General features: G+C 37.8%; 7 protein-coding genes across 9 annotated transcripts in view; 4 read left to right on the forward strand and 3 right to left on the reverse strand.

Moving 5' to 3' along the window:
* The first annotated feature begins 3322 nt into the window (after nt 1-3322).
* Nucleotides 3323-8296, forward strand: LOC137963017 (uncharacterized). The gene is made up of 4 exons (XM_068810195.1): nt 3323-3744; nt 3861-4314; nt 5715-5842; nt 7642-8296. The coding sequence occupies exons 1-4, from the start codon at nt 3655-3657 to the stop codon at nt 8083-8085; spliced, it is 1116 nt and encodes a 371-aa protein (XP_068666296.1). The 5' UTR covers nt 3323-3654; the 3' UTR covers nt 8086-8296.
* Nucleotides 8297-12869: 4573 nt separating this feature from the next.
* Nucleotides 12870-19574, forward strand: LOC137961957 (uncharacterized). Its single transcript, XM_068808618.1, has 9 exons — nt 12870-13020; nt 13349-13440; nt 15383-15544; nt 15696-15801; nt 15922-16110; nt 16280-16445; nt 16927-17252; nt 18339-18428; nt 19216-19574. The coding sequence occupies exons 2-9, from the start codon at nt 13417-13419 to the stop codon at nt 19278-19280; spliced, it is 1128 nt and encodes a 375-aa protein (XP_068664719.1). The 5' UTR covers nt 12870-13020; nt 13349-13416; the 3' UTR covers nt 19281-19574.
* A 309-nt stretch (nt 19575-19883) lies between these two features.
* LOC137961959 (probable protein phosphatase 2C 52) lies at nt 19884-29633 on the reverse strand. 2 transcript variants are annotated; one of them, XM_068808619.1, is made up of 9 exons: nt 29043-29629; nt 28594-28916; nt 25728-25855; nt 25539-25637; nt 25279-25437; nt 23761-23847; nt 22865-22956; nt 21081-21155; nt 19884-20323 (listed from the first exon to the last, which is right to left on the reverse strand). In XM_068808619.1, the coding sequence occupies exons 2-9, from the start codon at nt 28857-28859 to the stop codon at nt 20159-20161; spliced, it is 1071 nt and encodes a 356-aa protein (XP_068664720.1). In that variant the 5' UTR covers nt 28860-28916; nt 29043-29629; the 3' UTR covers nt 19884-20158. The 2 variants fall into 2 exon arrangements, with proteins under 2 accessions (XP_068664720.1, XP_068664721.1); XM_068808620.1 differs by lacking the exon at nt 19884-20323 and adding an exon at nt 20343-20419 and having other exon boundaries at nt 29043-29633.
* Nucleotides 29634-32522: 2889 nt separating this feature from the next.
* LOC137962053 (cyclic nucleotide-gated ion channel 1-like) lies at nt 32523-43694 on the forward strand. The gene is made up of 8 exons (XM_068808769.1): nt 32523-32627; nt 33938-34141; nt 34499-35066; nt 35165-35377; nt 37006-37289; nt 37418-37529; nt 41337-41573; nt 42820-43694. The coding sequence occupies exons 2-8, from the start codon at nt 34113-34115 to the stop codon at nt 43516-43518; spliced, it is 2142 nt and encodes a 713-aa protein (XP_068664870.1). The 5' UTR covers nt 32523-32627; nt 33938-34112; the 3' UTR covers nt 43519-43694.
* A 365-nt stretch (nt 43695-44059) lies between these two features.
* LOC137962487 (plastidial pyruvate kinase 4, chloroplastic) lies at nt 44060-48765 on the reverse strand. Of its 2 annotated transcripts, none has more exons than XM_068809377.1 (5): nt 48623-48765; nt 47279-47362; nt 46603-47054; nt 44862-46493; nt 44060-44524 (listed from the first exon to the last, which is right to left on the reverse strand). In XM_068809377.1, exons 2-5 carry the CDS (start codon nt 47336-47338, stop codon nt 44380-44382), a joined length of 2289 nt encoding a protein of 762 aa, XP_068665478.1. In that variant the 5' UTR covers nt 47339-47362; nt 48623-48765; the 3' UTR covers nt 44060-44379. The 2 variants fall into 2 exon arrangements, with proteins under 2 accessions (XP_068665478.1, XP_068665479.1); XM_068809378.1 differs by having other exon boundaries at nt 44061-44524; nt 44862-46490.
* Nucleotides 48766-50132: 1367 nt separating this feature from the next.
* LOC137963400 (uncharacterized mitochondrial protein AtMg00810-like) lies at nt 50133-51205 on the reverse strand. The gene is made up of 2 exons (XM_068810523.1): nt 51084-51205; nt 50133-50871 (listed from the first exon to the last, which is right to left on the reverse strand). The coding sequence occupies exons 1-2, from the start codon at nt 51203-51205 to the stop codon at nt 50133-50135; spliced, it is 861 nt and encodes a 286-aa protein (XP_068666624.1).
* A 15637-nt stretch (nt 51206-66842) lies between these two features.
* Nucleotides 66843-69610, forward strand: part of LOC137961961 (endoglucanase 6-like) — a 4635-nt gene continuing 1867 nt past the window's right edge. The window contains exons 1-5 of the mRNA XM_068808623.1: nt 66843-67228; nt 67945-68157; nt 68359-68559; nt 69233-69322; nt 69401-69565. Of these exons, the coding sequence (XP_068664724.1) occupies nt 67043-67228; nt 67945-68157; nt 68359-68559; nt 69233-69322; nt 69401-69565 (855 nt within the window). The 5' untranslated portion in view covers nt 66843-67042. The remainder of the gene's footprint in view (nt 67229-67944; nt 68158-68358; nt 68560-69232; nt 69323-69400; nt 69566-69610) is intronic.

A 69610-nucleotide genomic window follows, 5' to 3' on the forward strand; every position in this document is an offset into this window, starting at 1 on the left:
AAGATGCAAATGTAGTTATTCTAAGGAGGTCTGAATTACATTCCTATAATATTTTTCTTGAGTGTCCATCTGCAATATTTCTGAACTTATATCCTAGCTATGAACTATGAGTCTGACTCTGGACACACTGTACTAAGTAATTCCAATTCCACAACTACAAGAAAGTCATGAACAACACCCATACCCAGCAGTAGTAGCACTTGCATCAAAACTTCCTCTATCAATAATTGTATGGAAACGAGAATCCCTATGTGAAAACGTTCTATTTCCGACATTGCTAATCTTAGACTTCTCTTTTCCTATCTCTGAAAGAGATGGAGAAAATTCCGCCAAATTTCTATTGGACTCAGGTTCATCATCAACTTTTGCAATCCTAGCAAATCAATGAGAGTTCCTAAATCGACTCCAGAAGTGTTTAAGTTCTTTTTTTTTGTGTTTTTGGGGTTTTATTTTGCTGCTTACCATTTTGGTCAACACTACCATTTTTACTCATGACAACAACAACAACCTTAAATGGGGTTATAACTTCTGTATCCTGCTTTGATGTGGAAAGACAGGCCAATATATGAAGTTGTTCCACCTGCTGTTAAAATCAAGGTTTTTGTCACTAGTTCAAGTTCAAGCTTGTTGCACCTTTGTCACGAGTACAAAATCAAGGTTTTTGTCACCAATGAAGAAGATGATTCAAGTGATGATTCTGGTGAAGAACATTGTGTAGATAACAATGCAAATGAAAATGAAGACAATGATAGTGGTAATGATTTTGAGGATGATGTGGACACTCAAAGAAGTACTCAGAGGGAGTATGCAGTGCAATTTGCAAGAGCATCGTATTTTCGAGATGTATTAGCAATTAAGATGTCGCAAAATGTTTTAATGCCATTAAATAATTTCTTTTTTGTATTTTGTATGTATACTGGTAGGTATTTTATATTAAATAGGTGATTGAGTTTTATTTTTATTATTTTTATTTTTATTATTTACGTAGTACGCTGAGTAATGAATTTAAACAAATATAACTGCGTATATACGTTAGTTTAAGAGCGAGAATTGAAACACTTTTAATATAATAATTATATTAAGTTTTTGGATATTACAATAGTAATTATTTGTGTAAATATCATACTTTTTATAAATTATGTTAATAAATTAATATTATTTTGATATAACTAATATATATTAAGTTAACAAATATTTTATAATATCCTTTTTATATAATTATTTATTATTTAGATATTACAAAATTAATATTTGATTACAATTTTAATAGTATACAAGTAAGCATTTGTTTAATCATTATATTTAATATATTTTATTTATTACTTAATATTAATTTAATTTTCTAAAAGTCAGATATATCAAAATATTTTATTAAGAAATAATTTCTTTGCACTTCATACCGCACTTTCCATTGTACACGCTAACACAAATAAGTACTTTACACTGCACTTTACATTGTGCACACTAACACAAACAAATACTTCCTCTCACTTTTACTAGGGTTAATACTTACACTTTCCCTCTGACTTTCCCTAGCACTTACAAAGTGCACTAACCCCCCTGAGTCTTGTTTAGCCTTTAGTAGCATCAAAGGCCTGTTTATCGTATTTAAGTATGCACCCTGCTTCTACTTATCTCTCTTTCCGAACGCTGCTATGAATCATTTTTTCATTAACAGTCTACAGTAGCAAATCTAGGCTTTTGATCAGATTACTGAAAACCTGAAACACAGAAGGAGAAGTATAGAATGGCAGCTTATGGGCTTGCATGGCCCAAGGAGGAAGTGGGCTTTGTTCCAATGCGAGTGGTTTCAGCCCATTGGTGAGATGGGAAAATTGAGCGAACGTGGACTTGTGTCAGGTCAAGCCCTGAATGAATGAATAACGCAATCATTCGTTACTGTTTTTAAGGTGGCTTGGTAGAAAAGTTTGTCCCTTTGACAAAAATTTTGAGGGTTTGTACCATTTTATAGGAAAAATAAACCAAGAAAGAGAAATATAATTTATTTACTTCTCACTTTAACTTTATTTTTAATTATTAAAATTTAATTTATTTCTAGTATAAACATAAACATTATAAATAATTTTTCTGCTATTTCCTATAATGACATAAATCCAGAAAATCGGTAAGAAAAAATTCAATAAAAAACTTAATAAAAAATATTTTTTATTATTTTATTTTCTTGCTCCCTTGACGTGCGAGTGATTAATATGAAAGATGAGGACTTTAAATTTAGCCCATGTAATATCCACTGGTGGGCACGCAATAGCCCATAATATCTCATGCCTAGGCTAGTTGGTTCATTAAATCTATGTATCACATCATTCACTTGCTTGGGCAAGTAGATGCCCCATGCCTGGGCTATATAACTCATTCCTTGCTAAATTAAATTAACCTTATTTTAATGGAAGTCTTCTGACTTAATTATTTATATTTTAAACTTATCATATTTATTTAAATTGTTAGAAGACAGGGCCCAAACTCATATGACCAAGGAAGACCCATGGATCCAAGAGAAATAGAAAACGGGCTCAAGGCCCACAGATCCAATAAAAGACCCCTAAGCCTATACATTGATGATAGGATGGTAAAAAAATGGTCTTCTCATAAATATGGCATTGATGTAATTATGTTAAAGTTCCAGAGTTAAAACCTTAAACCCTAAACTCTAAGGTCAGGGGTATTATTATAATATTATAACTTCATAAATATATAAATAGAGCTTCAGTTTTCTCTCCCTTTTTTTTCATGAGCTAAATTCATGGAGTCCTAAAAATTAATATTAATATTATAAATTAAACATCAATAGCAATTAGGAAACAATAAATCTAACTATTAAATTTGTCCAACGAGTAAAATAAAATATAATAACTAAATAATAACAACTCGACCCAATTTTAGCGAAGACATCTAACACGATGTTTCTCCAAATCCAATCGATTAAGTCTAATTACCTTCCTCATATATTTTCAAATGTATATGGTTAATAAATATAATTTTATTATTTTTATTATTATAAAATAATTTAATTAATATGATTAGATTATTTATTTGTGTAATTTTATGGTATTTATATATTTTATTTTATATCTTTAATAAAACTATCTAAATTGTGAAATATCTATATGGGAAGGGTTCCGGAGGGAGATTTGGGCTCTCAAAAACAATCACATGGGTGACTAAACGAGGACCGCCGGTGTGCGTCTTATGATCAAATTGGACCCCCTTTAAAGAAGACGTCAAAGTGATGTAGTCCTCAGATCTACGTTTAATATAAGGGACTGCCGTCACTGCCCTAAGATATCTGACACGAAGATTCTCCCTTTTTGACGCTTCCGGCTCGAGTGTTTGTCTTTGCCCTTTCTCTGCATAATTTTTGGTGTTCTACTACTGCTCGCTTCAGAAACCTCAGATATTACTTGAAACGCCACAAGTTAAATTATCAAACCACTGCTCACACGTCAAGAATTAGATGTCGAATCAGATGCTGTAAAGGTTGCGTTGTCTTCTGAGGAAAACGAGTTATTTTAATTCTTCGTGTTATCTGTCTTCTTTGTAATAGTCACCTGCATCTCGGGCAATTTCCACTTCTTCTGTTTTGTTACCGGCGCTATGGATTCCTTGGTGTACCTGTGGAAGTGAAGAAAGGGGAAGATGGACAGAAAATGCGTTATTTTTGTTGGTTTATTTTTGTTTCTTCTGGCTACAGACGTCAACGCCTCTGCAGCTGATGTAACAAGTAAAGTATGTTATGGTATCGCGTTGAATCAGATTGAGTTTCTAAATCCAGTTTCTTTGTTTTTTCCTCTTTCGCTTCTTCCTGGCTTTCTGCTCGACTGAGAGTAATCTGTGGCATTCAGGCTGAAAAGATAAGTGACGCTCTAGACGCCCTAAACTCCACGATTTCAACTGCAAGGAACGGATCTGATGCAGGATTTAGCAAATTGGAACCAAAGGTGGATAACCAGCTGCTCTCGCCGGAAAAGGAGAGTAAAGGAGTGGATGGAGGATCGCAATTAACTGAGGAAAATCATGAAAAGGGTGTGTCCGATATGAAAACGGGTTTGAAAGGAATTTCTGAGGTGGGAAAAGGTACTGACTCACAAACTCAGCATCGAACAGATAATGGGGGACTAAATGGCGTATCAACTTCTGAAGATAACCCTAAAGCAAGCGTGGTTACAAAGGAAATAGATTCTGGTGTATTGAAGTCCCCTGTGAAGGACAATAGTCGGGCAGAAGAATGTGATGAATCTAACAGGTGCGTGGACGAGAAGAATAAGTTGATTGCCTGTTTACGAGTTCCTGGAAATGGTAACGGATACTCTATACTCTTTATCTGACTTTTTACTCCATTTCTACTAAACATATTTGATCTAAAATTGGTTTTATTACTAAACTGGGAGCTGTATGGTAGCAATTTACTTTTTCTGGGAAGAAGACTGTAAACCGTATATGTTACTGACACTATTTTTATCAATGGAAGTAGAATAAGTATCATGGTTTATAAAGCAAGATATCAGGACGCTGCTACCTGGTAAAACCAAAGACAACGTGACTACTTTTATAAGGAAACAAATGATGATGTAACTGTAGGCCCCTAATATTGCTGTTTAATCTGTTCTTAATGATATGTTTTTTTCTTAATTGAATGCTTCTAAGGGCAAGTAACATCGTTACGGTCATTTTGAATTTCTACTATAAAGGGATCATGCAAGTTTTGTCAAACTCTATGATTATGTAATTTTCAGAAGCCATAACAAAATTTATGTGAAATGTAAAGTGAAACTGCTATATTAGAAGGATTTGAACACATGCAAGGGAAATCCAACACATGAAATGCATTATGTGAAATGAGATGACTGCTTGAGTTTCCTTTGCCTTTGTGAGGTGCTGAAACACTTTTTTTGCCTTTATATGGGGTGCTGAAACATGCCAACACCATTTATAAAACTGCAAATGTCGTTCATGGTGTAAACATATGTTGATGAGTTCCTAATAGAGCACATCACTGAAATAACCCCTACTTATACTACTGTAAGTCATGCATTAAATGAAGTAAATCTCACTGGTAGCACAAGTTTACTTGATCACTTAATGTTGCATTCGGCTCTGATTTTATGAAGTTATCTTTCACTCCATGAATAAGATTTTATGTAGTTAACAGTGACATAGAACATTTTCAGACAATAAGTTCATAGGAGATTGACACCTTTTCTAGTTAATATAAGCTGACTTGAAGCCATTTCTCCCCACAACTTTTTAAAAACCCCTTTGCTTGGATAGAAAGTGTTGAGTAGGTCACTATTGGTAGATAGCTTCAAGGAGAAGTGGGGGTTTGGCTGTAAGTGTATCTAAATTTTTTTTTGGGGGGTTCCCCTGTAATGCATCAATTTAGTTTGTTTCATAGACTTTGTTAAAAAAGGGAATAGCCAAAATATAGTCAATTTTGTTAAACCAAATGTTGTTCTAAAGTTGGTCTGATGTATGTATTAAATCTCAAGTTAATCAGTGACGGTGCATTGCACGTAATGTATTTATTTGATTGTGGATGGGCAGATATTATGCATCATGATTCTCTCTCTCTCTTCCGTGTATATTTTTATTCTATCTTTTTAAAGACTACCCATCTATTCTTTCTCTTCGTTTGATATGTTTTATTTTCTCAGTTATTTGGTCAAAATTCTGAGTTACTAAATTACTTTTGTCATCAGATTCACCAGATCTATCTCTGCTGATCCAGAATAAAGGCTCAAGGCTTCTTGATATAAAGATTACAGCTCCTGATTATGTTGAGTTAGACGAAACCAGAGTTCAACTAAAAGGGAAAGAAAACAAAAAGGTATTTATTGAATTGCACTTAATTCTAATGAAAGTGATGTATCTCTTATACAAGTGGAGCAGAATCGACAACCTAGTGCTTATAGCTTTGCCTGCATGAATGACTCTAGCGACTACTTCAGACTCGCAACTGGGTGTTGAATTTATGGAAAAGAAAAATACTTTATTGACTTCTTATAATAAAAGTACTTGAACCTCTATTTATAATAAAAGAAAGTAGTAGAGTCCAATTACAATAAAACTACCTGTCCCAATTACACCCAAATTCTAACACTTAAAGATAAGTCGTAGCAAAATTAAATAATTCAATATAGATAAAAGACAAACATAACTCAAACTAGAACTCTTTTAGGATGTGACCATAAGCTAAAGATGCCCTTGTGAGTTCTTCTTGATCTTCCAACCAGCTTGTAGTTATCTTTGTGAGTCCTTCTTAATCTTCCAACTTATGTGATAAGTATGTCAGCTCATGGTAATCATGGTGGGTCTACTTCTTATGGGCTTGGGCCCATCTTTCAACACTCTTAGATATGTGGGTTTTCCTTGGTCTTGTGGGCTGGAGCCCATCTTCCAACACTGGGGAAGTACCTTTAGCAGTTCCAAGTTTGTTCACCATTTACATAGATTTGATTAATTTTAAGGAGTCATACCTCTGTTGAATTTTTTATCAACTTTTATGCAATGATACTGTCCATATAGAGATAGACTAAGTTCCAAGTTGTGGATTAGCAGCAGACTGGCAAGTTCATATATGGGGCTGAAGTTTCAAAATTTATGAAATTATTCACCAAATTGTGTTCATTTACATATTATGTCTAGTGGAGAAATTATGGCTGACTATACTGAAATTAGATAATGTAACAAAGAAAAAAGAACTGAAGAAAGAAAACCTCTTCAGTACATTTCAACTTTCCCATGTTTTTGTCGGCTTGCCTGGTGGAACTTGTAAGCTAGGTTTCCTATATTCCCAAAATCATGTGGCCTAATAGGTTGATTTGTATGGGCTTTTCAGATGTCTCCAGTGGATGTAACTGCAGATACTCATCCCTGTTTGGGGGAGAAATTTTTCAACATGAAAAAGGTAGAAAGAAAGAAAACCATTAATAAATATCAAATTTCCCACCTTATTGGCTCAGCTTGTTTGAACTTGCAAGCATGGTTTTCTATATCACCAACACTGTGTGGCCTGTAGACCATTATGTATCGCAGGTCAAGGTGTCCATCAAGGATGTAACAGCAGATAGTGATCCCTTTACTGCCTAAATCAGCTGCTTATTATCAGATTTTTTGGCCATCCAGTATGAGGAAAACAATGCTTGCAGGAAAAGTCCAATAGAAAACAATTACATTAATGTCTGCTGGTACATCTTTGCCATATTTTCCGTCAGTATCATTCCTTTGCTGCCTCTTTTTCTTGTCAGTAGTTATTCATAATAATTTTTTTTTAAAAAAAAGGTAAAAGCAAAGAACTGTTTAGATCTTTCACATAGTCATGTGTGTACAGTGATCATTACATCTAAGCCTTCTTTCCACTTCAACCCTCTGCAATAACAGCTAGTGATGTGCTGGAAGATATCTCCTCATCTGCACTTAGCTGTATCTTATTTCTCATTCTTCTACTACCAGCTTGAGATATGGTTCAGTTGTTTATTCCCTTATCTCAGTTTGTTTATCTTCTGCTATCAACGATCATGAGTTTTCAGAGCAGTTTTATACTCTTGTCAATTTTCATTTTGTTGCAACCTTGTCTTTTAAATCTTCTGAATCGGCATTCTTATGACAAGAGATGTGGTTGTGCAGGTGAAAGTCTCTGTGGGAAATGTTGTTAACAACGCCTCATTAAATTTAACTACTGGGAGTGGTCATTGCAATCTCGACTTTCGAGACTTGAACTTATTGCCAAATTCTGGGCAAAAAACTGAACACTTGCTGATGTCCACCTTCAGTATCTTCCCTCGTGCATCTGCTTTATATCTGCTGCTTGCCATGATTCTACTGGCAGGTAGTGCCTGGACGTGCATCAGATTCTGGAAACGGTCTGAATACGAGAAGGTCGACATGGAGCTGCCAGTTTCTGCTGGAGGAAAGATGGAAAACGGTCAAACAGATGGGTGGGACAACAGCTGGGGAGACAGTTGGGATGATGAAGAAGCACCAAAAACACCTTCCAAGCCAGTTTCAAGTCTATCATCTAAAGGACTAGCACCTCGGCGCTCTAACAACAAAGACGGGTGGAAGGATTGAAAAGCTAAATGCCATGTTAGGCAATTTTTTTTTGTTTTTCACTCGTTTCATGGAAAATGCAGGTTGTTTAATTCTATTTTTAAACCAAGAGCCAAGTGCCTGAATCTGTTTGCTGGGCCACAAGTAAGGCCCTTGCTAAGCAAAGCATATACTCAGAAAAGGATCCATGAAATTGCAGCACTACAAGCTTTTCCTCCCCGTAATTGTGATATTTCCGTGTTTTCTATTTTCTTCTTGGATCAGGATTGGTTTCATTAATTTTCTACAAATTTCCCAAAAATATGCTTATACAGGGTTCTGTATCACCGAAACATGCTGGATTTTAGGCTACCCGATACGACTTGTATCGGCCAACAAAGGCTGATATAAAGGGAATATATCAGTCGATACATCTGATACGTATCATAGGAGATATCCGATACTGGCAATCCTGCGCTTATGCTCAAGCCCCATATTATTTTGCGTTTAGAGTTTAGATGCCATCTTAAACAAATTCAAGAAAGAAAAGCAACCCAATTTGTTGACGGTTGTCTCCACGAGTGATTCGTCCGGGAGGCGAAGGCGCAAATGTCAAGGGGTGAAGACAAACCTAGCGGGAATTTTAAAAGTCGTTCCTACCAAAAACGACAAACCCCCGGGGCTGTGCCGATAAACGGCCAGCAGACGGCCACGACGCTTCTTCCAAACAGATCCACGTGTCAACAAGCTAACTTGACACGCCTCGACCCAGACGTCTGACATGGAGTCTAGGATATGCGTTGGGATTTCATTGGGGGGCGTGGTCCCGAAAACAGAAGCTGTGCACGTGTCAAAGACTAAATTGCTTTCTTTCTCCGGAAGTAATTCGGTTTGTTGAGATTTTTCGGGGTGAAATCAAGCATCCAATCAATGACCATCCATCGCGTCGCCGCCACCGCTCGGCTCGTGATGACTCGTTAATACGAGCCGGCTCTGGATAAAACGACAAGAGAGATATGTTTAGCCCGTAAATCACTAAATACAAAGTCAACAAGTCACGTGAGCAAATCATCCCAAATAGAAAGCGAGAGTTTATTTTTAATCTTATTTCCCTTGATTTATAATTTTAAAAAAATTATTTCACCGTTTGACTTTTTTAACGGACGGCTCATCCGATACGAAACGCTTGGTGTGAAACATTATGATCAACGGTTATCTAAGTTCAAATAATAACGGATACAATATGAGTATGGTGTAGCATTATTAGTCTAAGACCGAACCAGCGGACTGAATCGATTTAGTTGAGTGGTTTAGTTAATCGCCTTGCAACCCAACCCCATCCCGTCCCCCCACAAAAAACAAAGAAGAGGAAGAAAACCCGCCCGGCTATGCTTCTCTTGTAAGATTTTCCCAGTGATGAAAAGCCAACAATCCAACCCCATATCAGTTTCTTTCTTTTTCCAGTTTGGTTGTTTTCAACCAAATGGAGCATCAATGGCGCCACTGATATTATTGAAGGGGACCACGAGAGGAAGATCTAACGAGTAATCATGCCATGTTAGATGTCACCGCATGGTATATCTACTAAAATGACCTTATGTGAGCAGTTAGTTTTGTAACCTCCATCTTAAAAGATGGAAAAAAAGTAGATTTACGACATTCTGATCTGGTTTGTGATTTCTCTATTCGGGAGTTTCAGATATTTTTCTTTCAGAATTTGAGCGCCGTAACGGGAAGTAAACATATTTCATCCTTTGCTTCCGTTTGCATTCCGTTTATGAATTCTATAATAATATAAAAAATTGTATTTAAGCATCAAAACACCTTTCCCTTGCACATAAAAGTATGCACATAAAATCTTAAACTAATCTTTCTTATTTTAAAGGCTTAAATAATGTCTAGAGATGTGTAAAACTAGTACTAATACTCTCTCTTGATCTAATTATTTATTTTTATTAGAAATATATACTTTTTGAGGACTTTAGCCTCCGTAATGAAGATCTCAAACATTTTACGTAAGGGTTCATGGAAATAAATGGTTCCCATCACGAAGAGACCATATGGGTGGGACCACCAACAGTGGTAGGTTTCGTGTATGGCATTATTTTCTCTGACAGAGAACTGCAAAGAGATGAGAAAACGTAACGCATGGAAAATATTAGGCCGATTCTTGACATGCTCGTCACTTTCCATTCCAATTTAACACAAATCACAGCAACACGTCTATCACCCAGGGCGTTAGGGACGAACATCTCACCTCATTCGCCATGTTATCTTTGTTTTCTTCTCTGAATTGGTTCGTGGTCTCAATGTGTCGCCTCCTTCTCCGATTGAATGTCACCAGATTCGCATCTCAAACATTAAATTCTTTTATGCGTAATCAAAACTACCGTGACTTGAGCGCGGTAGGAACCAGAGAAAGACACGCTTTGGCTCTTCTAGAAAAAGCCGTAGTGGAAGACAACGAGAGGAAACGGTGACAAAAGAGCAAACCATTAGTGGAGGGGAGATTCCTTGCAGTCCCTGGGAAATGCTTCTCTGCTCATTATTTCTACCAAGATGAAAGCTTTATTCGTTTGGTCTCTGCAACTCAGCTTCGTCCGACTGTCTCAGCTTTTCTTTGTTCTGATGAACGAGACCCAGTCAGCGTAGAGGACCTCGACTGCGAAATGGAAAACGAAGTCTTTGTCGAAAACGCTATTGGTTATTCGATTGTTTGGCTAGAACCGGCCGTCGAAGATCAAAGTGGAGAACGACCGAAATCTGCATAGATCTGGATCTGTTTTGAAAGTAGACGATGGAATTTACTCGGGCCCAGAAACCCGGATCCTAGGCTGGCTCGAAGACAAGTCTGACAGCGAGTAACTTTCTCCGAATATTTGGGTTAAGAGGTGGAGTACGAAAGTGGTAGACTTTTCCGGGTGGTGACGAATCTGAACAGTGTTCACTGATTCGCTTGACTGAAAACGCTGGTTGATTTGGGACAAATTGACCGAGTCACTTGTCTCAAATTTGAAAACTCGGATCTGGCAGAGTTCGGGGAGACTTGGTCAAGTACTTGAGATGAGTCTTACCCTGAGACCTGACTCAGCATGCATAAAATCTGGGCCAGGTAAAGTCGAGCCTTACCCCTTCAGGCCGATTCAGTCACCTTCCCTTAAAGGCAGGTTGACACGGCGAGTCACAAGTGAAGCTGACAAGTGACAAGACGAAATGTCAATCCTTAGTGAAGCTCGAAATCACGTGGAGTAGCGGGAGTTAGGCATCCACCCCATCAAGACTTTCACATCGTTGTTAGTTGTGAAATAATGCGGTCTTGTTTGGCCCTAAATTAAGACGTTTGCTACAAAAAATTTGTCACTACATTCCGAAAATAAATATTGTAGATAATTATTGGTCCAGAAATATTATGACTCTGTAGTCATATTTTAAATAAAAAAAATGTGAGCCCATGAATCCATGAATCCATGAAAGCGGCTATGTAAATTACTTACTGGTCCAGAGGCCTCCGCTGCCCCTAGCCTCAATCCTCAGAAATTTGAGAGATACGACTCAATTACGTATGTCAGCATGTGTCATCGTAGTAAAAAGTTGCCCCGACAAACTTGATCTCTTATAATTAAATCATTATTTTCCATTATTAGTTGTAAACATTTCGTAATATTGATTGTCACATGTGGGGGTCGGTGTACCGAATGTTACAAAAATCAATACAATCACTTAACCGGGTCCGATAAAACCCGGGTTAATTGGTGTGATCCAGACCCCTCGAACCGGGGAAGGGGCAATGCCGTGATAAATAAATAAAGAGCAGTCTGAATCATTGTCGTGACCTTGCTACTTGACTCTTATCTACGTGTTCCTGCTTTTATCATTCGGCGATCAGAATTAGGTGGGAAGACATTATCAACCGTAATCAAGCTTACAAGTTTACTCCCTCCGGACGATGCCTGAGATCGACCTTCGAGTGATGACACTCTAGCCGTCGGATGCGTGAGTCTCGTAGGTAATGATTCTAATTGGGGGACTCGAGTTCTTATTAAGTTGAAACGGAGGACTTTATTTAATTTTTGCTCTTAAAAGCATTTAAACCTTTTGTACTTCTACCAAACTTGCTCCATTGCCCCTTCTGAATTACTCATGTATGAAAGGGTGCCCTTTATCTGTCTTCTAACACGCGGCAACGACGGACTTACTCGAAGAGATTTCATTTTGAGGAAAATCAATTCTCGTTTTGATATATAACAGAGAGAATTTCCATTGGCTGGGCAGATTCGCCGATGCATGAAACATGTCACTAACTTCAAAGAGAATTGAAATTCAGTGAGGAGGATTTTTTTTTTTTTTATAGCAATTCAAGTTTTCTCAGGCTGCATAAAATCCGAGCTATTCAGTTTCATCCATTAGCCGGGGCACTAGAAAATTCATATCAGCAGCATTGATGCCCAATTCATATAACACATAGATGAAAAACAGAAGCGCGAAGCATCAAAATTGGAAAGGCGCGAGAATTATTTTTCCAGATACGTTTCAGGCTTTCAGCTTTAGAAAAGTTGTAAAAATTTGAAGGTGAAGTCAAGTCTGCACGGCTGGTGGCTTGAGCTCGTGACAAGACGGCCCAGGAAGGGAAATGAAGCGACTCATGTGATTTAAAATAAATGCAGCCGACTTGTGCCGAGTTCGACGCTCTTTACGGCTCAGCCAAGCGAACGGCGAAGCCGAAGGTGCTTTGTCTGCACCCGCGAGGTTACAGTTTACTGTTTGTGGCCAGCAGCTATAAAACAAATTTACGCCAGTTTAATTTTTGGAAAAAGCTTGAAGGCGAGTCAGTCGTCTTGTACGGTGATATTTTTTTCCTCTTTGCGACTCCAAAAATATGCTCAGAATGGAGCTGCAGAACCTATTTAGTGCTACTCTTTGCTCCTAGAAAATATCTGTAGTCGGTTCCTTTCGCTGCTGCTCCTTTGCGTTCCTCTGGTAAGCTTTGGAATTCCTCAAAGATTTTCGCGAATATACAGATACCGTACGTTTCTCTGCATGGTTTTAGAGCTTTCTGGAATGTAGCGACCAAATATGTATCGATTTAGACTTGGAAATATTCGGAGATGGAAATGCTGTAAATATGCAGTTTGAATTGCCCGTAACAGTTGCAGGATTCTAGTCTTCTTGAATCTTGTCACCTTGTAGAAGATGCTTTTCACTTTTATTCTCTTTTTTCCTGTTTAATATTTTATGGCTTTTGGCCTAATTTTGCTGTTTTAGATTTATGTGAAGAGCTCAAGGTCTCTGTCTGTGTTTGCTTTAGGCTCTAGAGGAAGGTTTAATTGTTGTTGAGGCCTGGAATTCATTGACACGAACTCCGGTTTCAAATGCATGGCTGAAATCCATAAGTTCGAGGTAAGTTCCTTAAATCTTGTTCGAGATGTGTGTGGTTTTTTTTTTTTTTTTACTCGTTTAAGTGGAGCTCCTCGAATTCGTGACTGGCTGAGAGTTGGTAGGAGTCTTCATGGTATTTGCTAAAGCCTGTGCTTACAGGGGGCAAAATTGTTTCAGCATTTTGCTTCTGTTCTCCGTTGGAAGCTTGTTGTTGTTTCTCTTTCTTGATGGAAGTTTTAATGTATCAATAATGACATTATCTAGCAAACATACGGTTCTTCAAGTTTCGGCTAGGTCTTGACTTTTTTCCTCTTCGTGTCATTTACTTGACTCAAGCATTTTGCATTTTTTTAGTTTTGGCTATACCGTGGATTTCCTATAGCTATTCCTTCTGCTGAACGCAAGTGATCTGCCAATATATTTGCTTATTAAGTTTCCTTGTAATTTTGGATCTAGACTTGATTTTTATTCTGAGCTGTATCTTATATTAACTTATCGGCTTCTTTTCAGCTTCTCAAATTAGCGAAACTAACACCTTCCAGATATTTCGTGCTTGTAACTCTCGTATTCTGTCCCCATTCGAACTCAATTACCATTTTAGACTGTTGAGGTCTTAAGTGTGTGAAATTATGTTTCAAAACGGGATCCAAGAATGCCAACAACTTTTTATATGAATAAAAAAATCTCGTATCAGCATGTTAAGAATTGCAGGTTTACAGTTTTACTTGCTATGCACTTAAAAAAAAAAACGAATAAGTACATGTATGCCTTTCTGTCACTTTTTTGTTTTGATTCCTGCTAGATACATGCAAGATACATGAAAACTAGGAAAGAAGTCTCTCGGAACTCTTACTGCAGCATTCAAGGATCCTTTATATCCTTTTTATTATGCAGAAAGAAAAGTATGCCTTTTTATTTTAAAGAGAAATATGCACCTTTATTTTATAAAAAAAATTTATTATCATGTACTTGCTACTTTCATATACATCAAGTTGATTCTTTGCCTTGAAAAGTCGAATAAAATTTTCAATGGATGAATGAAAATTCATTACACTAATCATATTGCAATTTGAGAGCATACTGCCCAGATACAGCATAAATGATCTTCCCAACTTGCCAGCGATGAACTATGAACTGTGCTCTGCCACTATCTATTTAATTAAAGTTAACTTAAGGATATGGATTACTGAATTAACAGGATTTGTATCCATTATGTTTCACATAAAATTTACTTTAGTCAATCTTTCACAAGGCTTTGGCAGCTGAATATTGAAATAAACTAGAACGCTCTAGTTCCAATCTTTGTAGTGGTTCCTCCATTTGTTCAAGAGAATATCAATACTGATCATCCTCAGGGATAGATGCTTTCGAGTAGTCCTTCGATACTTAATGATATATTTGCCCCATAAAGGATTCTTAGTGAGTGATTTTATTAACTATCCCCGGCAATTGTTCCTGTTACTGGATTCTCAACAAAAAATTATCTGCATAACACCAGTCTTTATTGTTGGTAGAAATTTTGTTTCATATTCTTAACAAGAAAAAAGGAAAAAACCAACAAAAATTACTGAAAATACCTATTAGTATTCTTATACCCTCACTATTGTAATATCTTGAAGTAGGAAAGCATGCATAACCCAATGTTACTTCAGAAAATTGTGGACAGCTGATAGGATAAGATTGCCTGTCATTTGTGCAATTCATATTTTTCATGCAAAAAATTGTTAATTTTTGCACATTGTGGCATCTGCTGTTCTGACCTCTATGTTTATGAATTGTATATTATGGTTAGATTACTGTACAATGCTTAGTTGTGGTTGTTGACCAACTGTTGCCAACGAAGAAAGCTACCACATGTTCCATAATCAGTTGGGAAATGTAAGCTGAATTTATCAAAATTTCCCAGAAAGAAGTAATTTGTTTAATCTGAATTATGTTCTACACTGTTATATTTATTTCACAGGATACTCAACCCAAAGCAGAAGTACAGCCCTCATCACAGTTGTCACATGAATCACAAGGTGAACATAAAAGCAACCCTTCTAATGAGGTTTCTCTAGCAGACCCCGGTTCAGTAACTGTCTCAAGCAATGACAGGAAGGTTTCTCGAGAAGATATTGAGCTTGTAAGAAAATCACATTTCCTTATTCTTTTTATCTTGAGTAGCTTCTAAGTTGTACCGAACCCATAATAATATGGAGGCTTTGCTTGGTTTTATTATAGGAGTGAATACTAGTTCTCAGGTTTAATCTCCTCCATGTCATTATTGATTCTAGGTCCAGAATCTTATTGAGAGATGTCTACAGTTGTACATGAACAGAGCAGAGGTAGTGAAGACCCTCCTGAACCGAGCAAGGATAGAACCAGGGTTTACAAGTCTGGGTAAGTTAATGGATTACATTCTACTGATAATACTTTTAAGTGTCATACACAAACTGACCATTTTCAGTTTGAGATCGGAATGTGTTTTCTCTAATATCCTTTTTTTTTTCATAAATTTAGTATGGCAAAAGCTGGAAGAAGAAAATGTTGAGTTTTTCAGGGCCTACCATATAAGGTTGAAGCTGAAAAAGCAGATAATTATGTTCAATCATTTGCTTGAACATCAGTACCATCTGATGAAATATCCTCACCTAGTGCCGCCTAAGGTTCCATTGGCTCCTATACAGAATGGAATCCATCCAGTGCCTGGTAACTTCTTCTACTTATCCAAAGCCCTTGCTAAGATTTTATGTGCTACTGCATTCAAATGGTATATGCATACAAGTTGCTGGTTGGATGGTTATGTCAATGGAGTAAGGTCCTGTTTAGTGTTTTTAGCTCTATCATTCTTATTCAATACCACCTTTTTGCAGTGCAGTTAACAATCTACCAATGGGGTACCCAGTATTGCAGCAACCACCTATCCCGGCCACAGGCCAGCCCCATCTTGATTCCATGGGTTGTGGACTGTCAAACTGTCATATAGTGAATGGTGTCCCAGCACCTGGCAACTACCATCCAATCAGGATGAATTCTGGGAATGAGTAAGAAGCTTTCCCTCATAGTTCTACTGCACCTTCAAATAAATATTTCCACTGTGTGTCTGTGCGTGAAGCATTTGATTACATGTGCATGCACCAAATCTTGTTGGAACCTTGAACAATGAGATGAACCACCACATGAAGCTGAGATAGTGATTTATTTATAGATTTTGATGACTTTATTTATTGAACCAGGTTAGCTTTCGTTTGTGAATTTTAAATCTTTGCATTTCAGCTATTTGAAGCATGTTTTAATGCTTAGAACTCCATGATATTTGTCATGAGTTTACTGGGTATCACGAGCTTGAAACTCTTCCTGGTTCTCTAATTGATGAGCTTGTCATTATCTCTAATTCTTCTTCTTCTCCTTCCCCTTGCCCTACCCCTTCTTTTGACAGGGAGAATTTGTTCATAAGATCTCTCAAAGGAAATAGTGTTGTATATCAAGTACTAATGCTACATTTTGCTAATGGATTTTTTTAAGAACTGCAATGGAGAGTGGAGTGGCAGAAACACAACAAATGGCCCCTCCTTGCAGTGCCATTTCATCTCTGTCGGACATGGCTGTCAGTCCTACGTCAGTTGCATCCAGTGGTCACTTCCCCTTTACTCCATCAGAGATCTCAGGCATGGGTGTTGATAATTCAGCCCTTGATACCGCATTTACATCTGATATGGCCAGCAGTGGGGTTCTGCAGCTGGGACCGGATGCTGTGGGTGGCGCTACTCGGGACTCCCTAAGGTCACTAGCTCAGATTCCTTGGAATTTTAGCCTTTCAGATCTTACTGCTGATTTGACAAACATGGGAGGTGAGCATTCTCTTTTTCAATTATTTAATTCTGTTTAGTTTACTCCAAAAAATTTTATTAGATAGCACTTTTATTAAAAAATAAGAAAATTTACTCAAAAAAAATCATTTAATTCTGTTTAGAGTAGAAGGCAGAGATTTAGTTGTTGACATGGAACAAGAAACTCATTCCAATGGTTATTTTAAATTACTCACTTTCACCCTGAACTGCATGAGCTCTAACATTTTCCATGAGTGTTTTTTCGAAGCTCATAAGAGGCTTTTTTTTTTTGTGTGTGTGTGATTGTGTGATTCTTTGTTTTCTGAGGGGAAGCCATAGATTTGTGTTATTGCGTTTTTGTTCTAAGATGCTAAACTATCATCCAGAATCTGTTAATTGTTTTCTTTTTTATTACTCGAAGCTTACCTTCTAAAAATCAATGGTGTTCATGCCTATGTCTGATATGCCATATAGTTCTTTTGAGTTAAAAAAGGACTTTATGTTCTGCAACCAAATGAAGGTGGGAGAAAAAGTGAACAATTTGTTGAAGTGGCTTTTCCTTCGTTAATAAAATTTGTCACTATTGAGTAAATTAATTAAATAAATAAAAGGCAGTCGGTGTGCACTTGGGTCTAGCTCAAGGTCACTGCATAATATTTTAAATAAAAAAACTGTTCTCCTCTGTATTGGATTCAAAATATTGTCATCATCTCCATTATATGATTTATTATTAAAAATTGTTGCAACAAATATTAAGCATAACCAAGGATAAATTTGAAAAACAGAAGAATATACGAAATCTTGACTTGTGGTCGTGTGAGTTTCATATGCTCTATGCAGTTCCTTTGTACCTTAGATGCTTTGACATTTCAATAGAAGCTGGCAACCTTATGCTTCAAGTGCTTGGTCAAATTTTCAACTGGTCCACCTTTTCTATAGAAGCCAGTGACCTGCTCTTGTTGGTTTTAACTACTGATCGTCATTCTCTTGCTATTTAGTTCACTTAAGTCCAATTTAGCTTATTTAAGTAAAAAAAATAAAAAGTTGAGCAATTTACTAGCCATTTTTAACCCTTTTCTGATAAATGATTTTTTTTATTGGTTGCAGATCTTGGGGCCCTTGGAAACTATACAGGTTCACCTTTCCTGCCCTCTGAGTCTGATCTTCTGATCAATTCCCCTGAGCATGATGATATAGGTACGACTGCATAATGATTTCTGTTGTTTCATTTTGGTGAACTCACCAATTTGTTTCATCATCTTCAATTAGAAGGGCCCAAAATCTGTTGGGCAAACTGATGATTTAGATCCTTCAGTAAATATACAATTTGCTTGCAAATTGAATATTCTCAAACACAAAACAGAGTTAAGTTTGAGTTAAAATCATGTTGGAAAATAGTTGTTGCTGCTGGCAATTCCTAGTAGCGGTTCTAAAGTTATCCGATGGCTCTCCCTAATACCTGAGATATCTCAAACTGCAAAATTGACTACCAAAGATTTCTGAACTTTGGGTTTTTTATTCGTCTTCCTTTTGATTTCTGGGATCTTTACCATTTCTTGTGTCAGCTATTATTCTTTTGCTAATCTACAATGTAGCTATAAATGGATGCTTTGACACAGAGAAATGCATGTTATTACATGAAATTGATTTCTTGTAAATTATCTGGAGTCAGGTATCTCCAGATGACAAGTCCATGAAATCATGATTTATCCAGCTCATCTATCTATGATGACCATACATTCGTAGCTATCTCCCGTTGTTTCAAATTTAGCCCTATAAATTTCCGATTGTTAATTTTCCACTATTAAGAGAGCAACGGTTATGTTTAATATACCATTTCTTAACCTGAGTCCCCCCCCTTCTCACGTTTCAATGTGTGGTTCTCCTGTAAATAGTTTTCTTTTACTTGCTTCTGACGCACCATATTATCAGTGTGTACTTTTTCAGTTTGTTGACTGAATGGTCGTTTGCATTTTTGTCACAGTTGAGGAGTTCTTCGTTGATTCCATCCCCGGGCCGTGCTCCCAATCTGATGAAGAGAGATCGTGAAAAAGGCATAGGATGACCTCTCATTTTATAGACAAAGATAGGTGCGCGTGGTGACATTGTTCTTTTATTTTGCTAGCATAGCATAAGCTGGTATATGCAAAAGCCCCTCTCAGAAGCTTTACAGAGGCAATGGATTATATAATGATTATTAGTTTAGTGATGTCTGTTGTCTGTCTTAGATTCTCTCATTTGTAGTCAACATTAATTATCCACGTTTCAAAATGCCCATGTAGAAATTTTGCAATTTAACGATATTAATGCTATTCTGTACAACCGAACTAGCTCTAGAAGTCGAACAGTTTTCTCAAAGCGCGACTACTGGGATCATCGACGTGCACTGTGGATCCTGAAATTGCCACTCTCGAGTTTTCTCTATGGTTCTGAGAGCGTCTTTCTCCCGAAGCTCATTGCAGCCATCGGTGCACCAACGAAGCGAACTATTCGGAATAATTTGTAAATGTTGGAAACTGCGGGTGATAAAAGAGCCCATGAATTTACAGCATCCCACATGTGGAACTGCGATTATTTAAAATTACAGAACTCCGTCGCTCGCGTAAGCCAACAGACGAAGTGGCATGAAACTAATCACAATTGTCGTACAGGTAAAATTTACAATTTCCATTCCACAAACAGGTCTTAGACACACTATTCTCAGAGGGCAAACCTCACCAAGTAAAACAAGCAGACCCAGCCAAAGAATATATGGCCCTCCGATCACCAATGGAAACCGGATGAGATAAAAGAGTATATCACATGGTATCTACACAATTTTATCCGTCTACTTAGGAACCCAAGGGTCTTATTTCTTCTCACAATACAAAGTCAACTAACAGATAAAAAGAACCAACCACCAAGGCGTTCATCTTAATTCCTTCGGTTTATACACCTGAAAGGGCGTCAGTATTCACATCCATGATTTCATGATGAAATCTTACAACAATGCAAGTGATATTATCCGCACTGCCTCGTGTGAAAGCTGTCTCGGTCAACTTGTGAGCAGCCGTCTCCGGATCTTCTTCCATTCTTGCAAGGGACACCGCATCCTTCATCATCATGACAAGCCAATGATTGTCATGGCATTCATGGGAAAAAGGACGAGCAAAAGAAAATGGTAAACAATTCTACTGCAACTAGAAACTCTATAAAACAAAAGACCGTCCGTTAACAGAGCTGGTGCTCAAGGAGAACAATCCAAACAAAGGAAAAGAGAAATGGTGATATACCATGCTCAAAATGAAACGTGCAAGTTCCGTCAAGTGCAAAAGTAGAAGATGACATTTCTTAACCGAAGTAAACGATAGTTTAGGACAATATATTTATTATGACATGACATGAAATTTTTCTTTTTCATTTGTCTTCTTAAATTTGATCTACTTGCTATTTGTTCCCAAACAAAATAGAAACACCTGTCACTCATAGCCTCACTGCCATGTCACATGTATCTAGAATCTTTAGCAGTCGTGGATCATTAAAGCTTTTTTATCTTGTTTGCTGGTCCACAAAGCAATTGTTTCGGCTTCATAATCAGGGCCAGCATATTTTCTTTATCATAGTTTCTTCCCCAGGCTCTACTCTACAATGTCATAAGGCAACTAACAAAATAAATAATTTCAGCCATTTAATGAAGTACTTATCTAGTCTTCCCGAAAATAAAATAAAATCAAGATGAATCTACACTAGGCCATCTAAAGGAGTGTAGAAGCAATTTTTATTTTTTTTCTAAAAAGTTGAGCACGGTAGAAGCAATGACACTAAAGGATCCCAGTTATATTATATGAGCTAGTAGAAACGAATTCTTACTTCATTTGGCACAACATCCCAGAGTCCATCACTTGCCAACACCAGGAACTCCAACTCCTCATCAACCTCTTGTTCCTGTAAGATGCAGAACACATCAAACTGCTTTCTCTTTAGAACAAGCTCATATTGTTGAAGTTGCACTGAAAGTAAACACCAGCCTCAGATGATGAAACAAAGTTTCAAGAAGATACAAACACTTCTATTAGCTAATAGAGAAGCAGACAAAGAAATGTCGGTTGTTAACTCACAAATACACAATTTTTTTGATGCTTTTTGCAAACATAGTAACATTACTGGACGTTCTTATTTTGCCTCCTTTGGTTTTTATATTGCTGTTGTTTCCTTTCATTTTTTTGAGAATCCAGCTTTCATTACAATCTTTCCATTAATCATTCCCTGAAGTAAAGATGACAACCTAATTACCTGTAATTGGGTTTATCAACTGCCGCTTCATACCAAGAAAGTGAAAATCAACTTCTGAAGACCAATGGTAGCAGCAAAAAGGAAACACTTACATGACCCAGCCCCATGAGAGAGAGAGAGAGAGAGGAAATAGGACTGTCTACAGAACATTGACAGAAAATCATTGTAGTACGGAACCTATACTGAAAAAACTTACACCTATCTGAATAGATATTCAGCTCAACTTGTTGCTGCCTTTCTGCATTAAAAAGTGCAACAAACTGAATCACCTTTATACCTATGGTTTCTCAGGCTGAACATAACATAGATGGGACGGTAAAAAAAAAAAACAAGACAGAAGTACTCTCTACAGAAAATTAGCAAGTCACTGAGCAGGGAGGGGGGACCTCCATGTATCTGATCCCAACAAAGCTGGAAAAAGGCTCCACTCGAAGTGATAGAAATATACTCCTATTGACATGCTCTCCTTCAATACTTAGTTTGAAAACACTATGAAAGAGGTATATTAAGAGCAAGGCTCCTGGAGGAGAAAGAGTACATCAAGCCGGATATGTCAGCAGAGCTACCCCTCAATACTATCTGTGTTGGAAATCAAACTATGAACTTGCTTACAATTTAGGGTTGTATAAAAGAGGGCAACAACCTCTATTAGAAGTGGAGGTTTTACACCAAATGAGTTCAACTACTTTTCCAGTCACTTGTAGAAGAAATACAGATCTAGATGACAAAGAGCATTCTTCAAGAAATCAACAGTTTCTTTACTGAAACCTTAAAGGGTTCAATAAAGAACAGATAAGCCAAAGATGAAACCTTCAATTGCATTGAACCTGCTTCCGTAGATGATGTTCTGTAACATTCTTAAATAGGATTCAACTTGTCGACGTCAAACAAAAGAAAGGGGAGCAGCATGTGTCGCTCTTTGACCAGGTAGTTAACTCATTTAGAGAACCTTAACGAATGAAAGATTTGCCTATCAACCCTAGTAGCTACTCCACTATATGAATGGGCTTCACAGGCATGCAGACACACATAAAGAGAGAGGAGGAGAGAGAAGATAAAGGAGAGTTTCAATAACAGTAATACAATGTTACAGAGAATATAGGATGCAATAAACCTTCATATGTGCTAAAATTCTCTAAGCCATTATTCTTCTCTCTACCAATTCCATGCAACTAAATCAGTAGATCGTGGATCACTGACTGATAAAGCCTTCATTATGAATGATTTCTTAGTCCTACTTGTTTCCTTCAAGTCCTTTTTACGATTATACTTCTTTCAAGAAAGATGGTTCCAGATTTTCATGAATAGAACCTCCAAATGCTGAAGATCACTTTTGAATGCCAGATCAAAGGATTTCTCACCTGAATCTCAGGCTCAGCCACTACAAACTGTTTCAGCATCCGGTTTCCAAATGCACGCGACATTGCCAGCACACCACCCACCCTCCAAGTACCTGCAATACCAGATTAAGCGGGTAAAAGGTAAGACACAAAGTCTGTAAACTTGTTGTGGGACCAAGCCTATAGACATCTATAGTCACTGCAAATATGATTTCCATAATAACAGAATGTTGCAACAAAATACCAGTCCACAGAAAAAATCACTCACATGAACAAACTGTATGTGTTTGACGATGTCACTTTCGTTCTACTTAATGACTTAGGAGGATAGGAAGACACTTTCAAGCAACAAATTGAAATTCATTTTAGAAACAAACAATAAGCATGACTATGAAGTTTAGAAAATGCAATATTTCTAATGAGAAAACTACTCTTCCATGAAAAGATAAGATCATGGGCTTTTCTATCAAAATAGATAAAAGAATGTATTCCAAAATGATTCTCTCCTTGTGCAAGTAATTTGAGAAAAAAGAAATAAAAGAAATTCAAAAAATAACAGAACAGTTAGGAATCGCATCAACGAACAACGAATATGAGACTCATGAGACGGTTTTGGCATGTTTGACAAAAACACAATAACACACAAGTTAGAAGGGAACTAGCATTGAAGTTGTAGAACAAGCAGGCAAAAGAAGATAGCCGATATCGACAAAGAAAGATGTAAACAACCACTTAAACAAAGCCACTCTATCAATAAAACTACCATATAACAGCACAATGGAGGAGGATTCATGAGGCAACACCAACATAGAAGGGTCAAGGATCTGATGATGATGATGATGTAATATTACTGCATGATGAAATTTCTTTATGACAACAGCCACAAAGTTAATATCTGTCAAGAACAATCAACTCACCAGCCCACATAACAACCCCCCCTGCGTTTTCAATCCTCTTTCGTTCATCGCTTCTGTTTGGTTTATGATCATCAGAGAGTGCTATAGCTGCAATACAGGAAGTACATGAAAAACAGACTCGATAAACCTGTAAACAACTCCAGGGAAGAAAACCTATCTATATTTCCAGAAACAGATACTTCTTGAAAAGTCAGTATCTTAATATGAAATAAACAAAGGTAATTTAACACAATTAACTTTGTAAGGCACAGTCAACAAACAGCTTTTAGGACCTCGAATTTGTTCTCAAAATTCCATGGCTTATTATTGCGCCCCAAGGGCAAAAGTGATTTGTTATTCTTTGATGCTGCCCAACCAGTTGCAAAAGCAAATCTCAACAGGTTGGCCAAGATCTCAAAAAGATAAAAACCTAGGAAAATCTTATCAAATATATATAACTTTGTCTTCCACACTTAAAAATATATCGACAAATACAACAGGATTGCATCTTCCCCTCAAAAAAGAAAAAAACCATTGTGCCAGCTAAATATTCTTTTAGAAGCTTTCTCAAATGCAACATCATGTATGGGGACTAAAAGATCTCAAAACTATGACGATGCGAATACGTAAGACACAATAAAAGCAGGTGCAGAGTTTACTCAAAATACATTTGTGCTTGCTACACCTTTCGAGTTTGGTGATCACAAATGAAGATGTGTTCACCAAACATGCGTGAGAGCAAACCAATTTACACACATCGCATTAAATTGCTGTCTTATGTGAAATGATGGAAATCAAAGAAAAAGCAGACTTCATGTCACTGATAATGAAAGCCAGAAAAATATAATAAAAAAAAAATTGCAAGTTAATTTTTTCCACTTCTTTTATACAACTTACAACCTCATCCCAAATTTCCTATTTGAGGTTCAAAACTAACAGATATCTGATTCTTTAACACTGGAATCAATAAAATCTGCCAAAAATAATCCCAGATAATAACTCCAGTTCTTTCTCAAGGAGTAATTCTCCATTTGTGACATAGAGGTTACCAGAGGAAACACAACATTTATTGCAGTATCATTCTTTTTTCAGAATTCATTATGTATCTTTCCTAACACAACATAGGGTCAAAAAATTAGATTGTAGAAAATAAATTGATGTATTGTTAAAGGTAAAATATCATCTGACACTAAGCGATGCCAAAGATGATTCTCCCTAGCCATCCCCATGAAACCCAACAATGAACATATTGGTAACTTGGACAGAGTTACCAAGAGAAGTTATGTGAATTTAACAAACTCAGGCAGTTGAAGCGAATATACCAAAATAAGTTTAGTATGACCAGGGTTTCAAGCTGCAATGATGTAGTTGCTGTAATAGATGGTTTAGGAGTTACTAGAAATGTACTATCCTTCTTCTTCTTCCAGAAATTGACCAAATTATCACATCTAATAATCATCAAATTTTAGTATCAGCTTTAGAACAAATTCACTTTGTTAGCAAGCCACAAAAGTTTTGTCCAACAAGCACAACATGTACCTCTTCCAGCCTTTGAAATTATTGCACGTGAATCTCCAACATTTGCCACATATAAATGGCTCCCAACCAGCACAGCTGTAGATGCTGTTGAACCATCATCTCTATAGGTATTGCTCTCTTGCTCCAAGAAATCCGAATCGGTCTTTAGGTATGTTTCTTCTGCAGCACTCGCATAAAAGAGATAACAAGTATTTAAGAGATTGCATCCTGCATATAAAACATTTACACGAAAACAAGCTGAAGATCAACTTAACACATACTTATAGCTAATTTCGTGTCTGTCATAAATTGCGGATGCTTTAAGAGATTCTCAAATAGATGCTCCTTCAAATATTCAGCAGCTAGTGAACCACCATGACCTAAAAGTATGACAAATAAAGTATATCAAAAAGGACTCTTCCTCAGGAATAAAAAAAGATCTACAGAAACCAATAGATAAGAAACCTAACCATCAAATATCCCAAACATGAAGACTTCCTTTCCATCAACTTTAGATGTCTTAACATCAAAGAAGTCTTCCATGCTTGCTCTCTTCCCCCGGAAGCTTGAATATCCACAGCTTAATCTTCCATCATCACTGTCAGTCAACCACAACATTACATGAATTTTAAACATTTCATCCTCAGACATTACTATTTCATCAGCCAAAAGGCCCAATCAAAAGTTTTTTTACTTTGCCAGATTGGCTAATATCATTGAAAAGCTTAATAATAAAAATGTAGCAGATTTATTAGTATGTTGAGCTGCCAACGATGAAAGTGCAAACCGTATAGCACAAGACGAGATATGTTAAGTCAGGGATAGTTCTCATCATAAAAACATGAAGATAATTACTGTACCAACAAAAAACTCATATAAAATTCGGGGAAAATTGACAATACTATGAAAAGCAAATCATACAGATCCAGATTTTTTTATAAAGATATTAAGAGGATCTCGACATAAATTTCTATTCAGTTACCTAGTTCATCTTTGCATTACCTATTTTTTACCTCAATAATACATCCCTGCTCTTGTCCAAAGTTGAACCGTTGAAGACTATACAGGTGTGATAGAGAGTTGCAGTGGAAGACATAAAGAGTCCTACTTTATCAGTACGCAGGATGCAGACGATATATGACTGGAATTTTTTAAGAATCTTCCATAAGGAACCGACATCTATATCCAGGAAATGGATATGACATTGAACCTCCCAAAACTGGTATAGGCGATTGAACATTTATATCAAGACATAGTAGAGGGAGAAATCAGCAGAAACCCGATTATCAAAAACTTGGCCAGCAAAAAGCCCATGTTTCGTAAGGGAATGAACAGCACATAAGCCATGAGGAAGCCACTAGTAACTGTTCAATTTGACATGACATCTACAAGGGATCACAGAAGAACATCAAAGCCTCACAGGCCTTACTTTAAGCGCTAACAGATTTTAGCAACCATTAGGTAGTGTTCAGACTCAAGAAGTGAACCTTCTCAAGTGTCCAACACTTATGGCACAAGCCACATCTGCCAGCCAGTGACCAAACCAGAAACCATTACAGAGAACACCTTGCTGGAAGAGGTTCCAACATGCTTCATTCATTATGATTAAGATATAATTGAATATCAATAATAGTAAGAGAGAACTGGGTGGGTTCCAGATTAAGAAAGAAAACTCTGCCCAAGGAGTGATTAATTGGACTCTATCCATATAGGCAAGAACCAAATGATATTCAACATTGGCAGGGCTTGCCACATTCAAAACTGGAAGGAACTACTACAATAAATGCACATCTTTATAGCTCCCTGACTTCATTGCAATCAACGTTGAATCACATTGAATCCCCTTCATAGATGTCATCGACTTGTACATTTTCAATACATTGATGCAATGTTTATAAATGGAACAAAGGGAGCAGCCGAATATTTTTTCCATTGTTCTTTCGCAAGTGATTCATATGTCACATTTGAAAATGAATTTTGAATGAAAAAAAGTCAACAAAGACCTCACAAGCTCTATGTTCATCAGTATGTGCCTGAGCTTCCTGCTATTTCATTTACCACTGGTACAAGAGGAGACAACAGGAAGTGGTTATTTAGCCCCATAATTGCACACTTGAAACAGGGAGGTGCATGTAATCAGTAATGACAAAATTTATGAATTCTATGGCTGTTTTTCAGTTCTTCCAGGGGAAACACAACTAGCAATGAGAAGAGTAGCCTCCATCAAATTTGATCAGGAAAAGCCATGCACTTGCTTTATTTGGATCACAATGTTAAGAAAATATTATCTAATGCATATCATTCTATTTTGCAGCGTGTTCAAGAGTGTATACGACTAATTCATGAGAGTAAAAAGCTGGGGTACTAAATGACAAAGGTAGATAAAAAGCCTGTCTGAAATTTTTCAAAAGATACATAGAATGACACTCAACTTATGAGCTGTTATTGAATGTAAATGGTACATAATGGTTGACACTTACCGATTTTTTTTCTTTGTGTGTGTGTGAGAAAGGAGGGGGGGGGGGGGGGGGGGGGGGGTTGGGTTGTATGTGCTATTCAAAAGATTAATGCTTAGGTCACTGATAATCAAAACATACAAAAAACTCAGATGGAAAGTGAGGAGTTGACAGTGATATGTGCCAAGTAACTGCTTCCTAGCTAGATTATCCGCAATGCTTTTTGCACTTCTAAAGGTATGCAACCAAGAAACGCTCAAACGACAAGTCAAGTTTAGCTAAAATTTCATATTTTATAGTACATAAAATAAAATGTGTATTCCAGATTAACAAGTTTCATCACTAATCCACAATTCAATCATTTCCCTGAGCAGAATATAAAATATCATAATCCGACTAAACGTATTAACTATTAAATTTGCAAAACCAATATAACATAAAAATTGAAGTGTTTGACTATCACAGAATGCAATTCAGACCTTTTTTCCCCAAAAGTGACGGCAATTTGGATCATTGACAATACATTCACGCAGTACATTGATAATTCATTCACGTATACAAACCAGAGAATTTTAATGCTGATTGCAAGTAGTCAACAGTCAACTTTATCCTACATGCTGTTAGAATCTTCTGTTGGATTTGACAAGACACATCAACATAAGGAGCGCAAAGGAAAGCTAAAGACACTACAACCTTTCAATCTAAAAGAAAACTAATCAAAATGTATCCAAATCCAGAATAAGAATAGCGGTACCTCCATTTTCAAATTATACACGGAAATTTAAGGCAGAAACAATATGTAAACAAAGCAGCATTAAATAAATTAAGAATTACATAAGTGAAAGCATGTAATGCCCGCGAATTATGGTTATGACGATACCTTTTCCATCCTCCACTGGCATAACCACCGCCTTCTACATTATCCTTCTCTGGCAAGACATTCATAACAGCCCTTGGTCCAGCTGTTGCTCCCGTATCAACCATCATTGTACCTATAGCCCGGAACTTTTGGTTCAAATGATAATTTGCTCGAAACCTTGCATCCAATTGCTTCCTCAAATACTTCAGCTGCACGATTTCATCACCAAAGCTCGCTAGTTGGTTCGCTCGAAGGAGAATGTTCCTTAAGCTAACGTTGCATAACATCTAAATCAGATATGTTGTAGCTTAAAATGCTTCGATCGGCCTAATTGCCAGAATTTCCTGTTCGGCAGAAATAAGAAACAATGTACAAAAGAAACCAGACAAATGAATTGATCAAAAACAAGATCTCTCCAAAAAAAATTGCACGAAAACACGTTCAAACAATCAAATGAGGCAATGAGAGACCTTATAGGAAAATAGAGAGCCTCATTAACTGCGCCACTAATTAGACACTGAACCACTTGAAAGCTAGATCTAATGCAGATCATACGATGATCCTCTAAACCTATATCATTCCGGTACAGTATCTTAAAAGTTCACTAGATCTTTACAGGAACTTCTGTAGAGATTTAAAGGAGAGCCAGATCCTCCTAAGAACCTTTGATTGAAAGAGCGAAGCCTTTACAGTTACAATTCAACCGTAACAGATAAAATTATCAGACGTTAAAGATAGATTGCCGCCGTGACGCGAATGGTGGAAAAATAGATTATCCAGATCGAGCTCGACTGCTCCACAGATTCATTCAGAGAAAACAGGAAAAAAAATGAAAAAAAGCTCGCCGCATACAAATACGAGGGGTTATTGAAACCCTAGCAATTGAAGGCGAGATCAACCAAAGGCAGTAGGAATAGAGAGACGAACGGGACGGGAGGGTTTATAGGAAGCGAGCGGAAGAGGTGAGAGGGAGAGAGTGAGAAGCGCCCGGCTCCCCTTCGGTTGGCACGGAGATGCAACGGAAACGTGGCGATCGCATGCATTTTTGCCCCTCTCGCCGCCTTTCTTCCGCTTCTACCACGCACGTGTACGTGAGCGTTGGTGTAGTAACATTGTTATTTCCCGCGTGTCTGGTAACGTACGGCCACAGTTCCCTCCGGAGAGAAATGCATCCGTGCTGGTCCACCCTCCATTTATCGACCGCGCAGACCTGAAATTGAAGGCTTCGTGGGTGAGGGACCACTCAAAAAACCTAGCTCTCACGTAAAAGTGCTTGAATCGGTCCACTCGGTAACTTTTTTTATTACAGCTGTATAATTACCGCAGAAAAGGAGCCGGATTATGAGATCTTCTTCAATAGTATATACGTCCTGATGCGTGCAGCCTAAGTTTGAGAGATATTTTAAATTCGTAAATAACTCTTTCTAATACGAGGAGCGTTGATTTCTATTTTCCTTTTTGTTTCCACAATTAAAAAAGGTAGCAAGGATAAGAACTCAAATCAAATTGTATCCATCTACCAAGTAGTTAAATAGTTGTGTTATAGTTAAAGAGTCGCTACGGCAACTTGTTGTAAATATATAAATACATGTCTCCTCATAAAAAAAATACGATGAATTATTGGCCGTCGATTAGACGTCGGTAGATTTTGTTTTACATTAATCATATGCAATACTTTTATAAATGAGCAAGGTGAAGATATTTACGGAGCTTGCCATGAAGTGAGGGGGATTTGTATTTTAAAAATAATAATAATTCAATTATCAAGTTGAGACCAGAATAGTTGATTAGACGGTTTACACCAATTCAACCGATAAGACCGTGTTTCCCTCTCAATGTCAAAGGGTTTGTTTGGAACCCCATTGAAAATAAAATGAGAATTTGACCATTGTTGTTCCAAGACTAAGTTTGTGAAAAAAAGAATTGATCATTATCTTATTTTTACTAACTACTTTTAGAAATAATAATGATCAATTTTTTTTTCTTTCCTAGGGGTTCCAAACATATCAACTCAGTTCATTTTTACGATTTATTCAAACCATATTTGGCTCTCTTCAGAACTACTTGCGCACTGGAAACCGAACAAGGTGAAGTTAGGAAGACTCCCATGTAGTGAAACGAAGGGGGCGAAGACTCCCATGTAGTGAAACGAAGGGGGCAGGCGTAAAGTCGAGCCCTTATCATTCCAAGCTTGTTTGCCTTAAAACCTTTTTGATAGCAAAGGGAGGGGAATCTTCTTCCTGGGATTTATAACATTGGATTAAAATATTTTTTTAGCATTGTCCAATTTGGATTTGAGAAGTTAACCAATAAGATTTTAATTTACAACGCCTGAATTGGACAAAGGCTTTCAATTTGAAAAGAGAAACAAAGATTACTTACATTTATGTCAAGCATTCACAATTAATTGATGCAAGAAGAATTAGGTTAAATATCAATACTAGTAAAAATTAAATTTGTTCATGGAACTTTTCTAATCTAGTTTAAGAGGGGTGGAGTAGGATGAAAACCAAATGTAATCAAATTCATAATATGAATGGGTTTTTATTTTTGTGAGCTAGTATACTTCATTTCCTTCTCCCACTCTTTTTTGTGTTGTTTTTTTTATGGAGGAAAAGGAGATTCCTCTCCTAAAGGTGGCCAAAGAGAGGAAGGAAGGCTTGTCACTTTTTATGGTAGGGGGAAATTTTCTCCATGTTTCCATAACCTAATTGATTGGCAAGGTCAACTAAATCTTTAATCTGTTATTAGTCAATAAATATTTATGGACTTAATAATGCACATAGTCTACCATGTGGTTGTACTTTATTCTCTCGAATTGAATATTTGAAAATTTGAAAATTATTATTATCATTATTTTCTAAATAAAAAAACACTTATATTTGACATCAGACACAATAAAATAGAATCAAAGGATAGATATAACAAAGTAATGGATAAATCATAAGCCTATTAAGCTTTTTACGATTTAAAAACAATAACTAACTTTCGACAGAGCCTCCTCATTACGAATTATATCCAATGTCTCAGGTTCAAATTTAAACTGATAGTAAAAATGATATTATGATTTTATTTTTTTATATTTTAAGTGGTTAAACAACTAAATGGAGACGTTTTAGTACAATTTATGCAGAAACCCACCTAAGTAACTATAATTTATTTAATTAAATTTACTCCTAATGTTGTCTTAAAAGGGCACAAGTCTTGGTCAAATTTCACTCATTGAATTTTGACGTTTCTTAAATGATAAATTGACTAATCCCACTAAAAATAACCTGTCCTTTAGATTGGGTAGATATCTTATTAAAGTCAACCATACAAGCCATCAGATTGGTTACATTAAATGAAAATATTAAACCAAATCTAACTGTATACTGTACACATGTGGAGGTTTTCTCAGCCGCGTCTCAGCAGAAAATATAATCAAAGCCATTCTTTTACATGAAAAGATATATTGGGATCCATTGTACCCGAGTTGTATCTCTCGCACATGGGAAGAGATTTCTGATTTCAGCTTTGCCAGGTGTTGTCGTGTAGAGAAGATCGGTTGGATTATAGGACTCCAATTTAATGCGAGTAACGAGTTGCGAATTGAGATTAGAAGCTTTATGAAATCAAGGCAAAAATTGACCGCAGGACTGCAGAGTCAAAGTAGGGAAGAAAAGAGAGCGTAAGGGCAAATGGGTGAAGTTATCGTACGGGATTAGTGTAAGGAAGAATATTTGCTGGGCCGTGCTTGACCACGCAGCTGACCGTCCGAGGAAGCTCGACGGAAGACTCGGATTGGGGTGTTTTTTCCACGGGAATCGCACGCGGCCTACCAGTAGGGCCAGAGTGACCTGTAACTTTGATGGACTTACTTTCTCTGCTCAGTTTACCCAAAGCTGCTTTCTTTAAAAAATTTAACGATAAGCTATTTGAAAATCGCTGTCCTAGAAGTATCAGCGAACCTTCCTGTTTTTTATTTTTGTTTTCTTTATCTGGCCTTTCGACTTCCTTTCTGGTGTCTCGTCGAAACCGATGATCGGTTGTCCTGGTCGTCGATGGAGGAAGAGGTCCGGTTTTAGTTCCGTTTCGGTGCTCTTGTGTTTGATTCGTGTGTGCTTTTTAGAACTTTATCTGATCTTGTTTTCTGGTCATGTTATTGTTTAGTCCGTGTCGATTGCAGTAGGAAAGCAGTTCATGGAATTTTTCATTCTTCATTTTGTTCTGTCCGAGCTGAAGCTTTGTTGAATTCTTTGATTTTAATGGATGCGTTTCCATTATCCATTTGCCTCGAATTGGTTTTGCTGTATAGAATTAGTATGTGGAGCTGTGGAGTTCTATTTATCATGTTTTGAGTGATTGGGCGGAGCGATCCTGTACCTTTTTCGTGTGTGTCTGGTCAGGGTTCTTCTTCATCGAGGTTTTCGTTGTCACTGTGTATGGTTTCGTGGATTTCTTTGTATGGTAATGCTTATCTTCCCTTTTCTGGCTACTGCGGAACTGTGTGGAAAATGGGGATTTTTTATTTTTATTTTATTTTGGAACTTTTCCGTGGGAGAATGGGGCTAGGAGAGGTGTTTTGCGGTCTGAACTTTGTAAATTTGTTGATTATTTGATTTTATCAGCAGTATGCTCGAGATCTTTGATATGCTAAATGGTTATATTTTTTGAAGTTGATCAAGGAGTAAACTAGTACCCAATTTGGTGATTGTCTTTATCTATTGCTGTCAAAATTGCTAAATTTTTATAAACTTTTATAAGACACGATATTGTTTGACGACGCTCGTTGACAAAAACTTCTAAAAAAACATTAATGTGCCTAGGAGTAGACTCTATGTGACAATTGGGGTGAATAATGCAACATATCACAAAAATATTAACTAGTTACGTAAGTGCTCAGGATGCAACATTAGGTGCAGGTTCAAAAAATTGCGTTATCTCACTGCTCATTCAACTCTTGTTAGTGTAGAGCATAAATTTGTTATAGAGGGGGATCTAAACCTTCTTTGTTTGTGTCTGCTGTTTTCATGATAAGACCCGTGTACCCCACTTCTCCATTATTGCACCTGAGTCTGTTTTGCTGGGGCCAAGTTAACACAGAGTGCACAGGAAGAGCTCAAATATTGCAGTTGAAATTATTTGTCATTTGGGAGTTGACTTGTGGAAAATTTGCTTCAAGTCATATTAGATCGAGTGAATATTTCATCATAAAATTACAGTTGAACCCACAACATCTCAAAATCTATACGGTCATATATTTCATTTTGAAAAAAAATCATGGCTAGTTTTAAGTTATTAAGGGAGTTGACTTTACATGCTTATTTTGGCTTTTTTTTTTTATGTAGTATTTATGTCTCTGTTCTGCCTTTTTTCGATACAGTTAAGTTTCTGGAAATACAAGGAGCTGACAGTTTGAAGCTGAGCTCTCTTAGATATGTTTCAAACTAGCTTATCTGGGAACCAATGAACGGAAGGTAGAATATGCAAGCTTGTTGTCTCTGATTGTCTCAAGGTTGATTTGGCATACCTGCAGTGAAGGAGACGAGTTAAAAGTTATGAATTACAGAGAAGAGAAATTTGTGAGGTCAGTTTCTTTAAATATGTGAGAATGCTACTTGATCTTTGTATTAATCTAGTTCTTTGGTCATAAATTTGTGAGCATGCTACGTAGTTTACTTGTTGTGGATTGAGATGCTTTCTTTGTGAACTTTTTTCACTTTAGCAAAAGTTTCACGAGCTTGTAATTTGTTTGGAAAATGGTTGGCTCTTATTAGTAACCAGTTCTTTCGTTCATACTTATGAGTGTGGTCATGACGTTCAAGAGATCAATTATTGTCTACATAGAATTGGTGTCTCCTTTGTGCTTGAGTATAAATGTGTAATTGGTAATTCTTTCATTCATCCTGCTGAGACTATATGCTATATTTTCTGTCTTAATCAGGTTTCAAGACTGGAATTCAGATAGATCGGTAAGTTCAGAAAGGAAATCTTCTCCAGGGCAAGGAGACCTTTCTGGGAAGATCAGAAAAACTGTCCAGTTTCTCTCAGAATGTGTCCAAAGAGGTCTTGAAAGAGGCTCTGGAAGAATTAGAAGTATTAGAAAATCATTTCACTTTGAATCTATCAAAGATTCGTCGGAGGAGTCAGGCTCTAGGAAGATTCTTGATCCTCAGGGACCTTTTCTCCAGCGATGGAACAAAATTTTTGTCCTAGCATGTGTCGTCGCTGTCTCTGTTGATCCGTTGTTCTTCTACATACCGGTTGTTGACAGAGAAAAGAAATGTCTCGATTTGGATCACAACTTGGAGGCGGCAGCTAGTGTTTTGCGTTCCTTTACTGATATCTTCTATTTACTACATATTATCTTTCAGTTCCGTACTGGTTTTATTGCTCCTTCTTCGAGAGTGTTTGGAAGGGGTGTCTTGGTTGAAGACCCTATAGCGATAGCCAAGAGATACTTGTCATCATACTTCCTCATTGATATTCTTGCTGTTCTACCTCTCCCACAGGTGATGCAAATTATTTTTTCACCTAAAAGTTTGAACTTCAATTTAATTCTTCAGAGATTGCGTATCTCCCTTGATATAGAAATGTTGTTCTTCTTCAGGTGATCATTTTGTTTGTGATTCCCAAGTTGAGAGGCTCACCTTCTCTTAATGCGAAAAATCTGTTGGGATTCATTGTTGTCCTTCAGTATATTCCCAGGCTCGCTCGGATCTATCCTTTGTGGAGGGAAGTCACAAGATCTTCTGGGATAATCACTGAAACGGCATGGGTGGGGGCTGCTTTCAATCTCTTTCTATACATGCTGGCAAGTCATGTAAGTATGATTTTTGGAAGTGTTGTGTTTGTGACACTCCACAACACAGATAGATATGATGCTGTTAAATACTCTTACCTTTTTAAATCTTTTACTAGCCTGTGCTGTTGATCATTTCTTGGATGAGATTGATAAGTTGCTGTACCAGTGATTATGATTTTTTAAGTACATATAGAGAAGCTTCATGAATTAGTTAGTAACAGAGCTTCCTTTGATAAATTCTCTGTGAGGAAACCATCTCTATTATTATATAGTGTTATTTATTTCTAGAAGAAACCTGCAGAAGTTTTTTGAAAAAAAAATATAACAGTAGCATGGTCAAATTTGCTTTCTGGCATGTGAAAATAGTTTTTCTCTCTATATAAGTATATGTAAATCATTTTCTCAAATAATATATGTGTATAATATGTGAAATTTGAACCAACAGCTCCAAACTAACACTGCTGTATGAAATGACAAATTTACTATATCTGAGTCATAGTTCAAGGTTGGTCGTTAACTTAAACTTCTGTCTGAAAGTGGTTTGGAAGAATATACAGCAAAGAAACTAGCATATGGCTGAGGTGGATGGAGAATGATTCATGTAGCAACCTTAACATAGTTGAGACTAGACTATGCTGATGATAGTGACCCCATGATCTTACGTTGGGCAGAAAATTCTCCTCCAGGATACTGGTGATTGAGGTATAAGACCTCAAGTAGATGTGAAATAAAAGCCTTTTTCCTTACTCTTACATTACCTGTTGATAGTCCTAACCACAGTCATAAAATATTACCTTGTCGTTTCTTATTCATGGAAAGGTGGGTGGTCATTGGAGGTCATTTGACACATTGCAAGGGGATGCGACTCAAGTATTTTTTTTTCCCAAGGATGTAGTCTTTCTTATTTATTAGTTTCATCGGGTTCTGGGAACTTCAGTTGATGTATTAAACTTGATAAATTTTCAAAATATGAGTGAATGTAGAGAAAAAGGAGGATATCAAAACAGGAGGTAATAGAGCATGTTGGAGAGTTTGCATTAGTTATCTTATTGACCCTCTTTGCTTTTTAGTTTTATTCATAAGATGAAAAAAGAAGTTCTAACAAGTCCCTTACATTTAACACTGATCTAGTGAGTATATTAGTCCAAAACTGAGATCTAGGAGTAACAGAATTAGTACAGTCCCTTACATACTAGGCCAATCCTATGAGGATATTACCTCTCAGTCCAAAACTGAGATCTAGGAAGTAACAGATACACTACATACTTAATATCTTTAACAAGCTTGTATGTGCTGTGGTCTTTAAAGTACTTAAGATGTTTGAAGGAGCTGGATGACCCCTCTTTTTCCAATTTCCAATGAAAGACTGAAAAAACCTTCTCTTGCTGCTGTAAACTATTTTGTTGATCACCATCGCACCATTTTTAGTTTTTCTTTATTCTTTAAAAAGTAGAAGTTGATAGATTTTGTTAGGTTATAGCCTATGTGGATTATTACTACAATTAGAACAGTTTCACGTATTATTTTCTATTGATTAAAAGTTTACCTTTTGCAATAACAGTTTCACCTATTTGATTAAAAGTTTACCTCAATAATGAATATAAATTGCCATTTGTTTTCTTAATTATTAATTCGATTTTCATCAGGTACTTGGAGCCGGTTGGTATCTACTTGCAATTGCGAGAGAAGATACGTGCTGGCAGAAAGCCTGCAGTCGTCATGATGGCTGTGATATGACCTCTTTATATTGTGGAGACAATACTAGTGGAGCAGGCAAAGAATTCCTTAATGAATTTTGTCCTATTGAAGAAAATAGTGATGCTTTTGACTTTGGAATATACTTACGAGCTCTTGATAGTGAAGTGGTTCAATCAAGAGATTTTCCAAAGAAGTTCTTTTTCTGCTTTTGGTGGGGATTGCAAAATCTGAGGTTTGCATGAGCTGGATGTCTTCTTTTGTAATTTTCACTAATCTAACTTTCGTGTTGGATATATTTCTCTTGGAGCTGTGACTGATTGATCTCATTCCTGATAAAAGTTGCTACCTTCAATTTTGCAGTTCTCTTGGCCAAAACTTGCAAACAAGCACTTTTGTCTGGGAGATCTCCTATGCAGTTTTCATTTCCATCTGTGGCTTGGTGCTGTTTTCACTTCTCATAGGAAATATGCAGGTATGCACAAGAATAATCACATTCTACTCCATATATCAATCTTATAATATAAAAAATCATAATAAGTTCTAGAATCTTATACATATTTAGTCCTTTAGAACTTTAGGTTCTATGTATTTTTTCACTTAATATGGCAATAATAAGTCAATGGGTATAGAATGATTGATCAACCAGAGAGCTGTCGGGTGCCAGCAAAACTATTGATCGATCAGTTGTTGTATGCAATGGTCGTTCAATCATTGTTTGCAAGGTATGATCAATCATGTGATTGCAGGTGGTCATTGGATGGTGTGAGCATGCTTCCCCTCCACCGTGGCGCCATTGGGACATCTTTCGGGAGATTTTAGATATTATCTCACTCCACTCTTATATTTGGTCTCACATTCCAAGATCTGCAAATTCGGATGCAAATGTGTTAGCCAAACAAGGAGCGTCCCTGCAATCTCTGTTCCCTCTTCATTTGTAATTTTTTCTTGTTAATATATATAAATACGTCTTTATAAAAAAAAAATCATGTGATGCAATGGATGATCAATCATTGTATGCAATGGTTGATCTAGCATTGTCTTCAATGGTCGATCAATCTACCAACAGGTCTTTTTGAAAATAGAGTTTTTCTTTAGTCTTTGATTGTTTAAGGATAAACTTACGATTTCCTTTTGAGCATGGAAGAAATAAAAGAGAAGGCTTGTCATAGGCAGCCAAATTGACATCAAAATTGGTTTGTTTCTCAGAGGTAGGTAATAGGTACCTTCTCGAATTCGTACTAGTTATCTCACTTTCTACTTTCGACTCTATTCCACTCTTTCGTCTTGCAATGATTCATTGTTTTCAGTGCAAATCGTTCAAAACCCAATCACAGTCTCAAATCCCTATTTCTAATTTTTACGACACAATCTCCATAGAAAGCAAGCTCTTTGATCATCTTCCCAAAAACCAGGAAAACTTTGTGGATCTCAGTGCTTCCATAGTCTAATTAGACCCTCTTTCGTGTGTATTTGAAAAACTAAGATTTGAGGCAGTGACTAATGTTGAAACTACTGCATGCTGAAACATGATCAAGTTATGATCCATTTACTTTTCACCCTCGAAGTCTGTAGCTATGAGTAATAATATGGAATTATTAAACAATAATATGAAATCAAGGGTGTAAACCCTGGCAGAGGCACTGAGGTAACTGTTGAGGTCTTGAAGTGGATAGTACTTGGTGATCCCATTGGTATTTTTTCTGCGACAGGTGCAAATTTTTTGTTGTTATGCCATTGCCAATAGATGAGAGACTTGCATTTGCTTTCTATCCTTTGATGGGAGATGTTGCCCTGTGAATGGAGAGGTACAGATGGTTCTGGGCAGAAGAGCTCATGTCAAACAACTGGGTCTGGCTTGAATTGAATCTGATTCTGCAATATCTCAAAATGATTTGATTTGAAATCTTGAGATATGATTTGGTGCAATCACATATCATCTGTGACTCAGATATTGAAATACTGCCCCACCTTTTTGATCTTGATATGTTATGCTTCTTGTCCATATTGAAAGGTGCCACATTACTAGTATTATCCAAGCAGATGAATTTTTTCAGGACTTGAGCTCTGACCTAGAGAAAGGCACACCATATTATAGAAACCCTGCATTTATTTCTTGGCAAGGGTTACTCAGATATTGAAATACTGCCCCACCTTTTCTATCTTGATATGTTATGCTTCTTGTCCATATTGAAAGGTGCCAAATTACTAGTATTATCCACGTAGATGAATTTTTTCAGGACTTGAGCTCTGACCTAGAGAAAGGCACACCATATTATAGAAACCCTGCATTTATTTCTTGGCAAGGGTTAGTGATCTTTCGACTGTGTTAAAGTTGGTCCTGTTAATCCAAGAGGACTTGAGCTCTGACCTAGAGAAAGGCACACCATATTATAGAAACCCTGCATCTATTTCTCGGCAAGGGTTAGTGACTGTGTTAAAGTTGGTCCTGTTAATCCAAGAGGACTTGAGCTCTGACCTAGAGAAAGGCACACCATATTATAGAAACCCTGCATCTATTTCTCGGCAAGGGTTAGTGATCTTTCGACTGTGTTAAAGTTGGTCCTGTTAATCCAAGAATGATGATCCGAAGTTAAGAGACTTTTCCTGAACTAATATAGGATCTTTTTAAGCTCAAACCACTGTAGGACTGTTACCCTGTATACAACAACTCTTGCTTTCTTACGACTAGCCTGAACACAAACTCGCCTTGGTTTGGCTTCTATACTACATTATAATTGGGTTAGTTTCTCTGATAATTACTAGCATTTTCTAACTAATAAGCATAGTATTCTTTCAAGCTCAAACCAATGTGGGACTATTCTCTTCTACACAAGGATTCTTGTGACTCACTCAGACAACTGGCATAAGATGTTGAGCAAATGTACAACTATAGATTGGTCTACCGTTGAACAAATCTACAACTCTAGATTGGTCTACTGTTGAGCAAATCTATGACTCTAGATATTGGTCTACTTTGTCCACCAACAAACTGGAGTTCTTTCAATTTTATCTCTCATGAAACTGTACTTCCAGTTTTAGCATGTGAGCACGTGAAGTTACTTTTGCATTGGAAAGTAGGATTGAGTACTTTTTTTCGGCACTTCTGTAATTCAATTTCCCATCCAAAAGAAAGTATATGAACAGTCTTCTTCTTCTGCATTTGCCTTACACCTTCTATTCCTCACACAATATGTCCTCGTCTTCTGTTCCCGTCTTATCTCTCATGAAAAGATGCTTGCACTAGTATACTAGTGAAGCAATTCCAACCACACCATACACATTTTCGGACTGCTCTACTCATACTTCTACCAGGATCACCAGTCCTCATCTGTTAGCAGCCTTGAATGATATGTTCCCGCCATCTTTCATCAGGACCGCTCTGCTTGTGAGAGGAAAACCTAGAGCTGTAGACACAGTATTCCAGCTATAATTAGTTTTTTTTAATAATTCAATTGGATAAACTGGATCAGACTAGACAGTACTCAGCTGTGTCTGATTTTTTACTCAGGTGCTCATTGAATCTTGAGGTCCAGAGTGATTATTTCTATAAAATAGCAGCAATTGAGAGATCAGAGGACCTAAGGTCGTGTGGTCTGATGGTATTCTCTTTACAACCAGGAGCGTCAGGTCGCGACTTCGAATCGCGCTACGCCCTCTCAAAAAAAATAAAAATTGAGAGATCAGAGGGAGAGATTATGAGTAGAGATAATAGAGAGAAAAATGAGAGAAGGCAGCGGGATGGAACTGCCGTCTGTTTGGAGAGAATGAGCACTTTGTCCACTCTATTCTTATATTAGGACAAGTAAAAGAAAGTAAAACTTAAAATCCCCTCTCCCTAATACTTGTATCTACTCATATTTCAGCACATAAAACGGTAAAAACCTACAGAGGTATCTAATGAAACTTAATACAAGATAGAAAATGCTACTGAATTACTACCTGCATTAAAATGACCAATCTATCCCACAGCAGTGTTTTAACAATTTCTTTGATCATTTTGGCTGTTTAGCTAGTCATTGGGCTGTAATGCCACTTGAGGTCCTGCTGTAATTTCTTTTATTGGAGAGTTCTGGTTAAACCAATTTGTTACTTCTCTATCTGCATAATTTTTCTCAGAAGATTTAGTAAGACAAGATGCTAAATAACAGAGGTATAACACACAAAATGTCGATAAAAAACATCATATGAGGGTATCAAGTTAAACATTATAGTTACCTCTTTCTTTCTTCTGAATCGATGACATTAATTTCTTGTATGCTGTATACGCTGACTGGATCAGACCTATCTTCAATCTACTACTGTGAGATTGGAAGAAATGAGGGTGAAGAGACAAGATGCTGAGCAATGGATGGCTCACCGCTTGCTTCCAGAACACCTGAGAGAGCGGATCCGACGGTATGAACAATACAGATGGCAGGAAACAAGAGGGGTAGATGAAGAGAGTCTGCTTCGGAATCTTCCAAAGGACCTTCGAAGGGATATAAAACGCCATCTCTGCTTATCACTTGTTACGAGAGTAAGTCACTACATATTAGTATATTTTTCTATGTCATTATTTTAATACGTCAATATATAGTTATTCTGTTTATTGTTTCTTGCTGCTCCACTGGTCTTTCTTCTGACTGAAATTGAATTTTGATTTGCTAAAGAGCAGTTCAGTTATATACCTTTCCTCTTTGATGTAAATCAGTGATTCTGATCTCAAACTCTTTTAACTTCTCACAATCTCTGATAAGGATATATTGCATTAGAGTTAAAATGGAAGTCTCAAACACTTGCAGCTAAAGTTTGTTTTATTTGTTGGCTAAATTCATCAATTTTGATGCAGTTCCTTGTCATCTTGAACAGAGATGCTGAAAACGTATTCTCATCAGTTTCTCTCACCTGTTAGCTTGTATTACTTTAGTGTTTCACAATGATAACATGATAATTAGCTTTAGTAAGCTCATCCAAAATTCTCTCAACTTGCTTTTATGCTGAGGTCATGTTGCTTGATGTTAAAAGAGGGAGCCTCCAACTTGTGGTTAAGGTCTCTTGAGTTTGTTGCCAAATGTGACTATCTTGATGCACTTCTGATCTGGTTCAGGGGAAATCTGGTGAAAAAAAAGCTGAACTAATTTAAATTCAGTCTACTTTTTCCAGGCCATAAAAAAAAATAAAAAATAAAAAAAATCACTGTCTACTTTTTTCAGGCCATTAAAAACAGTCTGTTCACTCATTGGTTTTTTAAAATTGATTTGTGATTTTATCAAGAAGGAAGAGAAGAAACAAGGTAAATACCAAAAGGGTGGCACTGAGGAAAGAAAGAATTCAATTAAGCAGAAAAAACTACATCCACTGAAAAAGAAACATTTTTTTCTCTTATTGGTTTGAACCATCCAATAACATCTTTACCAGGCTAGGTATTGTACTCATCATAGAAATGTGCTAGAACTCAGAAAAACCAGTGAGTTATCCATTGGCTGAGTCCCATATTTGTATCATTTGGTAGCTAATCTTTGGTGGAGCATGCCCAAAAATTTTGCATTATCATATCATAATTGTAGAATTTCTGCCCTTCTGTTCTTAAACTAATTGGTAAGGCAGAAGATTTTCCCCTCTTTCCTTCTCAAAAGAAAGTGAAATGATACTCCAACAATCCTGATACCAATCAGGTCTACCCCTTTCTTATATATATTCAACCATTTTCTGATATGTTTACTTTGACAAGAAATATCAATTGTGATTAACTCCTAATCCTGCTGTTTTTTATTTTTATTCAGGTCCCTATGTTTGAAAAGATGGATGAACAACTACTAGATGCCATGTGCGATCGTCTCAAGCCTGCACTCTACACAGAGGACAGTTACATAGTCCGTGAGGGGGATCCAGTTGATGAGATGCTCTTCATAATGAGAGGAAAGCTTGAAAGTGTAACTACTAATGGTGGAAGAACTGGTTTTTTCAACTCTGATGTTCTCAAGGCAGGGGATTTCTGTGGTGAAGAGCTTCTCACATGGGCACTGGATCCTCACTCCTCCAACCTCCCAACCTCCACCAGGACAGTGCGGGCCATCACTGAGGTTGAGGCCTTCGCTTTCATGGCCGATGACCTAAAATTTGTAGCCTCTCAGTTCCGTAGGCTTCACAGTAAGCAACTGCGGCATACCTTCAGGTTCTATTCTCAGCAATGGAGGACTTGGGCAGCCTGTTTTATACAAGCAGCTTGGCGCAGGCATATCAAGAAGAAGCATGAAGAATCTCTACATGAAGAAGAAGATAGACTTCAAGCTGCTCTGGAGAGAGGAAATGGTGGATCTCCCAGCCTAGGGGCCGCCATTTATGCTTCACGTTTTGCTGCTAATGCATTGAAAGCTTTGCGCCGCAATAGAACCCGCAAGACCAGGCTAGCTGATAGATTGTCACCAATGCTGCTTCAGAAGCCAGCTGAACCTGATTTTACCTCGGAAGAGGTACAATAGCCCTGTAAGGTAATTTTTGTTTCATATTTTGATACCTTTATTTATCTTTTCTCTGTAAAGGAATCTCTGATAGATTGATTATCTTTTGTTGTCTATGTAAAAAGTAATAGGCACAAGGTTGATACAACATTTGGAGGGTTTGTAATGTCATTGCCGTCGTGTACAGTTAAATGTTTTATGCTGGTCTCTGTCTCCGTTTGGGGAATCTCGTTTAAATCATGTAAATATGTATCTCATGGAGGGTTCAGGAGTGCTCCATTGGCCATTCGTAACTAGAAGTTGGGAACTTGGGCCAAAGAAAAAGCAAGAAAAATCTGAAAAAGAGTACAAGATTTTGCCATGTTGCAGCGCACCCATCGACAATCTATCACTTACGGATTCAAATTCTTCATCATCAAATTCATAGTAGACTAAAATCTATTTGTAACTTTTATTATCCAATCCCGATACGGTAAAGTGTGAAATTAGGTCAAGGTTTATCTTAAAATAATTAATTAATTTAAAAAACCTGTTTCCCAACTAATAAGCACAAAAATTTTATTCTCACTAATCTATGTAAGACTATTCCTTGATACTAACGAAAGAGCAAAAACAAGAGTAATGGTTGCAACTGTAAAGACAAGTGCCCGAAACATCAAACTGACTATGTACAAGGGTAACAATGTAGCTACAACTACTATACAAGAAGTCACTCAAAATCTAAGAAGTCGCCTCCTCTTTTCAGATCAAGCTCATTTTTAACTCTGAGAAATTACTTTTCTAGGACACCAATAGAATGGATAGCCACATTCATAGATGTAGGTTCAGATCAAGCTCATTTTTAACTCTTGAGTAGGACACCAATAGAATGCATAGCCACATTCATAGATGTAGGCGGCTAGAAAGCAGAAGTGGCTTCAAGTCGGCAGTCACTTTCTTCTTTGCAGACATATTACGCAGGATAGCAGCCAAAGTTGAAATAGCTTCAACAACATACTTCCCTTTGTTCAACATAATACAATTTGCCCTGTCATGTGGAATTAGAAAGAGGGTCAAGCCATATTGAGCCAGAGATATTATGTAAACTTTAAACTGATGGCATCAGCCAAACAATAAAGCTCCTAAATCAATAGCATTTTATCCAATATCTAATCCAATTTCCCTCTCAACAATTTAAACAAATAAAGATAAAGAACAAGCATGCTAAACAAATAAAACATTTCTCCTTCAGAATAAGTTATGTTGAAGCTGTAAAAAAAAAAATAACGTAGTGAAGTTTTTCAAGGAAAACAAGAACTGTATTTGGAGGAATCCTAGAAGTAAACAGAATCGAATACAGGAGTTTATGGTTTTACTCATTTTACCTTGATCCACTAGCCACATCGGTAACTTCAGCTCTTGTAGGAATACCGGATTTAACAAGTGACTCCAGAACCTGTGTTGCCCAAATAACTGGCACATGAGCTGCACCACAGATGGACAGGATCTCTTCCTGCATATTAGCCAGCTGATCCCATCCACATTCCACAGCAAGATCCCCTCTAGCAATCATTACTCCCATGGCATTTGGAAGCTGCATTGCCTGGAGTAGTAAGACAGGCAATTTCTCGAACCCACTTAGGGTTTCAATTTTTAGAATGATTCCAAGCTTCTGAATCTTTCTCTTCTCCAACTCATGCTGGAGAATTTCAACATCTCGAATGTCTCGCACAAAAGAAATCCCAACCATATCAGCATTGGCGGCTACAAATTCAAGATCCATTAGATCTTTTGAAGTAAGCCCTTCAAAAGACATCACACTCTTGGGTATGTTGATTGATTTTTCAGAACCAAGTTTGGAGCCTTTTCTGCTGGCGTGAGTGATTGAGACAACAATTTCTGAGATACTGACTCCTTGGATTACTCCCCAAATCTTCCCATCATCAAATGCAATTGGTTCACCAGGTTTTACAGAGTCAAAAAGACGTGCAGAAGAGCATGTTATTCTAGGACCACTATGTTGTGATTTGCCTGATTCATCTAGACAAGGGTCTCTAGATATAACTAACAAGTCTCGGACCCTTAATCTTATTGATTGTTCATAAGGAGGGACATTCACCACTCGCCCCAGTGAAAGCTTCTTCTTGTTTATCTTGGCATAGAATTCTGTGCCAGATCCTACATATGCAGTCCGGGAACACTCTGCTATGAAACCAAAACCATCAAAAACTTGAAACTTATGAGATATCCTGAATACCCGTCGTCTTCCTTTAATATCCAAGAATCTTACTACATCACCTGCCTCAAGTTTAGCAAGAAACCTATAGTCATCAAGCAGCAGAGTGGCATCTGGTGATAAATGAGCAGGAGGAGGGCCTGATCCAGTATAAGACAACCAAACTTCAGCCGGGAAAACAACATCACCTTTGGGATTCTTCCTAGGTGAAATTTTCATCACTTTTGGACCAGGCGGTAGAGGGCCCGTCCTGAGTTTTGGGCCAGCCAAATCCATGAGAATGCGACATGAACTTTCCAGCATTTGGGAACTACTTTTCACACGCCTGATGATTTCACTCCACACACTAGGGTTGTCATGTGCACAATTGATTCGAAATACATTAGCACCTGACTGTATGAGTTCAGTTATAATAGTGTCACTCTGGATAGCTTCTTTGCCCACTGTAACCATAATGTGGTTAGGATTTCCATTCAGAGGAATACCAAATAATGATTTTGCATGCAAAGATGCTTTTTTCCGCATCACCAACATATTCATATCTTGTCTATCTTCATAGGCAAAATTCATGGCTTTAATCCTTTCTTTGTCATTCACAGATGCAGCCCAGAAGTTCTCAAGTATAAGGATGCTCGCATTTATCCTTGCAAGAACATGAGAGTTGACAGTTTCCAAGTCCAAAAGACCGACTGAAGAGAGCTCTTCCTTAAGTTGTTGGACTTCAAGGCTTCGTAAAGCCAAGTAGTGTACTAGGTTTGTTGCACTCTGCAAGTAATTTCTGCTAAAACAAATCAACTGTATAACTGAAGAAGGCCATGAAAAAGCTATAACCCAAAACAATATTTTATACTGAATGTACATTTTGGGAGGGAAGGATCTAAATCACTTACCTGTGGCATGCTTTAATCCTAGAAGTATTCCACTGTTCTAGTGACAATAAGTGCAATTGGACTGCCTTCAGCTTATCAAGAAGATCTCCTCGAGTGACTGGTGGGATATTTATATTCTCCTCTTGTTTAGAAGATAAAATACACAGCAGATCATCTGTTTCTGACTCCGCATCTGTTTCCACAGACTTAACATCTGAATCATTACTGTCATGAATATCTTGCGAGAGCCCAATGTCACGATTGGGTGATTTTCTACTGTCCTCCTCAAGTCCACCATCTCCATGTAATGCAGATAGAATTGAGTACCTTGACTTGATCTTCCTTCCGGGTCCAATAATGAGATGGTTGAGCTGAGCTCCAAGATATGTGATTTTCAAAGGCACACCCCAAGTTGGATTACTTAAATGGTGTCCATTTTGTTTCTTAATGGAGAAATCCAGAATATAAACACTCTGCAGGCCATAGGATTTAGAAAGAAAACAACAGTCAGCTGTGTTCTTGTATAATTTTCGTAAACTCTGAAATAAATGACATACCATTGGTAACTGAAAATTTGTTAGACCTTATATGTGGTTAACCAAAACCATACGAACAAAGCAAATACGCTAGAATGAAAACGAGGATGTTGCAGAACTAGTTTTACAAGCTCCCATGTTCAAAGGGAAGGAAGCATTACATTGTTTCCAAGTAGGCACTGAGTGTTGATAGCCTGAACCGGAACTACTTGAGCCATCATCAAGTGGTTGGCTCCTGTCAATTCCTGCAAAAACATTAATTGATCATTTAAATGTTCCTAAAAACTTTACTGCAAGAAAAATAATAGGTGTAGTGTTTAATAAGACAATATCATGTGATCACACACGTCCAGAATCAAGCTGTCCAAATATAAAGAGAATGATGGCAGCAAAGTGACTAATCTGACATTCATCAGTGACACCCTCCATCCCCCACTGCAAACATTGCCGTCCACCCATGCCCATAAACTATAAAACAAAAAAAAGAAAAAAAAGAAAAAAAGAAGCTGAAAAAGGAGAGTACGAACTGAGAACTTGAATCATTCATTTGGTATCATCACAACAGCCTGACACCAACTGTTTTGAGCTAGCTACTAGATGATGCAACAGTGACTGACATAAATTTTCATGTGGTTCAAACTTCGAACTCCAAAAGCTCTGACGACAGTGAATTTGTAAAAAAATTAAAGAAGGAAAACCATCAATTTGTTGTACTGCAGATTAGATGTTGTCTTTAAAATTACTCTGTCCTTAGGGCACAGGTTCTGCCTAATAATCTTCACAGATAAAATTAGCAAAGATACAACAACCTGTACTTTTATTAGAACCGTCCAGAACTAAATATCAAAATACCATAGAAAAATAATTCAGTAAAGCTTTTTTTAAAAAAAATAGAGCAGACTACGAAATTGGTGCCTAAGAAATGATTTTATTCTCACACAAATTCCACGCCAGCTTCCAGCCTATTAACTAGAACCAAAATATTCAAGCCCCACACCTTTGGTTGCAACACACGAATCATTTCCTAGAAGGACCATGTTCTAGTAGATGATCACGCTATCAGAAGCAAATAGCAAAAGAAGGTGAACTTAAGCAACATCGACAGGCACTTTTAAAGGATAACCTCATGGTACTTAAAGCGCTCGAGTTTACGTTATGGAAATCGAAAACTAAAAGTTCAACAGGTACGCAGGTAAACTTCATGAAGCTTAACCGAGAAGTGAATTCCAAAAGTGCACGCCTTACAGACATCGATAACAAGAACGATAGGCTGCCAAATGGTTACAGCCCCACGACAAGCCAGTGTTGGCGTTAAAACGTACTGCTCGCAGAAAGAGCAGCTGAATTGAAATAAACACGGCAAAAAAGGAACAAAAATGAAAAAAAAAAAAAAATACGTAACTAGGAATCAGTCATTATTGATGTTAAAATGTCCTACTCACAATAAGAGCAGCAGGAACGAAAGAAGCACGGCAAAAAATGAAGAACAATGAAAAAAATCGTACCTAGGAATCAGCTGAAATCGTCTATCTGTGAAGAAACACACTCAATCTTGGAAGATCCAGCGTTTGACGGGGACGAGAGGTGTCTGGAGAGGGATTAACTGTGCTAGGCTTCCAGCGTTCGTCGGAGATCGAGCTTAAGTAGAGGAGCGTGGTCAGCGCGTGCCAGATTCTATGAAATGTGTCTTCATCGTGTGCGCTCATTTGGCCCTCAATGTGAATCCAAACTAACCAGTCCACAGACTCGTGCAAACCTGATCCGGCCGCCTAAGCGCTATCATATCCCAAATTTTCTGTTTGCTACATGGGCTCACTGTCAATGGGACAAAATTGTGGTTTCTGTCCTAAGTACCAGCCCATTTAATTTAGAAACACTTCGATCCATTATCCAGCTGAGACTTCAAAGTTGTTCGAATACGCTTGTGGCCTGACTACACAGCCCATAGAAGGCCCATATATCTACACGTGTAGAGCAATTTTGGTATTTAAACATATTTCATTTTTAAAATAGCCATAAAAGGTGTACTAATTATTATTTTAACCATTAAAATTAATAAAATGATAAAAAAATTAATTATAAATATAATAAATATCATTTTTAACTTAGGATAAGAAGAAAATTTAGGTGAAATCACATAAAAACAAAATGCTTAATAACAGGCAAAGACGGCAATGAGAGCCATTGATTCAAGTGGGCCCGGGACAGTTCATTGGGTCTCAATTACTGTCTCAGATGCATCTCAGTACGTTTATTGTGCCTGTTAAGCTAATTAGTAATTACTGAATTTTTTTTTGAAACTAAAATAATCTTTATGAGTTTATTTTCTAACAGTATGAATAATTAAAATTAGTTTTTTTGCTATGGCATTAACGAATCCTACCTTCGAATGGCTACTATGCAAACTGTATTGTTGATTTGACTCAGAACGAAGAGCTGACCTGAAACGGAGGATCATGAGTAAGCCGAGTCCCTCGACATCCATTATCCCGTCCTCTTCGTAACAGAATGATCGCTGGGTTATTCCGCCACGCTGTGACGGGGTTGATTTTTCACGACCCCACTCTGCAACTAGGGGTGGCATAAGGTGAGCCAAACTAGAACTTTTATATGTTTGAGTTTAACTTGAACTCAAGCTCAAATTCAACCTCGAGCCTAAAATTGAAATCAAGTTTGAGAACAATTTTAAAATTCACCACATTAATGGGGTGTCATAATTTCATTAATTTATAGGAGTGATATCCCAATTACAGGGATTTATAATTGATTACAAGATATTTGATTTGTACAGACAAAGAATGATTGAATTTAATTAGCTCATGTAATAAAAAACCCTAAATAGGGCAATGATCCTTAATTGATTGAGGATCAATCTTAAGGCAATATCTTAAACAGCCCCCTGCAAACTAAGCGTCGGATTAGGACAGACGTGTAGCTTGAACCAAAAAACTGAAATAGAGGTCGAGAGACGCTTTTGGTGAAGATATCTGTAACATGTAAGTGAGATGACACATATTAAATGTGAATCTTTCCAGCAACAACAAGTTCACGCATAAAGTAAATGTCTAGTTCAACATGTTTGGCCCGTTTGTGGACAACAAGGTTGGAGCTCAAGAAAAGAGCGATTTTGTTATCGCATAAGAGAAATGGCCGCTTGGGAATGGAAACTTTGAGAACTCGAAGAAGATAGGTGAGCCAAAGAAGTTCGGCGGTCGTGAGAGCAAGAGCACGATATTCAAACTCACAGCTGGAACGAGAAACTGTAGGTTGCTTCTTGGCACTCCAGGAGACTAAGTTGTCACCAAGGTAAATAGAGTAACCAGAGGTGGAATGGCGAGTGTCAGGACAATTGGCACAGTCAGCATCAGAATAAGCAACTAAAGAGCCAAGAGAAGCAAACGGGTGAAAGGATAGACCATAATGGAAAGTGTCTTTGACATACCGAAGAATACGCTTAACAGTAAGGAAGTGGTCAATAGTGGGAGAGTGTAGAAACTGACTCACCGAGTTGACTGCATGAGCAATGTCGGGACGCGTGATGGTCAAATATTGAAGAGCACCAACATGAGATCGGTAAAGACTGGAATTCAAAAATAACTGACCAACAGAGGATAGATGTTGAGAAACCACCATTGGAGTGTGCACAGGCTTGCTGTCAAGTAATTGAGTCCGGGCAAGGATGTCGCGCGCATATTTCAGCTGACTAAGAAATAGCCCATCAGCGATGGGTGTGGCTTCAAGACCAAAGAAGTAGCTGAGAGAACCCAAGTCATTTGTAGCGAACACAGAATGGAGTTTGCTGGCAAAGCTATCGAACAAAGAGGGGTTGTTGCCCGTAATAATAATATCATCGACATATAAGAGCAGATAAAGGATGTCAGAGTGACGATGAAAGACGAAGAGCGAAGATCAGCCCGACTGCAGTGGAAGCCAAGATGTGTAAGGAAAGAGTTGAACCGTTGGAACCAAGCTCGAGGGGCTTGCTTGAGACCATAGAGAGCTTTCTGAAGCTTGCAAACATGATCAGGAAAGCGAGGATCATATACCAGGCGGTTGTTCCATATAGATGCATTCATTAAGATGACCATTGAGGAAAATATTCTTGATATCCAATTGACGGAGAGACCAGCGATTAGTAACAGCAATAGAGAGCACAACCCGAATAGTGGTAGTTTTGATGACAGGACTGAAGGTGTCGGTGTAATCGAGACCTGGTACTTGTGTAAACTCCTTTGCAACGAGACAAGCTTTGAACCGCTCAATAGAACCATTAGGCAAATATTTGGTCCGAAATACCCATTTAGAACCCACAATATTGATATGAGTCGGTCAAGGTACCAAAATCCAGGTACGATTATTTTGAAGAACTTGAATTTCTTCATCCATAGCGGCAAACCAGGCAGGATTCTTGGCAGAAGATTTGAACCCTTTAGGCTCAGTGGATGTTAAGAGAGCATAAAGTAGACCAGAGGAGTCAGAATACGCCAGATCAGCCGAGTGACGGGGTTTGAAAATACTAGCTTCGGCGCGTGTGACCATAGGATGAGAACCCACTGGAATAGCAGCAACAGGAGCAGTGGAATCAGCGTGTGGCAGAGTAGGTCATGTAAGAGAATGAGAGGCCTGCAAAGACTTTTCCACGGGATCAGTGCAAATAACACAGGGACAGGAGTCAGATTGAGTAATATGCCGGGAATGGGGCGCCGGAAAGGATGGGGGCCTGACAGTAGAAGAGAAACTGGGTTCCAAAAAGTTGGAGAAATGGAGAGAGGATAAAGGTTGAGCTAGGGAAGAGGCTATGGATGAAAAATAAGTCTCATCAAATTGAGCATGACGTGTGATATAGAGTCTAGAGGTGACAAGATTAAGACAACGAAACCCTTTGTACGATGAGCTATAGCTCATACAGATGCAAGGAATATTACGCGGCGAGAATTTATTGAGCATATAATCACGTAAACATGTGTAGACACGACAACCAAATGGATGAAAATTTTCATAATTTGGAGAAATACCATAAATAATTTCAAAGGGGGACTTACCTCCGAGAAGCAGTGTGGGCAATCGGTTGATGATGTAGGCAGCAGTGTGGGCAATCGGTTGATGATGTAGGCAGCAGTGCTAAAAGCGCCACCCCAGTAGCGAGGAGAAATGTGGGAATGGAAGAGTAAGGCCAAATCACTTTCAGTCAAATAATGGTGTTTTTGTTCTGTGCGGCCATTTTGGGTAGGAGTATAGGGACAAGATAATTGATGATGAATTCTCGAACAGCGGAGATGGTGTTTAAAATGAGTGCTAGTAAATTTTGTACCACCATCGCTTTGAAAAATTTTTATACAAAAGAATATTGGTTTTCAATAAAATTTTGAAATTGAAAAAATGTATCATAAAAATCAGACTTCAATTTCAATGGATAAAGCCAAGTAAAGCGAGAATAATCATCAATAAATAAAACATAGTAAATAAAACCCAAATTTGATGGTACTCGTGAAGGACCCCATATATCGCAATGAATTAAATCTAACAAATTAGGCAACCTTTTTGCATTGCGAGTATAAGGCAAAAGATGATTTTTGGAAAGTTGACATGTAGCACATAAATGCGGAGAGGGCAATAAGGAAGTAATATGAAGATGTTCATCTTTATTTAATAAAGAAATAATAGAATGATGCACATGGCCTAATCGAGCATGCCATAAATCATAGGAGGCATGAAAAGATTTATTTTTCAAAACGGAAATAAAGGCGTAATTTCCACGCTCTAGCACATATAGGCCTCCATCACGCCGACCGGTTGCCACCACCTTTCCTGCTTGGCGATTTTCCACAGTGAAAAAATTATTAGTAAACGTAATGGAGAAAGGAAAATCATTCGTTAATTTACTAATAGACAAAAGATTTTTAGTAAGATGGGGAACAACCAAAACATCTAATAATTGAAGATCTGGGGAAGGAGAAAGGTACCGGTAGCGACGTGTCATTCCCCACAGTTACACGATCCTTACCCATGTAGATAACCGATTGATCCAACGAGGAGTGGGTCGGAGTCATGTGGGTCAAGGCCCTGGTATCCACGAACCAGTCTGAATTTTGATTATCGGACATAGAACAATTTTGATTAAAGGATTCGGCGAGATGCGTCGAAGAGTATTCCTCCCATGAATAACGTTGCCGACATTGAACGACATAGTGCCCTTCCTGGCAGCAGATTTGGCACTGCGGGGGACGACGACCGTTGCTGGTGGTGGGACGGCTTTGGCCGTGACCAGAATCATCGTGCGGGTTGTGACCGTGGCCGGATTTGGGGGCTCCTCTGTTTTCGAAACTGGAGTGGCCGTCGTGGCTGTTTCCGCGACCCGGTCGATGGCAAGAAGAGCCACCGGAGCGCTGAGAAGGGACACGGTTGGCAGTGAAGGCCGCGGTGGAGGGAGTTGTGGGCTCGAGAGATTTCTAAAAATTCTCAAAGCTTTCCGCGCTGGATGCGATGTCGAAAAAACAGGGTAAGGGGGTTTGGGCAGAGGAAAAACCAAAGCATTTCGGGCCGAGACCACGGAGGAACTAGTGAGCCTTGTCGGTGTCATCAACGGGACGACCAATGGCGTAAAGTTGGTCACACAGGACCTTGAACGCGTGGGCGTATACCGTCACCGAGCAAGCTCCTCTTTTCATCAATTGAAGGTCGTCTTTGAGACGAATTCTACAGGCTTTAAACCTGTGACTAAAGGAATTCTCTAGAGCAAGTCATACTTCACGGGAGGTGGAGAGGCCGATGACTTCAGCCATAGCTTCTTCAGACAGAGAAGAGAGAAGAAGACTGAGAAGGCACTGGTCAGTAGCTTTCCACGATGAGTGTTTGAGGTTTGTTGTTTGAGACGTGGGAGGGTCAAAAAGAGGTGGTGGCACAAGGGTACTATCCACATAACCCAGCAAGCCTTGACTGTCGAGGAGCGAAAGGAACTGACACTTCCATAGAAGATAATTGGAAGATACAAGTTTGATGGTGACCATGTGAATCATGGTGTTTGAAAGTGAGAATACCAGAATAAGATTCAGAGGCCATTAAGGATCACAGAATGTTGATCACAGAATGTTAGTCCAGAATAGCTCTGATACCATGAGAACAATTTTAAAATTCACCACACTAATGGGGTGTCATGCTTTCATTAATTTATATAAGTGATATCCCAATTACAGAGATTTAAAATTGATTATAAGAGATTTAATTTGTACAGACAAAGAATGATTGAGCTTAATTAGCTCTTGTAATGGAAGGCCCTAAACAGGGCAATGATCCTTAAGTGATTGAAAATCAATTCTATGATCCTTAATTGATTGAGGATCAATCTCTTAAGGCAGTATCTTCAACAAAGTTCGAGCCCAAATATTTTAACTGAGTTTGAACTAGAGTTTGAACTGTGTTAGAGTTTCAACCTCCATTTAAAACTAAAAAAATAAAAAATTATAAAAAAAATAAGTAAAGAGAATATTGTCATGAATTGAGTACCATTAAACTACAAACTACCACAAAGGAGTCGAAGACTTTGAAATTGAGCATATACAATAACTAGCTTAATAGACCTAAAAGAAAGATCAAATGTCTTCTACTAACAAACACCTCAGTGTTTATTTTATTAGCAAACAACAATATTAGATGTTGAGGGACCCAAAAGGGCTAAACGATCTATCATCTTTGAGGTATGAGGTAAATAAAAATAACTATCAACCAACTTAAAGGGAAATTGACATGATTATTTAGAGTAAATAGTAATTTAATAAAAAAATATACTAGCGAGTCAATTCACGATCTAATAAGTCTAACTTGGAAAATCTCGAGTTTAGCTTGTTATATTTAACGAGCTTTACTTCAAATTCGAGCTCGAGCCGTACTCGAATAAAAACTAAATTGAACCGAATTTTTTTTTTAGCCATGCTCAAACTATTTGCTAGCCAGTTTGGGTTGGTGGCACCCCTACTTGAAACTTCATCCCATCCATGATCCTACCTTCGTCGTAACAAAGGTATTATAGCCACCACACCGTAACGAGGTCGAGTTTTCAACCCTGCTCCCATCTCACGATACCACCTTGCAATTTCATCTCTTATATGTCTTCCTTGCATATAAAAAAGATATTTATTAAAAATATTGAGAACGTTTGATTTATTTTTGTCAAATAAAAATATTAATTAATATAATATTACATACATTTATGATTTTTTTTTCTGAAAAGGAGACGGAATAGTTCACCCGTCCTGTGAAACGTGCCGGTGGTAAATTATGGTGACAGAATTGGTAGAAAATTTTAATTTTTTTTAATATATATTTTAAAATTGTAAAAGACAAAACGAAAAGCACCGAAAAATGGAAATCTCCATCTGCGGCCGTGATTAGTGGAATAATCATGTTCAGCTAAAAGAAAATAGGCAACCATGAACTAGACTCCACGATCACCGAATAAGCAAGGCCGGCGAAAGAAAAGCTTATCCTCTTAACGATGATTCATGGAAGGAAGATTTTTCTAATCCTCAAAATTATTCCTGTTATAAAATAAACCAAAAGCAAAACCATCACGAAAGATGAAATCAATGATTAAACAACAAAAAATAAAATAAAATCGTGGCTACCGCGAGAGAACTTAGGATTGAACGAAGATTTCCTTTCTTAAATCGGAGAACCGCACGTCTGGTGTCAGAAGAGACTCCACCAGGAAGAACAGTCCGGTGACTTGAGGAATCGGATTCAAGAAAGAAATTAGCCTTTACTTGAATCCACGTTGCTGCTCTCCCTACAATCATTCCGATCGATTAGCATGGCATTAGCTACAAATAAAAAATCTGAAAGGGGCGAGATCGGACGCCTTTAATGTTCTTCTGTCCCACACAAGGAATCAGACCGCAAGACTGAAAAAAAGAAAAAAAACTGCATAAATTAAACGAAGAAAGAAGCTCGGAGAATCAAGAGTGATTACCGGAAGAGATGGATCATCCTAGCAGATATACTGACAGATTTTCGTGCTTGAACTTTTAAGCTATAGCGGCAAAGAGTAATAGGAAAGACAAAACTGTAGCGTCACAGCGAACTGTTCACTGCTGATTGCTGACACTTCTGATTGAATCTCGTCTTCAGTGACGATTGAGATCCTTTCAATGAGTTATTGGTAGCGTTTTCTTTATCACCGTCCCATGCTGAAAACAATAAGAAATCCACGCCTGCGTGTATTAATATTATGGGGGAAAGTCTCTAACGAGGACGAGGCCTCTTTCAATCTTTCATTTGGCCCTTCCCTCCATAGAAATTTATGTTTAGATTTAGATTGAGTTGGGCATAGCGGTGGCATTGATCTGAGCCGAACCGAACCTGCTTATGTTCGAGCATAGTTTGATTTAAATATTTCGAAATCGAGTTGAGCCAGGGTGGTATCCATTCGAGCCCAGCTTATGTTCGAGCCGAATTTGATTTAAATATTTCGAACTCGAGCTCGAGCCCAATAATTTTAACCGAGCTCGAACTTCAACATTCATTTAAAACTTTTCAAAAAATACATGTGTTAAGTTCATACTCCAACATATATTTAAAATTTTTTAAAAATACATGTCAAATAAATTGTATATAGAATTATGCATATATTTTACATAAAATTAAGCATGACTTCTACATAAAATTGGACATGAACTCTACTTAAAATTGGGCATAAGGGTGGCAACAAATTTAGCTGAGTTTGAACCTTCCTATTTCGAGCCGAGTTTGATTTAAATATTTCGAACTCGAGCTCAAGCCGACTCTAACCTCAAGCCTATAATTGTAATCGAGCCTGAGCCTAATAATTTTAACCGAGTTTGAGCACGAACTAACCTACATTTAATACTCTAGATAAAATATATGTCAAATAAATTATATATAAAACTATGCATACATTTTTAAAAAAGAATGATAAGGGAGGTTCAGAATTGAATCTCGATAATGGATTAGATCGCACCAATATTAATCTTTTTTACCCCAAATGTTGTATATCTTATTTTGTAATTTTTGAATCTGGCCATAAATTTAAATTTACTGTGGCTTCCTTAGTGCCCTTGGTTGAAAATTTATATTCTAGGAAAAATTGGAAATATTTTTCCAATGATACATATTTCCAAAAAGTCATTCAAATAAAATCTTATTACTATTAGTGACTTACTACAAAATTATAATAAATATTTTAAAATTTTCTTAGGAAAGTTAAATGGACCTCTTATTGCCTCTTATAGGAAAATAAATAAAAATTAATAATCAATCTAATATATTATTATACTTATTGATAAATTTTTAATCAAATAAAATGTCAAACATAAAATTGCTATGAAAATTGCCTCATGCTAAAAGTATTACATCATCAATTGTCAAATACTTATTCAAAAATTTTCTATTAGCCCATTTTGGCAGGAAAATCTTATTTAGAAAATTATATGATTTTTTTAATAAGAATTTTAAATTAGAAAATATTTTCAAAAAACATGAGGCACTAATAGTCCCTAGAAACGTATTTCTACTAAAAATGTCTTTTCAACATTTTTTGAAAAAACCACTTTAATAGTCTATAGAAACATACTTTTACTAAAATATTCACTTGCTTATTATCTCGCACGTGCGAAAACGTCTTCGCACGCTGGGGGGGGGGCGGGATTATGTCCCCTTTTAACTTAAGTCTCTCTGTTTTTCCCACTGAGACGACGCCGAGGGAAGGAGTCTAGTGGCGCCGGCGAGGACTTGTCGTCGAGGATGACGGCGACAACGAAAACTGAGGCAAAGGAGGGGAGGAAGAAATCGAAAGAACAAAATAGAACCAAACAGCAGCAAAGGCAGCCGACGAGCAATTGTCGACGGCGACAGCAGCGGACAGAGGTGCTCAACGGTGACGAAGGGAGGAAGAAATTTTCCCCCCTTGCTCCCACTCCCCCGCTCTTGGTCCCCGAGTTCGGACTCTCGAGCCCATACATGAGCCGGTTCGTGAGCTTTTGAACTGAACCATGGTTCGGTTAAGCTCAACACGTTAACACAAACGAGTTTTATCTGGATCTTGAACCGAGTTGGAGATCCAGATAAATTGAATCGAACCGAGCTGAGCTTGAGCAGCTCGCAAACCTGCTCGGTTCGATGCCACCCTTATCTACGCATATCCTTCAACTCACCTCTTATACTCAGGTAAGTTTCCTTGATTCACCCTGAGTTTGCTCAAATCCTAAGTCTATATAGAATTTGGTAGGAGTGGTATTTAGCTGATCAAGCTTAAATTTGTACATGTTTGAGTTTGGCTTATTCTAAATACTTCAAACTCGAACCCAAAAATTTTAATCGAGTTTAAGCCCGAACTTATCGGGTTCGAGCTCCAACCGACATTAAATACTACAAATTTGAAAAATAAATAAATAAATAAAGATAATATTATGATGAACATGGTACCATTGAACTGCAAGGTATCACAAAATAGTCAAAGGCTTTGCAATAAAGTATACTAATGTATAATAACCAAATTAATTAACCTAAAAGAAAGAGCCAACACCTCAAACAATAGTGTTTATTCTATTGGCAAACAACAACATTCAAACATTTGATAGTCTTTGAGGTAATTAAGAATAACTATCAACCAACTAACGAGAGAATTGAGGATAACAATTAGAGTAAAGGGTATTTTCGTAAAAAAAATGTTAATGGGTCGGCTCATGATCGTAACGAGTCATATTATACTTGTAAAGGGAAGTCTTCTGTTTGACTTGATGAGTCTTATTTCAAGTTTAAACTTGAGCCAAACTCAAGTAAAAACTGAACTGAATTGAGTTTGAACAATTTGAGAGCCTGTTTGACTTGGTGTCACCCCTAAAATTTGGTTAGGTTAACTTAAATTCCAATGGATTAGGTTGAGGATGGACTCGCCTCGTTGGTGTAAGTCTCTTCTGAGTCTCAATTCATCATAATCAAAGCTCTTTACACTCGAGTGACCTAAACCACCCCGTCTCAATTCACCTTATTCGTGCTCTTGGACAGGAGTGACCCGACCCAGATAATCATGTATCGATAATTCTGGATTAAGTGTGGGTATTCTTGAAATCTTATATCTGTCAAATGAAACATATGGATCATATCGATAAGTCAGAGGCTAAAAATTAGTTACTCAGAAAATAAGAAATGTGATACAATATTATATCATATGCGAGATACCTGAAACGATGGGCAAGATGCACCATTGGACAAAGAACATCGAATCGTTACCAAGACAAGACTACCGAATGCTCTAGGTATTTTTTCCAACCTTGCTTTAACTGATGTAGAGCTTAATTTTACCTTGATAGATCAAAGTAAAAGTTTAGAGATTGACGGTGGAGATGCAAAGTTGATTGCTCCATATCCATAGCCGTCGATTTGGAGGCGCCCGCCAACGTCTCGGCAGTCAGGTGCATGTGGGTAAGCCTACCTGCGGTCTCGAGCTCATAACCATTCGCCTATAAAGACAAATACACGTGTTCGGAACATTGCTGTGACATCGACAGGGCACGTGCGGTATACCGTCGGGGACCTGTCTTTGCTTTGGGTTTGTTACGAGGCGAAGCAAGCAATCACATGGAGGGACCCACACTCCGGTTTGGGTGTCAGAAACCACGAGCTCTCACATGACGGAGAGTTGATGTTCGCAGAGCTTGACAAGTGTTCAGATTTCTTTCATCGGCTTTGCCGGAGACTCGGTCCCACTTCCGAAAATTGCGCTTCTATTGAGCTTCGAGGTCGGCCGTCGGCGGAGCAGATTTTGCACGCCGCAGTTTCTCAAAAGTCTTTGATGGGGTACGTAGGGAAAGTGATTTCCTTCTTTTTGTTAGCGTGCGCTGTAGTGTAATTTTTTTTATTAATATATAATTAAAAGTATAGAAGAAACTATCGAAGAAATTTATTAACAAAATATTCTAATAAATTTAATTTTTATAAGATATTTTATTTAACTTTTTCATAGATTTTAACTTGTTTAAATTAATAAATAAATTTAAAAATTAAATTAATTTTATTTATTTATTTAACTATAAAATAAAATACTTAAACAAATTTTATTTTTATACTATCTAAATGCTTAATGAAATTGTTACTTTTTAATATCTAAATTCTTACTTTTAAAAAAGTAATTAAATATTATTAAAAATTATAAATTTATATAAATAAAAAAAGGGTATTTTATTATACAAACTTAAATTTAATTTTATTTAACTAAACTAAAATAGATTTTAACTTGTTTTTAATTAATAAATAATTAAAATATTTATTTAATTAAGTATAGAAAATTAAATAATTAAATAAATCCTTTCTTTTATAATATCCAAATGTTAATTAAATCTTTACTTTTAAAATAATTAAATTCTCACTCTTAAAATAGTCTTTAAATATAACATTAAAATAATGAATTTATATAAATAAAAATAGGCTATTTTATTATATAAAAATACTATAATAAATTTAACTTCTTATTTTAATTCGCAATAACTTCCAAAGCGAATTCGAAATATGGTCACTTTACTTTCTCAGGCTCCCAGCAGCTTCCGATGGTTCCATGAACCGTTCAAATTCTTTTAAAAGAGAAGAAAAACACACAACCGCTCAAGGCTTTCGTACGATCGAACGGCCGAGCCCCGAACATCCCGAAAAGCATCATACTCAATATACTGACGAGAAAGAAGCTTCTTTACGCAATCAATTCACGAAATCCCTGCCTCAAGACCCCGCAAACCCTAGTTGCTTTTTTAAGTGGGTCCCAAGACCCGGTAGAAGCTTCTCACGGGTTTCTCATGAAAAAAAATACGACGAGGTGAAAATTTTTATTCTCCCTAGCCTCTGTTTAGTAATCGTACCTGAGCTCGCGCGTTTTTTCCCTTAGAAGAAACAGAGAGGGTCTCCTTTTTCTTTATTTACCCAGATAGGAAAGGTCTTGGTGAAGCGGTCTAAAGACTAAAGCTGCAAGCTGCAGTAGTTGCGTTTTTCGCGTGGAGAGGCGCCGATGAGGGTAAGGGTCCTGACAAGGTCAGACGACCGTCAGACGATTCCTATTTCCCCGTGTCTGAACGTGGGCAAAGCAGCGGAACTCTCGGAAGGAAAGGCCTTGGAGTACCGAAATCCCCAGGTGGTCCCCCCGAATCACTTTCCTTTACCAGGCCTCGAAAGCGTCCGCGAACGCTATAAGGCCTGTCGGATTTTTCAACTTTTTTCTCTCTGGAAACTGATTGCTTAATTTTTTTATCGCTTTACTTTCTTGATTCTTCCCCTGAATCCCAACGACCTAGCTAACGACTCCTCTGAGCTCTCCTATTTATTTTTTATTTCAAAAACCCGGTCGAGAAAAGAAATCCTATTTATTTTTTATTTCAAAAACCCGGTCGAGAAAAGAAATCTCTTCCGGATTGTCATCGTCGTTGTCGTCTTCTTCTTCGGCTCTCGTTCGTAGCCAACACAGTGACCGGATTATAAAGAAAATTTTCTGGATCGGAGATAGAAGCACCAAAAGCGAGAGATTTCATGAATCTGGTGATGGGTAAGGATCGAAATTTTATGCAGAAACGGATGATGAAGTATGGACCACGGATGGGGCAGCTTGTCCTTCTTTAATCGTGATCACTACGCGGAATATTACGTTCTTCCTTTGGCTCTAGTGGAGGCGGGAGAGGCCAGGGAATGTGGATGATTCTGCGTGTGAAATCAGAGACGTGACCGATTGTTTTGAATTCTTTTGCTTTTTTAAAGAAAAAGCAATTCGTGTTTTTTCCGGGGAACAAAAGCATCGTCTTAGATCACGTATACTGTGATGATGATTGGGTCGGCATCTGATACGATGGATTGCGAAACAGATATGGGAATAATATACGAGAGATTATTATTTTTTTACTAACTATTTTTAAAATAATAATAATTAAATTTTCAACAGATTCAGTTATTATTATATAATAAAAATAATTAAATTGAATAATCATATTTACAAATAATTCAAATATGAAATTAAGAGGAAGGACTTACAATTTCAGAATCTAATAAAAAAATTAAATAGATTTTAATTCGCTTTTTTCCTTTAACAAAAATTTAAAAGTAACTCTAGTTGTGTGCCAAGATGTTTTTGTTCCACGTAAAAGGATGGAAACAGCCCACACGCGTGCATCACATGCGTGAGTAGCCATACCCAAAAAGAGGAGCGATGCAACAATGTCACGCGCCCTGGCATGAACTCCGGTTGCGTTTGCATGAGCATGTGCTGATACGAGGGAAAAAAAGCTTAAGAAAGATGGTTTTATGATTGCATAGAAATGGACAGGCATGGTGGGGTTGATTATAGCATGCATTATCATGCATGGGCATGCTTGCATGTATTAAGACCAGAGGCTTCAATTATAGTCTCCTTGATATAAAAAGATCTTTATGATTGAAAAAATACTTTAATGAAGTAAGACTCGGGATAATTGTTTTAGTTAGAAGGATGTGATTATTATTATTATTTTTAAATAATAATTTCATATAAATATCACAAATAAATTATTATGAAATAATTAGGTTTTCTTTTTAAGTAAAGTAATTTTTTTAAAGAGTTTTAAAGTTTTTAATTGTGCACCAAAAGACGAAGAAGAAGGACAAAGATAACCCTTTCTTCTTGTACTTGAATGCAAGGGATCTATCCTTATGGGCAACAAATTTCCCTCCCTCCTAGGGTTTGTTTTGAACGACTATAAAAGAAAGATGAAAGAAAAAAAGTGAGATTTTGATAATTATTATTTCAAAAAATAGTTAGTGAAAATATAATTTTGATTATTATCTCATATTTACTAATTATTTTTGGGAATAATAATGGTTAATTTGTTTTTCTTGGGTTTCGAACATACCCTTACGGCTATGTTTGGAACACAAAAAGTGGAGAGAGAAAAAAATGAGGGAAAAAATGGAAGAGAAATATAGTGTTATGTTCCTGGGGTTAAGTACCTATGCCTTTCGCTTCTAACAAGCCGGTCTTTTGGGATGTATTAGTTAAATACTTAATATTTGGTATCAGAGCAGGCACTACGTCTCGAGTTTAACTCCTGCGCGGGGCGTCTGTGTGTGTTAATCTCGGATGTCCCAATAGCTGTGTTTGTTAATCCCGACCGACAACTATGTGTGTTAATCCCGACCGCCGTGGTTGTCCCGATAGTTGTGTGTTAATCCCGGCCGCCATGGTCGTCAGCTCATAAGGGTGGGTGTACTGTTATGGTCCTGGGGTTATGTACCTATGCCTTCCGCTCCTAACAGGCCGATTTTTTGGGATGTATTAGCTAGATGTTTAACATATAGTTTATCTTATTAGGATACCAACAAAAAATAAAATAAAATTAACAATAATAATTTTTTTTATAATTAAGATTTTCTCTCAAGTTTCCATTTTTTTCTTCCCAAATTCCATCATTTTGTAATAAAAAATTTATTAACTAAGAGAAAAAATATAATTTTTTTTTTGTGGGTTCCAAACTAGCCTTAAGAGTGCGGAAAAGAATAGGGGCCATTTTCTCATACCAAAAGTGTTTAAGTATCGAACTTGATCAATCGACAAAAGTTTCAATTAGGGATCTTAAACCAAACTCGAGCAGCTACAAACCCTACCCGAGTCTCCAAGTCATATCAATACTTATGAGTTTAATAAGTGGGACACAAGGTAGGTCAGCCGTGATTTAGAAGGGTCCAAATTTGAGCCCCTCATCCAACCAACCCATTTATTCCCAAATCAGACTTGATCACGTCGTGGTCCAACTCTGTGAGCAGTAAAACCCTGGTTTCAACAATTATTGTTTGTGAATGACCTTTAGTTCTTTACTTCTTATCAATTCGATAGTAACAGTACATGGTCCCTCTCTCTCTCTCTGCGATTCTCATTAACACCGTCTCATCTTTATTACTTTCCACTAATTGTTTCTTCAAAATCGATTTCCGTAAGCTTCGTTTGACAAATTGATACGGAATGGCTCTAAAAATGTGATGCTCCAAAACTCAACCAAGATTTTCCTGTCCTAAAGACAGAAATGGTAAATTCTATGGGAAAAAAAATGATAAGAAATTTATTTATTTTTACTATTTTTAAAACCTTTTCAGCGTTTGTGCCATTTTTGGGTGAAAACATTTTTTTCCTCATTCTTCTTGCCTTTTAATAAATACTAAAAAATAAAATAAAATAAAATAAAGTAACTAAGTAAGAAATGGTAGTGTATTTTTTATCTTGTTTTAATTATTAATATAAAATATAAATATTATAGCTAATTTTAATTCTGCTTTATTTGGTGGCACAAACACAAAAAAATCCGTCAAAAAAATTGTTTTCAATGAAAAATTAATTAAATAAAAATTAAAATTCTGAGTTTATTTACTAAACAGAAAATAAAAATCCAAAATAAACAGTCACAAGTTATCCAAGTAACAGAAATTCTACTACCTGGATGTTACTTCAAAGTTGAACGTCAAAAGCCCCCCACGCCCTGAGCGGCCTAGATGTGAACGGGGAACAGATCTTATCTGCTCTAAAACCAAAAAGGACCAAAAAGGGCTACAGCAAAAGTAGCGAGATCTTTCGGAGAAGCCAGGAATTTGCTCACCTGCCCTTTCGTCTACATGGGAATGCGGAGGGGCACTTTCTTTTTTCTCCCTCCTATGATGCTGCGGCGACCGGCGAGATTTACGATTGGCGCACCAGAAATTTGCCCACCATCGTGGCCACAAACTCCGGCTGCACAAATATTAGGCAACAGTCCACATGGGTGGGCCCGGTCACGTACGTCCATCCCCCTCAACGAAAAGTTTTCGTTTTCTAGAATCGTACCCGTCGGTCCTTTTCTTTGGAATATCGCCCTTGATTAACACACCCTTTTCTCCGACTCATCGAGATCCGTTAAAAATTCTCACCGGTGGCCCCAGTTTCCGGATGAGAAAAAAAAGGTCCAGCGGACCCACCTGCTTTGGGTCCCACTCTCAGGGATCCTAAACAGTTGATGCGCCTAGACTTCCGGGTAGTCTAAGAGGCCGGTGATTGTACTGTTCGTTTTTTTTTTTTCTGGTGCGCGCCGTATATGAACCGGCGTTAGCCGGTAATCACGGGGAGTGCCGGTTTGACCTTTTTTGGTTCGGCTTCCCGCCAATAAGGAAAACCTAAACTCCGGAATGGCCGTCAATTGCGGTTGGAGAATAAAAGTTGGTAAGAGAGAGAGAGAATGGACTTTGGTTTTTGACTGTATCTCAAAATTTCTCCCCACTTTCTTTTCTTTTTCTTTATTTATTTATTTATCGGGAAAAGAAGCGCAGGCACTAAAACTAAGCCCCTCTTTTTGATAAAATTGCGAGCATGCCATCGGACTTTGATGACTGTTTGGGTGCTTCTTTACCATATTCTGTCGGTGGTCTTTTTTTTTTAAAAAGAGAAATGCGGGGGATTAAATATTCTGGTAGAAAATTAAACACCACAGAATGCTGCTTGTCGGGTTGTCGGTTTCGAATCTTCGTAACAGATCGGTCTTCGTTTACGTACCTGTTCACTAAAAAGTTACAAAGAAGAAAAAGATGAAAAAGCGAAGCGGTTTTGGCATTTTGCTCTGGCTTATATGCCCATTATCTTCTGCTTAAAGGATTTAATCGAGCAGCAATTACTGGCGTTCAGGAAATGTGTTGAAAATGCAAAGCCGGTCGTGTAAATGAACTGACTGTAAGGCCAAATGGGTGGGTGGAGGAGGGGGAGAAAACAACTAAGTGAGGCCACGGAGCAACGGCGCCAAAAAAAGACTTCTCCACTGCGTTTCAGCGACCAAACCGGAGGAGACAGCGGGCTCATGCCGCTTTCCCCTTTCCACGAACCCATCTCCGTTCGTCCTTTCTTATTTAATTCTTCTTCATCTGCCATTAAAAACCTGCTACAGACGTATTAAATTTCGTACAATTATATGAAGTTCGGTACAGTCAAGGAATCAGTGAAATGCTTCTTTCTTTTCCGCTGTTTGAATCGTTTGGACAAATGGGGAGCCACGAAATCCATGTTTCCACACGATGCGATTACGAATTAATAAAACTCGTATTCATTAAGCTTTGAATCTGGTCGTTAACCAAAAAGGGTATTGCCGTGAGAGAGAGAGAAGCTGCATTGAGGTACTGAGGGAGATAAATGCAGTACCAGAGGCGATGGAGCTCGCCGGTTTTACAATTTTCGGAGGCTTGAACTGACAAAGCAGGCGCTGTGTTACCCGCTGCCGCCGTTAAAACTTTAAATAATTAGATAAAAACAAAAAAGCGGAAATATGGGTGCTCTGTTTAGATGGTTTCACGTCTAAGTTCTCAGGGCTAGGAATTAATGACAAGCCCACCGACCTGTTTCATGATTTATTTTCCGTATATTTTTTAGCGAAAAGCTGGGAGGCCACATGATCTGTTTCTTTGTTCGTTTGAACTGGTATATGCTGCCATCTCCGTGTGAGAAATTTTAGTGTGAGATTCTTATCAGACGCCGCATGCTTGCGGGTTAAGCTCAAAAGGCCGCTTCAATAATGGTCAAGTCAAGAAGACATCTTAGATGCTTCTTGTTTTAAGCGAATTTTCTAAGGTTCTCTATTCATTTTTAATGGACCTTTCTGGTGATCAGTAAAACTGAAAAAACCAGAGCATTTACTCCTCTCTGCTCTTTAACTGATCTCTTCCTCTTCTCAATATATAGAGGGTCGAGCTGCTCGTCTTCCTCCACTCTCTCTTCCCATTTGCTTTTTCCTTTTCCTTTTCCTCTGATTCCTCTTGGAGCGGGTTTCTCAGAAGTTTTAGCTGGGAAACTACCCACCCACATTTCTCTTTTTCTCAGTCAAGGGATTGTTTTTTGTCTCTCTTGGTGTTCCCCGTTTTGGGTTCTCTTGCTCCTTTTTTGCTCTTGAGAACTCGCTTCAATGGCGTCTGTTATCTGTTGCGTTTTCCTGCTACTGTTACCTTTCACTTCAGCGGGGCATGACTATTCGCAGGCTCTGAGCAAGGGCATTCTCTTCTTTGAAGCCCAGAGATCTGGGTACCTCCCCGGTAGCCAGAGAGTCAATTGGAGAGCTAATTCTGGTCTGGAAGATGGAAAAGCTAATGGGGTAAATTTCTCTCTTGTAGCTTGTTTTACTATTACTTCCTGTTTTTTAATCTCGGATTTTTCGTAACTATCTGCATTCCTTTGTGAATCCTTTACTTCTGCCTGCATTTAGCTGATTATGCGCCGTTTCCTGTCTTCTCTCCTTGATATTTCTTCACTACGTTTCATGTCACTTTTCGAGTCTTCTGCTGTTTACCAGGGAAACGATGTTATGATCATTTCTGCTATTTAGTCTTTTTGGTTGAAGTAAAGGCCCCCCCTTTCAGACGGAAGTGTCTGTCGTCTATATTAATTGCTATATATATATATATATATATATATATATATATATATATATATATATATATTTGTAGAAGTTCTTCGGCAAAAAAGACTACTCTGTTTTTCTGAAGCAATTTAAAAGAGGCTATTCTGTTTTTCTGAAACAGTTTCCTTCCGATTTTAAATTTTCTAGCTAAGGTAGGTTTGTAGGAGGATCCTTTAATGGTATTTGAAGGGGAAATTGTGCGCAACGATTTCTCTCCATTTCCACGCGTTTATTCAAGCATTTTCTGAAATATTTGAATAAACATTGCTTTGCTCAGTAGTCAAAGGCTCAGATTACTTGTTAAAGACCATCTTGTTTGAAACTTTCTTCTACGATTTTGACACCAAAAGATGAAAATAACAAACAAGTCACAAGCATCATTTAATCAAGTGGTTATCTTTCGTTATCAGGTTGATCTAGTAGGAGGGTACTACGATGCAGGGGACAATGTGAAGTTTGGGCTCCCTATGGCGTTCACCATAACAATGATGTCTTGGAGCATAGTCGAGTATGGCAAGCAAATGGCTGCCGCTGGAGAGCTTGGCCATGCCCTTGAAGCGGTAAAATGGGGAACTGATTACCTCATTAAAGCGCACCCTGAGCCCAACGTCCTCTACGGTGAGGTGAGTAATCCCATATCTGCTGCTTCGTTTTTCAAGATAGGAGTGATCTCTGTTTTTCACTGGTCACTTTCGGATCTTTTCGATTTATTTTTCGACTGTTCCTGTTCCCGATTTCTGCATTTCGCACGCCCCTGATATTGAATTGCATCTTATGCACTTGAAGCAGTTTTATTCTGAAATTTTTTGGAATTTTCTGAGCAGGTGGGTGACGGAAACACAGACCACTACTGCTGGCAAAGGCCTGAGGACATGACTACATCTCGTAAGGCCTACAAGGTCGATGTCAACAACCCGGGCTCTGACCTCGCCGGCGAAACTGCGGCGGCAATGGCAGCAGCCTCCATGGTTTTCCGCCATTCAAACCCCGCTTACTCCAACGAGCTGCTCAGCCACGCTAAGCAGGTTCATTACTTCATAAACTTACTTTAACCTCCATGATTAAGATCTTAGAGGCCAAGACGGTTAGTCCATTTGCGCTTTCGGCGCACGCTAGCTTATGGTTGTGTTGAGATAACTTACGGTCAGCGTGCGAGGGCATTAAGGGAGTAAGGAGGCATCAGGTATCTTGGTCGCAGGTACTGATTCTAACTTGCGCCGATTGTTTCTCTGGTCCCACATCGAACTTCAAACGCCCTCTTCTCTACACGGCCATTACTCCCGCAGTGGCGTTTGGTCAAGTAATCATGAATTGTGGGTCCAGCCGTTAGTCGTGGCCGTTACGGTGTGTGTGCGAGTAAGATTAGGCAGTTTTTCCGTTTACGGTGGACGGGCTTGTTTACCGTTTGGATATCCTCTGCCGTTCGATCTGGGTCTTCTGTAGGCACGTGGCCAGATCTGTCGGTGGTTTGTCCGCTTGTGCCATGTCTCTAATGGATGACCACTTTTGGACTGTTTCCAAGTAAAACAATCCAAATAGACCGTTACTTTTTTGGCGCGACAAAGAAGGCGCCCTCGAATTAATTTGAATAGTATAATCTGTGTGTTTAACTGCTGGTTATTACACTAAACCCCTACGTTAACTGTTTGTTAAACCTGACGTGGGTCTTCTTCTTCTTTTTGTTGTTGTGGATTTCAGCTTTTCGAATTTGCAGACAAATACAGGGGGAAATACGACAGCAGCATTACGGTGGCCCAGAAGTATTACCGATCTTACAGTGGATATGCTGTAAGTTTCTGATTTCACGTCGGTGTCAGGGGCATCTTTTGCCGTGAGTGGTGGAGCTGATAAGCTTGGTTCTTGCAGGATGAGTTGCTATGGGCTTCAGCTTGGTTATATCATGCTACCAATGAACCGTACTATCTGAACTATCTCGGTAACAATGGCGATGTCTTGGGCGGAACCGGCTGGGCCATGAGCGAATTCGGTTGGGACGTGAAGTATGCCGGAGTCCAGGTTCTTGCGTCCAAGGTACTAAAATGTCCTTGTGCGGACTGTAGACTGGATGCTTCACAG

The sequence above is a fragment of the Aristolochia californica genome, unplaced genomic scaffold (assembly GCF_029961685.1).
Source record: "Aristolochia californica isolate CCGP_79_NKW_82.1479 unplaced genomic scaffold, dmAriCali1.0.hap1 SCAF_4, whole genome shotgun sequence".
NCBI classification, from domain to species: Eukaryota; Viridiplantae; Streptophyta; class Magnoliopsida; order Piperales; family Aristolochiaceae; genus Aristolochia; species Aristolochia californica.

What these genes read in the sequence shown, in the direction of transcription:
- LOC137962487 (XM_068809377.1), bottom strand. Translation starts at nt 47,338, where the DNA reads ATGATGGCTCAAGTAGTTCCGGTTCAGGCTATCAACACTCAGTGCCTA. An exon ending in AGTGCCTACTTGGAAACAAT is followed by an intron (nt 47,055 to 47,278) that starts GTAATGCTTCCT and finishes TATGGCCTGCAG; the next exon opens with AGTGTTTATATTCTGGATTT. An exon ending in AGGATTAAAGCATGCCACAG is followed by an intron (nt 46,494 to 46,602) that starts GTAAGTGATTTA and finishes GATTTGTTTTAG; the next exon opens with CAGAAATTACTTGCAGAGTG.
- LOC137961957 (XM_068808618.1), top strand. Translation starts at nt 13,417, where the DNA reads ATGGCTGAAATCCATAAGTTCGAG. An exon ending in CTGAAATCCATAAGTTCGAG is followed by an intron (nt 13,441 to 15,382) that starts GTAAGTTCCTTA and finishes TTTATTTCACAG; the next exon opens with GATACTCAACCCAAAGCAGA. An exon ending in CCCTGAGCATGATGATATAG is followed by an intron (nt 18,429 to 19,215) that starts GTACGACTGCAT and finishes TTTTTGTCACAG; the next exon opens with TTGAGGAGTTCTTCGTTGAT.
- LOC137962053 (XM_068808769.1), top strand. Translation starts at nt 34,113, where the DNA reads ATGAATTACAGAGAAGAGAAATTTGTGAG. An exon ending in AGAGAAGAGAAATTTGTGAG is followed by an intron (nt 34,142 to 34,498) that starts GTCAGTTTCTTT and finishes TGTCTTAATCAG; the next exon opens with GTTTCAAGACTGGAATTCAG. An exon ending in TGGGGATTGCAAAATCTGAG is followed by an intron (nt 37,290 to 37,417) that starts GTTTGCATGAGC and finishes TCAATTTTGCAG; the next exon opens with TTCTCTTGGCCAAAACTTGC.
- LOC137961959 (XM_068808619.1), bottom strand. Translation starts at nt 28,859, where the DNA reads ATGTTATGCAACGTTAGCTTAAGGAACATTCTCCTTCGAGCGAACCAA. An exon ending in AATTTCAAAGGCTGGAAGAG is followed by an intron (nt 23,848 to 25,278) that starts GTACATGTTGTG and finishes CCTGTATTGCAG; the next exon opens with CTATAGCACTCTCTGATGAT. An exon ending in TGGCTGAGCCTGAGATTCAG is followed by an intron (nt 21,156 to 22,864) that starts GTGAGAAATCCT and finishes TGCATCTTACAG; the next exon opens with GAACAAGAGGTTGATGAGGA.
- LOC137963400 (XM_068810523.1), bottom strand. Translation starts at nt 51,205, where the DNA reads ATGGTCATCTTAATGAATGCATCTATATGGAACAACCGCCTGGTATAT. An exon ending in AAGCAAGCCCCTCGAGCTTG is followed by an intron (nt 50,872 to 51,083) that starts GTTCCAACGGTT and finishes GGGTTCTCTCAG; the next exon opens with CTACTTCTTTGGTCTTGAAG.
- LOC137963017 (XM_068810195.1), top strand. Translation starts at nt 3,655, where the DNA reads ATGGACAGAAAATGCGTTATTTTTGTTGGTTTATTTTTGTTTCTTCTG. An exon ending in CAGCTGATGTAACAAGTAAA is followed by an intron (nt 3,745 to 3,860) that starts GTATGTTATGGT and finishes TGTGGCATTCAG; the next exon opens with GCTGAAAAGATAAGTGACGC. An exon ending in TTTACGAGTTCCTGGAAATG is followed by an intron (nt 4,315 to 5,714) that starts GTAACGGATACT and finishes TTTTGTCATCAG; the next exon opens with ATTCACCAGATCTATCTCTG.